Source organism: Orcinus orca, chromosome 10 (assembly GCF_937001465.1).
Source record: "Orcinus orca chromosome 10, mOrcOrc1.1, whole genome shotgun sequence".
In the NCBI taxonomy this organism is placed as follows: domain Eukaryota; kingdom Metazoa; phylum Chordata; class Mammalia; order Artiodactyla; family Delphinidae; genus Orcinus; species Orcinus orca.
In genome coordinates this window covers 72,750,835-72,820,201 of record NC_064568.1, presented here as the reverse complement: position 1 = coordinate 72,820,201, position 69,367 = coordinate 72,750,835, and the positions used below count along the sequence as shown (strand labels likewise).

The following is a 69,367-nucleotide window of genomic DNA, read 5'->3' as shown; positions in this document are numbered from 1 at the left end:
ACTGTGGGCATTTCCCTGGCACAGAGGTCCCGCCTGCCTGTCTGCTGGCATCCTGCCAAATAATCTTTTCATGTCACAGAGTAAACCTGAAATTCCCCTCCCCCCCCTTGATCCTGGATGTTTATATGGCCGAGAGGGGACATTAACGACACTAGTATCTCCTCAGGCCCGTAGAGCCCGCACTGTGATTCAGAGCTGGGTGCCCAGGGGTCCCTCCAGGCATCTGTTTGCATGAATTTACTAACAGACAGGTGGGCATTCCTTGGAGGCCTGGGAAGAGAAGGGATGTTTCTGGTGCCATAGCCTGGGACAGAGCGAGACAGGAGAGGAGTGACGTGAAATCAACAGAGGGGACTGTGGAGTGTCGCTCTCAACCTCCAGTCCACCCTTCTCTGGAGACGTCAGAGAGCTGAAAGCCACATTTCTCAGACCTCGCTGGCAATAGGGATCCGGGTGCAAATTAGTTTCCCCCTAATGTAGGTTTACTGGGTGGTATTTGGAAGCAGCAGTGAATGCCCTTTTGGGCTGCTTTGGCTCCTGGGAAACGTGCAGGAAATGGGCCATTTTTCTGCTGCAGCCTCCCAGGGGCCATTCTGTAGCTTCCTGGGTGTTGAGAGGCCGGTTTGGCAGAAGCAGTAGCAGCTTCCTGATCCCTGGATGGCAGCCATGGGGTGTGATCTTGAACTCTGCGCTCCAGTGGGGCCTCAGAGGGAGAAGTCCCCGGTGGGTCCCAGGTGGTCACCTCCTCTTCTGGGAGATGTCGTTCTCCTGACTTGGGCAGGGCCACACCTTTCTGGTAGGAGCCACATCTCCCTCTGCCTGGATGCTTGTCTTCTCTCTTCTTATTACCTCTCCTCCCTCTTTCAATCCTCTCCACATGAGAGCAGCTCAGTTTCCAAACTGTCACTTATTCTGTACATTCGAAGGTGCCCCTGGGCTTGCAGGAGGATGGACAAAGAATCCAGAGGTTGACAGTGTAGCCTTGGAGCTGTCACTCACCACCTGAGCCCTGGGGAACACGCCCTTTCTTTTGTGGGCCTTGGTTTTCTAACCTGTAAAATGATAGGGTTGAAATGAAAGTTCCCTCCCAGCTTGAACCTACGATGATCCATTCCACAAACAGGTAATTGAGGGTCTGCTGTCTGACAGGTACTGGGCTGGGTGCTGGGGCAACAAGATGAGTGGGGCCTGGTTTTTGCAGAGCTCACCTTCTAGAAGACAGGCAGGTGAATAAGCACGGAATTAAACCGTAGAGGGCTATGTGCTGCGCCGTGGTTGAAAGAATAGAGCTCTACCAGTCTTGTGAAGAAAACATCAGTGTCCTGGCTCCCTGCCCCCCACCTCCACCCCTCCACCCCACCCCCAGTCCCCCCACTCTCAATTCTTTTAGATGATTCCTTTGAGTTTTAGCATCATACATATCTGTAGAAAAGAGACTTGCATCGCTACTTTTTGACTTTTCAGTTTTTGTTTTTTTGTTTTCATTTCTTTTTGTGGTACACGGGCCTGTCACTGCTGTGGCCTCTCCCGTTATGTGCAGGCTCAGCGGCCATGGCCCACGGGCCCAGCCGCTCCGCGGCACGCGGGATCCTCCCAGACCGGGGCACGAACCTGCGTCCCCTGCATCGGCAGGCGGACGCCCAACCACCGCGCCACCCGGGAAGGCCGACTTTTCAGTTTTAAGTGCCAATTAAGTTCTCACTTTATAAGATGTAGATTAAATTCCCTTTTATCCACCCTCCCCATTATAACCTTCCCCAAGAACCCCTTCTCGTCTCCCCATTCTCCCAATATGGTTACATCATCCTCTTGGTTAAATGCGATCTCAGTGTCTTCATTTTTATGACTGAATGTTATTTATAGCTAAACCATGTAGTTAGTATATTATTACTATTTCAACATTTTTTTCTCTCTAGAGTGAGCTGCCCTTTTTTATTTGCTTAGTTTTCCTCATACATATTAGTGATTCAATCTCTAAATCTTCCCTGGTAGTGTGGATCTCATCTCAATATGTCCAAATTTTAGGCATTCTGTGCATGTCATCTTCTTGAAAAAATCTCTCCCAGAGCCCTTTCACTTCTCCAGGAGGACCTGCTTGCTCTCTCCTCCTGGCACGGATCCTAACCTCTCTCTTATGTTGATTTTCTGCTTTCTTTTTCTTGTGTTTGGGGGAGGGAACACATCCTCCACCCTCCCGCTGTGAGAAACGGTATATGAGAGTTGCAGTTTGGGGAGAATTTGCATGTCTCAACATGTTTTTATTTTACAAATTAATAGTTTAGCAGGGTATGGAATTTTAGGTTGGAAAAAAATCTCTTAGAACTTCTATGGCAATGCTCCATCATCTTCTATGACTGTGCTGTTGAACAACCAGTGGTGTTTTGAATCCTGATCCTTTCATGTGACTCATTTTCTCTCTAGAAGTTTGTAGCATCTGTGTCTCCAGTTCTGAAATTCCATGATGCTGTGCTTTGGTGAGGGTACATTTTTATATGCTCATTGGCCTGTTCCATTTGGAACTCATGTTCATCAATTCTGGGAAATGTTCTTGAAACACTTTTTAAGGGATTTTCTCTTCTCTGTTTTTTCTGTTTTCCTTCTTTGTTTTTGTTTCTTTCTTTGCTTGCTACAGTTTGGGAGGATATCTTTAACTGCCAGTCTTCCTGTTTAATTTTCATTCCTCTTACGTTTTAAACTTCTGAGACCTCATTTTGTTCTCTGAATGTTCATTTTTATAGCATCTTATTCTCATTTCATGGATGCAATATCACATTTCTCTGAGAATAAATAATTTTTTTTAAAGTTTCTTTCTGTCTGCATAACAATTTCCTCAAAGTTGCTTTCATCTGTTTGTTTTGACCTCTGTTTTTCACATTAGATGCTTTCTTTATATGTCTGTGAATCTTTGGGTTTCTGGATTTTTTTTTAGTTTATTTATTTATTTTTGGCTGTGCTGGGTCTTTGTTGCCGCACGCAGGCTTTCTCTAGTTGCAGCGAGTGGGGGCCACTCCTTGTTGCGGTGTGGTGGCTTCTCTTGTTGTGGAGCATGGGCTCTAGGTACATGGGCCTCAGTACTTGCAGCACGTAGGCTCGGTAGTTGCGGCACACGGGCCCTAGGGCTTGTAGGCTTCAGTAGTTGTGGCTCGCGGGCTCTAGAGAGCAGGCTCAGTAGTTGTGGCGTACGGGCTTAGTTGCTCCACAGCATGTGGGATCTTCCCGGACCAGGGCTTGAACCCATGTCCCCTGCATTGGCAGGCGGATTCTTAACCACTGCGCCACCAGGGAAGTCCCTATGTTTTTGCTGAAGCATGGAACTCTAAAAGCTTTGCAACGTAGAAACCCTTGATGTCCGAGTCCTTCACCCAATCCCCTGTAGTGGTCCTGCCTCTCCTACATCAGTGTTTCCTCCAGCCCAAAGGCCGTCCATTTTACTCACTCCAGAATATGCATCTCCCATCATCTACAGTGCTACAGGGAGGGGAAGGCACCTGCCTGCACAGAGTAGGGGAGGGATCTGGAGGACTAACTGCTCCTTAAACTGACTTTCAACTAGTTTGCTTTTTTTTTTTTTTTAATAGACTTTATTTTTTAGGGAAGTTTTAGGTTCACAGCAAAATTGGGTAGAAAGTATAGAGAGTTCCCATATACCCCCTGCCCCACACATACCCAGTCTCCCCCGTCATACACATCCTCAGTCCAGGGGACATTTGTTACAACTGATGGACCTACAGTGACATATCATTGTCCCCAAAAGTCCATAGTTTACATGCAGGGTTCACCCTTGGCGTTGAACGTTCCATGGTCCCATTGGGTTGGGACCAATGTATAAAGACAAGTATCAACCATACAGTCTCACAACGAGTATTTTCACTGCCCTAAAAGTCCTGTGTTCCATCTATTCATCCCTCCCTCTTCCCGGCCCCTGGCAACCACCTACATTTTACTTTTTAAAATTCACCTTTAGGGCTTCCCCGGTGGCGCAGTGGTTGAGAGTCCGCCTGCCGATGCAGGGGACACGGGTTCGTGCCCCAGTCCAGGAGGATCCCACATGCCGCGGAGCGGCTGGGCCCGTGAGCCATGGCCGCTGAGCCTGTGCGTCCGGAGCCTGTGCTCCGCAACGGGAGAGGCCACAGCAGTGAGCGGCCCACGTACCGCAAAAAAAAAAAAAAAAAAAAAAAAAAAAATTCACCTTTATCCCTAGTTCTAGAGGTAACCAAGGTAACCCATGCCAATCCTGCCCTGAGCTCTGGGCCCTGAGTGTGGAGCGGGGGGTGGCAGGGAGATTGCCTCTCAGCTGCCCTCTTCACTGGCTGAGGACTCAGCTTTCTCTGCCCATCCTCTCTCCAGCTTCTGAAACTTGCTGTTGTCTTCTCCCTTGAAACTTGTCTTCTCCCTTGTTCTTTTTTTTTTTTTTTTGCTGTGCCGTGCATCTTGCGGGGATCTTAGTTCCCCAACCAGGGATCGAACCCAGGGATCTTGCAGTGAAAGCAGAGGCCTCACCACTGGACTGCCAGGGAATTCCCTCCCTTGTTCTATTCTATTCGTTTCTACGAGTCTACACCCTAAAACAAGTCCCTCTGCTGTAGTTTAGCGGGGCTTCAGATGGCTGGAAGGGAAATGCATGAGCTCAACTGGCCACCTTTAATTAGAAGCTGCTCCAGCTGGATTTTCTGTTGTCACCTCCAATTCAACTTGACCCAGACACCCCTCCCCGCCCCGCCCCATCTTCTCCTGCAAAATAAGCTCCTTCTCTTAGGAGATTCTTAGTAGGTTCTGATTTCTGCCAGTGGCTTCCGCTGCTCTGTTACCTAAGGCTTAACACCATCGGGTCCTCTCCGCACCTGTGCGTCCCTTGCCTCCTGTTCATGAAACTAGTCTCCCTTCTGGTGTCCTTCCCATTTCCCCTCCTCTGTTCACAGAGGAGGCCAGATCCAGCGTCTCACACCTAGGCCTGAAGGAACGGCCTGTTACTGATCTCCAAGCATCCTCCCTTCACGTTTAACCTACGAAATGTCTTCAGACAAACTTGCCATGGTCATGTCATTCACGGCTCAAAAATATTTTGTCTAGAGTAAAAAGTGCCAATTTCTGAGTTAGGTAGGGGAGTTTCTACAATATGACTCCTATCTGCCTCTCCTGGCCTCATACTCCCGCTAGGACCGCTGGGCATGGTTACGGCCACTCTGAACACACTGGCCCTTCCTGACTCTGTTCCCTCTGCCTGCACACCTTTCAAGACTCAGCTTAAATGCTGCCTCTGACACAAAGCTTCACAAGTTATCCCGGGGAAGTTGCCAACACCCTCTTCTGTGTTCCCAACCTCAAGTCGAATGTCCTAGTACCATTTTTCTTTTTTTTTTTTTTTAAATTAATGTATTTATTTTGGCTGCACCGGGTCTTAGTTGCGGCATGCGGGATCTGTAATTAGGCATGCGGACTCTTAGCTACGGCACGCACGTGGGATCTAGTTCCCTGACCAGGGATCGAACCCGGGCCCCATGCATTGGGAACGCAGAGTCTTACCCACTGGACCACCAGGGGAGTCCTGCATTGCCATTTTTCGGCTTACATTTCTGTCTGTCTTTGGGGTTCTCTGAGGGGAGGGACTGTGTCTTATCCATCTTGTACATTCAGGGCTTAGCTGGGTGCCTTGTATCCATTAAGTTCTCAATAAATGTTGAATGTATGAATGATTGACTTTATAGTTACACTGCATTATTTGTGTCTATTCTTTTCTATGCTGCTGCCTTCATTATCACCATATTAATAACCCTTTGATAGGAAGATCGTTTTAATAATTAAACTCCCTGCAAGTGTCATTAGAAGGACCTTCTTTGTACCAAAGATTGTTCACAGCAAAAGGGAAGAGAGTATGTTCTTTCTGCGTGTTGCCTAGCTTCATTTATTATTTAACTTCTTTACATCTCCGTGTTCTTTCTCCAGCTGCTCTGTAAGCCTCCCGAGGGCAGGGCCTGTGCCTAGCTCTTCCTTCCAGCATTGTCCATGGCACCGAGCACCAGCCTAGGTAGAGAGCAGGGACTCAGTGAAGATTTGTAGATGGAACGCGTGCTCTGAGGTCGGGGAGGATAAGTGGGCCGGTCTGGGGTGACTCTCTGATGTGGAAGCGAAATCGGGAAGCCCAGCTGGCCCTGGGTCAAGCCTGGGAGGAGGGAGATGGCAAGGACCAGCGTGGACCATGGGAGAAGGCATCTGGGAACAGCCCATCACAGCCAAGTGTTCTTTGGGAAGCAGGGAGAAGAGGGAGATGAGGAAGGAGGGAGAGGGAGGGAGGAGAGGAATGTGTGTGAAGCGAGTGGCAGTGGGGTGGGAGGTGGCCAGTGCAATGGGGGAGGAGCTAAGTGGGTGGGAAGGCCTCCAGGCTCAAGGCCTCAGGGCAATTTCTTCACTCTAGGGGCTGACCAGCCCCGGTCCCCCCACTCCCCTGCCTCCTGTTCGCCTCCGTAGCCCCACTTTGTAGTGTGGGCATCAGAGCCACCTTCAACTTCATTGCTGCTGAATCTTCCCTGCTCCCTCCTCCCCTCCCCTCCCTCCTTCACCTGGTGAGTCCCATGACCAATTCCAGACCCTCCCTCCCAAAGGGGGCCCCACCCCTCTTCCTGAGCAGCTGTGGTCGAGTCCTGGGGGAGATACTGAGAAAGGAGATGTGAGAAACACCTAAACTGATGGAGCAAGGAGGGTCCACTCACAGGCACTCATGGGAGAATCAACCTGAACCTCTGCTGCCCTCTCCCCACCCCGCTTAAATATGTATCAGAAAACACAAAATCATTACAGCCAAGAAAACTAATAGCAAAACCTTTTCCTGACATTCCATGGCGGTGTCTCCTCCCCTCCACCTCTGGGGTCCTTCTTCTCTCTCTCCCTTTGCTGCTAAACTCAGTGAGAGAGAGATTCCCCCCTCGCCTCCGTTTCTGCTCCACACAGGGACTCCTTCATGCAGCTCTCCTGTGCTCTTCCTCTCCTCGGAAACTATGCTGTCCTAGGGTGCCAGGGGCCTCCTGTTGCCAAGTCCACGTTGGTGTTGGTGGCATGGAGACCGAAGCTGTCCCTGGCCTTTCCTTCAGTGAGCACTGCAGCCCTGCCACTGCAGAGCCCCTGCCTTGGCCTCGGGACCCCCTCTCACCAGTTCTCCTCCCTCCTTGCCCCCTGACCATCTCTGTCTTCCTTCACAGCCACGCCTCTTGCCCCATGACCAGATGTGGGCCCAGATGTGCTTCACCAAGGTCCACCTCTCCAGCCCCTCTGCACAGGGCCAGCTGGCCATCCTGCCCCTCCCTGCAGCCCCAGTTGAACATCAAACCTCTTCCTTGGCTCTGTCTTGAGCCCAGAGGGGCTGAAAGCATGAGATTTCTTCCTCTGGCCCAGGACCCAAACCTTGGAATCATTCCTCTTTTGTTTTTAAATGAAATATTCCAGCCACACAAAGGTACAGGGAATAATGGTGTTCCCACCAGCTGGCTCAGGAATAAACCATTATCGATACACTTGAAGCCCCTTGAGTGCCCCTCCTCATCGCATCTCCCCTGTCCCAAAGAGGCAGCCACCATCCTGAATTTGTTATTTATCATTCCTACAAATTCTTAAATGTTCGCTACATGTGCATGTGCCTTACATGATATATAGCTCTCATATGCATGGCTTTAAGCATTATGTAAATGGCAGCACTATGTATCTTTCTTCCATCTTCTCCCCTTCAAATGTACCCTGCTGCTGACAAGTAGCTCTGCTGTATCCCTTTTCTCTGCAGTCTAATATTCCATTGTGAAAATGTGCCACACTTGACGTCTTCCCATCCTGTGAATAGACATTTCAGATAACACTCAGCTGAGGTCATTCTGGACCTCTCTTCTCTCGTGCAGTCACCTGGTCCCAGTTTCTACTCTGTTGTTCAAAAAGCTTCCTGATGCCATTTTCCAAAGCAACCTCCCTGTTTGGGACTCCTTCGCCCATCACCTGGACAACCCCAGTAGCCACCTAATGGCCCCTGCAGCCCCAGCTTAGCCCACTCGCCCCACAGCTACTTTCTCCCCGTACCTGATGTCAGTCGGTTCCCCTCTGCTCTAAACCCTCTCCTGAGCACTGCCCCTGGCCCCCAGCCTGGACTCCCAGCTTGCCTTTGGACCCTCCAACAGTCCCTCCCACTGGCTTTCCAGTATCATCTCCCAGTCCTGCAGCCTCTCTGGCCTTCTTGACTCTCCCCTAAATGCCCTAACCCATCCCGCCCCTGCTTTCTCTAGGTGGTTGCCCCGCTTGCCAGGCTCTCCTGCTGAGCCTTATCTTTCCCTCGAGTCTACTACAGTGCCGTATCCTCTCTGAGAAGCCTCCTCTGAACACCTCTGCAGGCCACAGCATGGCGTGATGGAATCACGGATTTCGCCCCTGCCAAGCTCACTTATGTATTTATTGAAGTACCAGACTGTCCCCCTCTGATGTAAACTCCTCGGTGACACGGGCCACAAGTTTGAATCTTCATCAGCATCGCTGCTGACAGCGTATCAGGAGGCGTGGGCCCGTCTGCGTGCTTCACATCCACGATTCCATTTAATTCTCCCCTCGATCTCCTGAGCAGTCAGGGATTCTGGTCACCACTTTATAGATAAGGACACTGCACCACAGTTCACGTGCCGGGGGTCTAGCCCGGTGCCAGAGGAGGTGAGTGTGGGGCGGCAATGACAGCGGTGGGCTGGGTTTCTGCCAGTCCACTGGCTTCTCTGCCCCTGCCTTTCTCTCCTCACTCAGCCCTTTGTTTTCTGCCACGTGAACCTTCCCAAAGCTCCATCTAGGTCTACCTACAAGCTTAGAACGTTTCTCCTCTCCCCGCTTCCTACCCAAGTTTCCCCCTCCCAGCTGCAGCCTCTCTTCCAGGGAGTCCTCCAGGAGCGCACCGGTCCCCTCACCCCCATGGTGACTGGCATCCAAGACCACATTTTGTTAACAGCTATTATGTGCTGTGGGCCTACTATGCACTAGACATGTTTTGATATGCTGTATAATTAGTCTTCTCAACAAGCCAGTGATGATCTCCCCACCCCAGTCTACAGACGAGGAAACTGAAGCCCAGAGAGGTCAAGACGTTTTCCCAAGGCCACAGAGTCAGCAAGTAGCAGAGGCAGGATCTGAACCCCTGCAGGCCCTGCGTTTTCTCCCCTGCAGTCCTCGGCACTTGGCTGATCGCCGTCAGTTTCCCAGCCAGAGAACCAGCTCTCTGAGAGCTGAGTCCCATGCGTCTCTGGTGTCTGCCCACCCGTGTTCCTGCGTTTGCCCTGCTCCTGAGCCCAGGCAGTGCCCTATGGAGACAGTCTGAGTTCCAGGTCTGAGAGCAGGAAGGGCCCTGACCCCTAGCAGGGGTAGAAGCCTTCTACTCAGGGCCAGGAGCTCCAGAATGCCCACCCCACCCTGTACCCATCTTGCTAATTTGACCCATCTCCCAAAGGTGGCCAGTGCCCCCTCCCCACACCCCCTCCCCGGCCCCTCTTGGGTAGGACAGAGGGCCTTTCAGCCGTGGCTGCCACCGTGACCCCCTTCTTGGGAGGGGCTGTTTTTCTAAACTTTTGAACCTGAGGTGGAGGCAGACCGCAGGCGTGGAGGGGACCTGGGCCTGTGTGATGGGATGTCACTGTGACTACCGTGTGGTATGTGTCCCTGCCCTGGCTGGCCACAGGATAATTGCAGGCTTTCAAGATGGAAGGGACCTCTTGGTGTAAACGTAGCTAGCTAATTAGCAGCGTGTATGTGTGTGTGTGTGTGTGTGTGTGTGTGTGCGCGCGCGCGCGCGCACCTTGTGACTCTGCACCCACTCCCACCCCTGCCCAGGGGCCTCTTTGCCTTCACTGCTCAGACTCACTCCTTTTCCAGCAGAAGGCCCCCCAGTACCCCCCTACCAGCCTGATTAGTTTTATAGAGCGTTTCAGCCTTCTTTCTCTGGTTCCCTCTGTCCCTTAGTGACATTCCAAGCCCCAACTTACCTCATTCTGCCTAGAGAAGAACAGCATCTGGGGAACTCTGAATTCAGGGCCTGATTCCTGGCTCTGAGGCACTCTGTACCTCAGTTTCCCCTTTGGGAGCCTCCAACAAGGGGTGGGAGGCAAGCCAAAGTGTACAGCGTCGCTAGAAAGCTGAGACTAAGGCACGGAGCCGCTGTCTTCCCTTCCTCCACTGCAAACCAGATTCCTCACTCATAATGCTTCATCTGTTAGCCTCTGAGTCCCTGAGTCTCAGTTTCCTCATCTGTCAAATGGGGATAATAACAACATCTAACTCAGAGCTGTTGTTAGGATTACACAGAATATAGGGCTTCTAGAATAGTGTGTGGTATGCAATAAGAACATTGTTAGTAATTATTGTTACCATTAAAAATCTTTACTGAGTCCATTGTGGTGCGCAGTGTACTAGGCTCCAGAGGCGTCATCTCTCCAGATCCCGCTCATCTCTCTTCTCCTATTTCTGCTCAGGGTGCTTCATACGTCACAAGTTGGAGGGGGTCTGGAAGCTCCCCAACAGCAGGAGGAACCCTTTTCTGCCCTAGGTTAGAGACTGCTCTCGGGGACATGGGGTGGTAGGGCCGTGGTTGTCACAGGAAGTTGAGCGCCCTCTCCCCACACCCCCACCTCCCATCCTCCCCTGGACGGCAAGTTTGCCCAAAGAGGAGCAGAAGCTCGGCTTTGTCTGAAGCGCCCTCTGCTGGCCATCGGCGAAGGCCTTGGTCAAGGGCAACGAGTTAAATAGAAGGTTGGGAGAGAGCAGAGCCTTCTGAATGCGAAGGGAAGGGGACTTCTGTCCGATGCACAGCCCACAGTGCCACCTTCTCACCCTCAAAATGCCTGGCTTGGAGTATTTTTTTTTTTTTTAACCAGCCTGAGAACAGTTTCCAAAAACAGCTTCTCTTTCCCCTGGTAAATGCTGAAATAGACCAGGGCAAGCAGCCAGCCAGAGCTAACCACCTGCCCCCCAACAGCTGCACAGAACAGGACGAAGGAGAGCAGCTAGACAGCATGCAGAACTTCCTGACAGCAAAACATGATCGGGGTCGGGATGTGGGAGGTGGTGCTTATTTAGAAGAAGGTAACGAGGTAATGATGGGGAGGAGTGTCCCGCGTGGGATCTGTCAGATCAGAAAGGAAATAATTATGGAGTCTGTACTCAGAAGACGGAGGCCCACAGCAGCCTCCTGTTTCTCAGATCGTAAGACCTTCTTCTCTGCCAACACCTGGGCTAGATCTTCACCCCATGTCCAAATGTACTGACCAGACATTTGCCGGATCCCTGTGGGACGGAATCAAAACAATGGACTCAAGTTTGAAGCAGGAGTTAGATCACTGGAAGGACTGTCCTGGAAGTGAGGCTGGGTGTATCCTTGTCCCTCTAGAGTCTCCCATGTGGGAAGGATGCTCCCAGGGCCAGCCTAGAAAACAAATCTTCTTCCGTGGGTGGAGTAGGGAGTTTGGCAGCCAACACCTCTGGATTTTCTAGAAGGCTGGTGGGTTCCAAGGGGAAGGGGGGGAGGGGAAGCGGCGGCTGCAGTGAAGCTGAGGGTGACTGCTTTATGGCGTTGTAGAGAATGCCGTCGTCCACACCAATTATAGTTCTACCGTACAGAGCCCTGGCGGCCTCCACGGAGGGCAAGGTGGGGCAGATTACTATATTATCAGTGCCACTTGCTCATAGCGTCTGGTGGGCGAGCTGGTGGGTGGACGGTGGGGATTCTGAGCCCCCAGGCTGAGCTCCCCTGGCCGGACCCAGCCGGGCCCCTCCTGAGATGCCCTCTGAAAGGAGGGACAGGGGATTCACCCTGGGCTCTCCAACAATGTCCAGAGGATTAGAGCAGGGGGACGAGGCAGGGTGGACAGAAAGTGGGGAGAGTGAGACAGGACACAGATGATGGCTGAAAGGAGTAGGAAAGGCCTGAGACCCATAAGTCAGCGGAGACTCCATCTCCAGCTCCTGCTGACTCTTTCCTGCTCTACTTCCCTCAAGCTTGGCTTTCGGAAAGTTCCAGCAGTTTGGTGATGTGTGGGGTTACTGATTCCAGTTCTGCTGCTTTCTCAACATCTTACCCCCTCTCCGCACTTCCGCCAAGTACACACACTCCTTCCTGCGCCCTGCTCTGGACGAGGGAGTGTCTGGAAGGTGAACACAGTGCGGGGAGTAGGGAACTGGCCGATAACCCAGTAACGGCACCGGGGTCTGAGGAAGGCGGAGGGGGCTCCCTTGTTGGGGTGGGGCAGCAGATGGGGAGCCAGGACTTAATGTGGGCTGGTGTGGTGATGCCCCCCACCCCACCCCTTTAACAGCCTGCCCCTTTTCCTCCCCCAGCTGTCGGGGTCCAGACTGCATGGGCTAGAATAACCTTTTTCGACCTGAGCCCACCAGTGTATGACGCTGCACACAGGGGTGGGCGAGCATTTCAATGCCACACACACCTATCCAGGTAGCCCCCAGGGAGACACCGGTGATGGGCCCAGAGGACACCTGGGCATGCGGTCCTGCAGCAGGAACTCTCTCCATCCCCAGAGGAAATCTACTCCCTGATGAAAACATCCAGGCCAGGAACCTGGATTTCAAACCCACGAAGGAACCGGGGCAAGGAGCTGTGACTTTGAGAGAAAACAGGAGAAAGATGGAGAGACCTGGTTTGAAATTTCCGAGAATGCTAAGATGACGGATGGAAAAGGGGGCCAGGCGGAGCAGAGAGGAGCCAGAGCCCTGGCTGGGATGAACATGGAGGTGTCGGTGCCCGGGGCTCAAGCCCACTCCCGTACTTGCAGGAAGTGCCCCTTCAGGAGCCCCCAGCTGTCCAGAGCCATCCTTGTGCTTTCACGCCCCTGCCCTCCCTCCCCTTGCTGACACACGCAGGGCCCTGTGAATAGAGGACGTTTAATATTTCTGTGCTGGTCAAACAGAACACAGGTGGGGAGTACATAGGGGAGGGGGCGGAGGGCCCCCTGCCTCTTGGGAGGGGTGGCTTGTGAAAGGGTGTATGTGGGGGATTCTTGGGAAATAGTCCAAGGAGTCTTCTCAGCAAAGGGGCCTGGCCTGGGGTGTCATAAGCATCAAATACACCCAGCCTTGGCCTTAAGTTGGGGTCCCCCATAGGGGGTCTGTGGAGAGTCTCACTTTTCTTCCAGCTCCTTTGCTGGAATCCACACTCCCAGTGTGATGGGGGACTTGGTCCTGGAGAGAGGGGTCTGGAGACCCCCCAGTAAGCAGCCCAGGGTTGGGAAGAGGGCTCCCGTGCCCACCGCCCAAGGGGCCAAGAACCCCGCGGGGTGCCAAGGGCTGCCCACCTCCTCCCCTCTGCCTGCTTTTCTTCCCCCGGGCCGGGCAAGAGCAGAGGGGAGGTGAGCAGGGCCGCCAACCTCTACTGAGTCCCAGGGTCCTCAGGGTGGGGTGGAGGGAGGCTGGAGAGAGAGGATCTTGGCCACCAACAGACACTGTAAACTTTGGTTTAAAACAATAACTTAAGTTGGGGAGGGCTTCCAGCCTGGGGCCGGGATGGGAAGCGGGATGAGCAGGGGGTACGGGAGGCGACAAAGGAAAAAGCCAACAAAAAGTTTTGGTTTTTGCTTCCGGCATAAGAAAGGTCTTTGGTCATCTGTGTAACTGGGGGGTGGGGGCGCAGGGAAGGGGTGCTGAGGGCGGGTGAGGGAAGACTGCGACGGGGCACCTGAAGGCTGGGGTGGGAGTCCTGTCGGGTCACAGCAGCCGCCGTGTTCATCCCACCCGCCCCTCAAGCCTGCTTTCAGCCTGGCCTTTCCCGGGACACAGGCAGGTGCTTCCCGCAGTCCTGGCGCCACCTGGGGCCTCAACTCCAGCCTCAAGGGCAGCTCGGCCGCCTTCAGCGGGTCCACCTCTACGAGTGCACCGGGCACAGGCCTCTGTGGAGGAGGTGGGCACCGGGCCACTTTCCTATGCTCCCTGGCCTGGGGGGCAGCACCCAGCAAATGGCAGTGGAGGCCCAGTTCAGCCTGGGGGGGACCTGGAACCAGGCAGCCCTGCTCCCACGGAGCCCCCAGGGCACTCCACTTGTCCCCCCTCACCAGCTGTGCCTCTTGATCGGGCCCAGCTGAGGGGCAGGTTTTTTCTGGGGTTGCTCTGAGACTTTAGCTGCCCCCAACCCAGGCCAGGGCAGGGGTAGGAGCAGGGGGTGAGCTACTTCTTCACAGTAAGGACAAGAAGGTGGAAGGGAGCACAAATTAGGGAAACGGGGGCCTCTGGCCAGAGAGTACTGCCAGAGCAAGATGGGGGGGCCCTGGGTGTGAGAGGGTGGCTCAGCCCCGCCTGCGGGTCTCCACGGCACTGAGGGGCCCTGCGGGGGCGAGCTGGTGGGGGAGGAGGAGGGCCCTGCTGCTGCTGCTGGTGGTTGGGGGGCGGCGGAGGCGGGATTCGGATGTGGGCGGGGGAGTCTGAGGAGGGGTCTGGGCCCTCCGTGTCCTCTGCCAGTCCCAGACCAGGGGTTCTGTGTCCCCTCGGGGGCGGCCGGTCCCTGCCCCCCCCACTCCGAGCGAGCGTCGTCGTCGTAGGTCAGGTCACCTTGGGAGTTGCTGGCCCAGCCCCCCATCTGAGTCCTGGAAGTGCCTTGAGGTTGGGCGGGGCGAGGAGTCGGGGTAGGTGGGGCCTGGCTTCCGGGGGAGGGAGGGGTCTCACCCCTGCCCTGCCTGCCCCTAGAGGCCCTTAGGACAGTTCCTCTCCCGGCAGCTCCTCCTCCAGGTCCCTGTCTTCTGGAGGCCCCGAGGTGCTGGGGTTAGGGGGCCCAAGGGGGGGTCCCGGCCGCCTGTCTTCCTCTGCCTCAGCTGGCTCCTCTTTCACCTGCACCTGGTGGCTGTGACAGAAGGGATAATGTGGACACCCTGGAGGTCCTCTCCTGCCGGCCCAGCCCAAAATGCATCCAGGATCTGGGGGCGCAGGGATGTGTCCAGGGTTTGCCTCCCCAGGACCCCCTCATCTCTGAGCCGCTGGGGCCTGACATTTCAGGTCTGGTCTCCCTTCAAAGGAAAGGAGGTCTTGGGATGAACAGAGACTGCCTTTGGTTGGGAAGGAGAGAGGAAGGGAGATGACAGAGGATGGAGAAGGGAGGGAAATAAAGAGTGTATGGGGGGGCGGGGAGGGGAGCAATGAGAAGGAAGAGAGGGGCCACCTGCCCTGGGAAGAGAGCTGTGCTGAAGGCGACAAGATGGGGATCCCAGCTGCAGGGGGAGAAGATTCTGCCTTCCTGATGCTTGCGGGGGGCACGGCTGTGGGCTGGGGTCCATGCCATGGGCTCACCTGTACTGGGGTGGGGAGAGGCGAGGGGGGCTGCTGCTGCCGTTGCTGGGCAGCGGCTCCATAGGGGCGCCCATGTCGTCATGGCTGAGAGGCAGGAGGCTGCTGGCGGAGCCAGGGTTCAGCATGCCAGGGCTGTTGAGGAGGGGGAAGCTGCTCTCGGCCAGGGCAGCCTGGAGGGCACAGAGTTGGGGCCTGTCAGCGGGCTCCACCCAGTCAAGTACTGTCCCTTCCCCAGCCCTAGAGAGCCTCCCGTGTGTCCACGGGCTGGCAGATCTCTGGCACCCCCTCCCAAGGCCAGCGCTCCGAAGCTGAGCTGCCTCCCAGCTTTCCTGAGAACCTGGGCCTGACTTCTTCCCTTCCTGGGAGACAGAGGACCCCCACCCCCTGCCCCCGCTGCCACCCCAGATCTGTAAGCCAGGGAAGGGATCACCACTGGCTATGCCAACCTACCCGCTCTGTGCCCCGTCTCTGCCAGGGAGGGTGGGGGAATGTCTCTTCTGAAGACCAGTGTGCTGGAGGGAACGTGAGGGGGTGGGAGGACACTGGGCGGGGACCAGTCCACTACCTGGTAGCTGGCGTTAAGTGCTCCATAACTGAGGCCCGAAATCATGTTCTTCACCAGCGTGGGGCTCCTGGAGGGGAAAGAAGGCAGCGTCTGCTTCATTCATTCGCTTGTTCCTCACTCAGGTCTGGACCCTAACTGAGGGCGTGCTCTATGCCAGGGACTGTCCCATTCATGAATCCTGGGAGGCCAGAGTCGGCTGTGCCCCATCTTATTCAATCCTCCCACTGACCTGGCACATCTGGGACTGAAAGCCCCCTTCACAGGTGAGCTGCCGGGGCTCCTAGGGGCCCTGGAATGTGCCCAAGGTCTCAGGGCTGAGAAGTAGGACCCAGACCCCTCCCAGTGTCTGTCTCCACGTCAGGTGGCCCAGTATTTTCGCTCCAGTCTAGATTTCCCGATGTCTGGCAAGGTCCGAGTGATAACCTCCATAGTCCCCTACTATAAAATCCACTTTCTTGCCATCCTGAATTTTGGGACATCCAATAAGCTGTGTGCTCAGCCTGTCCCCACATGCTCCACACCAAAGGCTTTTCTGCACAAAAAAGTGATTAGGAGTTGGGTCAGGAAAAGCAATGGCTTAAGGCCATCCTTCCACAGTGACTATCCCCAGTTTAGAGGGTGTCTCAGAGAGGTTAAGGAACTGGCCCGAGGTCACACAGCTGGTGAGAAGCAGAGGTGTAATTCGAACCCAGGTCTTCTGATTCCAAGCTGATAAGGGGACAGGAAGATTCCAACCATTGTGACTGGCACGTGGGGACACTCAGAAGGGAATGGCTTTCTTTTTCGGGTCCCAGCCCTGCCCCAGCACCCACAGCTGTCTGAGGGTAGAGAGGCTCTTGTCTGGGGTGAAGGAATCTTTGAGGGGCACAGGCGCCCACAGAGAGCCATCTAACTTGCTTCAGAGGCCCAAGATGCGCGGGCAAGCCCATGTGGGGTGCTCGGTGCGGGGAGGTGGTGGCGCTGGAAGGGAGGCTGAAAGAGGAAACCTCCTTCAGGTTCCTCAGTTTCCACTGGAAGTGCTATGTGGTAGAGGTCAGAGACCCAGCTCTGCCAGGAATCTGCTGTGTGACCACCCTCCAGCCCCTTGTCCTCTCTGGGCCTCCTCTCCCTGTAAAATGAAGAGGGGGGGGCCCTGGAGATCTCACAGACTGGCTCATCCTGCAGTAAGGTGGGGGAGAGTGGCCCTGGGGATGGCAGCCCCCTCCCCAACGGCCACACTGGCTGCCATCTGCCCACGCCTCGGCTCCGGCCGGGGCTACTTTGGGCTTCTGTCTCTCTCTGGTGCCAGGTTCCCCTCAGCTCCTTCCCTCAGTCAGAAGCAAAAAACAGAAATGCCCTCTTCCTAATCATCTGAGATCCCAGGCTCTCCTGGGCTCCTTCACCCCTTTCCTCCCCCCACCCCCGACCCCACAGTGGGAAGGATCCGGGGCAGAGAGGTACCCTGGAGAGGTCTGGGGGGGTGGGCCCACGTACCCCGTCATCTTTGGTGGTCTCCGCTTCTGGTACTCCCGCTCGTCCACAGTCCACACGGCGCCCTTGACGTTCTCCACGCGCACGAAGCACTTGTGCAGGCTGAGGTTGTGTCGCACTGCATTCTGGGGGCGCGGTGACAAGAAGCAGACGCTCAGAGGTGGCCCCTCCTCCACTCGGGGGAGCACAGACAGGAGGGTCCTCAAGTCCCACCTGGTCCCACCTTCCCCAGCAACAAGCCAGGGGAGGGCCGGGCAGGAGAAGATGCCGCTGGAGCCGAGGGAAGACCCCTCTGGGCTCCGGCATCCTCACCACCGCCAGCCCGTTGTATTGTCTGCTCCCTTCTCCCTGCCACGTGTTGGAAAACTCTTGTCTACCAAGTGAATGATACCTCGTTAGCGATAATCTGTTTTCTCAACATCGTTAGTCAGATGCATGTAGCTGTTAGGGCTTCTGAGCGGCACGAGACCACACTCAGGTCCTGGCACCTCAGTGAGCCTGGGGCACCTTACCTCAGGTGCACACAGAGTTCCCATTAAGCCTTTGAAAGTTTTGGGAATAACTCAGGAAGCCTCACTGCAGCCTTCCTTGACCACCTTGGAGCGTGGGAGCCTTGACTTTGGGCCGTGGCTCAGAACAGACGGCTTACTGAGAGCATGAGGTATACAGTAGAGGCCTAATACATACTTGTTAACATAAGGAAGCTGAGAGGAAGGAGAGCCTGGGTTTAGTGACTGTACAGCAGGAAGAGGAGGGACAAGTCACCTTGTCGGTCCCGCCTCCTCCCAGCAGGATAACTTCAGGAATTGAGGTCATCCGGTTTGTAGGACACTTGGGTGGGGGCAGGGGTGCTTGGCCCAATTCCCCCCGCACCCCGGGAACCTGGGCTAGGGCCCTAATCCACCCCACCGCCGCCCACCATGTGCCTCGCTCCTGTCCCCACGCTCTCCTCTCTCAACTTCACAGCCCCAGCCGTCCCTGTCCCTGTTACCTGTCCCCCCTCAGCCTCCCGCACCTCATCTCCATCCTTGTCTCCTCTTTACATTTCTAAACGGGGAGGAAAGCAGGCTGGGCAGGCAGCCCATGCCCCTGGAGATCGATCCCCTCTCCCTTTCTCCCTTCCAACTCTTGCCACTTGCAACTGGCCCGATTTCATTACCAATTTTAATTTGCCTCTAATTAAATCCTGTGTATTTTTCCGACTCGCTTGCTAATCCACGAGGGAGGCGGGCGGCTGGAGTGGAATCTCTTGGAGCGATAATTACAAAGGGCCTAATCACGCCGGGGCTCCTGCCTTGGAATAAATTTGCCCGCATTACGGGGCTCCGATCCTCTGCTTTGCAAATGAGAATGACCCCAATTTCCGAGGATGGCCTCACTGGGGCTTTTTTCCCTCATTTCGAAGCCTGATTCGTGATGAGAGACTAATTCGTTACGCTGAAACATTAACGGCAATTTAAGGGGTCTGGCAGGGGCTGCGTAAACAAAAGGACAGGCCCACAACATGGGCCCTGGGAGGGGACAGACACGGGGGGAGGGCTGGTGAGTACCATCAGCTTGGCAGATGGCAGCTCTGTCCCCGGATGAACGGCAGCTGGCCTGGCCCACGCCAGCTCCCAACCCTTCTGCCCTGGTCTGAAGTGGACAGCATCCCAGGGTGGGGGCCCAAGAGAGTAAAGGAGGAGGAAGGAAAGGAAGCTGAAATAGTTGAGGCGAAGAGAAGGGACCTCAAGGGGCAGATAAACGGCTCGGAAATGGGGGTGGAAAGAAAATAGAATTGGGAGTAAACAGGGTGCATTTCCCAAGTGATGTGAATGGAAGCTTGGCGGCAAAAAATCCTGAAGGTCAGAGTGGACCGCAAGCTGAGGTGGATTCTGCTGGGCCACAGGGAGGGCGCAGGCAGTGCCCCCAGTGACAGAAGCAGCAGCAGAGCACAGTTAAATGGGAAGGTCACTCAATGAGCTGGCTGCTTGCTGGGACCTAGACTAGGGGAGGGGAGATGGAGGTGAAGACCTGGGAGGGAGACACGCCGCTGAGATGACCAAGGCTGGGCCACCAGTCGAAGGTGGTATGAAGGCCCAAGGGGGCTGGGCTACAGGAGAGGTGGCTTCATGATGGTCATCGAGGGGTTTAAGAAAGTCACCTAAACTAGCTCCCGACCTCAAGAAAGGAGAGAAGTAGAGATTGCAGAGGGTGATGCAGTTAAGAGGGAACAAGAAAGGAGGGTAGGTGGATGAGAGGCACTCTGCCCCCAAGGAGGAGGTTGTCTAGGGCAGTGAGGCTCCACATTGACTCCCCTAAAGGTAGAGGATTAATATACAATATTAAAGTAAAGATTACATAACAATTGTAATGATCCCTAAAGTTGGTACAGGACTCTATCATTTACGAAACGTGGTATCCAAACTGGCCTGCAGGTTGGAGACTGAACCAGGTGGCTCCAAGAAGGCCCTGATGGCTCAGAGAGAGGGCAGGACTGTGGTTGGCAGGAAATGACATCACTCGCAGCCAATCACAGCAGCTGTCCCAGCCTTGCAGCCTCTTTGCCAAGCTTTGGGAATTGGGCACGGGGATACAGAAGGCCACGGAGCAGTCTCTCCTGCTGCACTTAGCACAGAGAAGGCAGAGAAGGCTGGGCCCTGTACAGACCCCACCTTGTCCTGGTCACTGGTAGGGAGGGGGCCCTAGTGACACTTGTTGAAACCCGGTGGGATCGGGGAGGTAGACTGTTTAACTGCAGCTTCTGCACTGGCCAGCAGAGGGACTCAAGAGCCAGGGATCCAACTCAGGTCCTGAGATGTGGGGGACTCCTTCCCGGGTGTCCGTCCTTTCCCACAGGGCACCCACACTCCCTTCTCCTTCCCCTCACCCCCTCCCACCCTGCTGCACAGAACCTAATATTCTCACCCATCAGACAGCCAGACTCGTACCCCCCATGCTGGCTCTAGAAAAACAAAATGGCTTAGCGTCCCAGCCCACAACTCTTGTGTCCCATTTTCCTAGGTTCCCTCCCTTGTCTGTTTCTGATCCCCCAGGAAAACTCTTATGGCTGAAGGTGTTAAAATGACTAATTGGATGAAGACAATTATCTTCCTGCTACTGATGGCAGAGCTGGGGAGAGTGTGAGCGTTTGTTTTTGTGCCCCAGTGTATTACAGTCCAGGGTCTCGGTCCACCCACGTGTCCAGGCCTGCGAGCCCCCTCCGTCCACCCATCCTGGGCTTCAGAGCATGCGCCTTTAGCCGAGGACTCTGAACCCTGAGGGTCTCCTGTGAATGTAACCCAGGCCTCCCTACCAGGCTCAGGCACTACCGGCTCCCGCAGGCCCTACTTCAGGGGGCTGGGGTTTTTGGGCCCATGGGGGGCGCGCTCCAGAGAAGTGGAGGTGGAGGTGGAGGGGCCCAGGGCCCAGGGCCCAGCCTGGGGCCTGGTGGGGCCACTCCTATAGAACTGCCACCCCAAGGGGACTGTTAGGCAGCCTTGGTCTCAAAGGGATCTGCAGATGTCCAAGGCCGCCTGGGGCCCTGGCAAGGAGGAACGGGCATGCCTCACCTTCCAGGTGGCCGTGTTTCTCCGGAAATAGGCGAACATCCTGGTGAACCAGTTATAGATCTCATTCAGGGTCAGCTGCCTGTCGGGGGTTTCCAGGATGGCCTGTGGACAAGGAAGAAGTACAGAGACCCTCAGTCTGGGCCTGCAAGGGCCACAGGCCTGTGTGCTCTGCCCCAGCTCCCCTCAGCCTGGCCCCTAACTCATCTGAGAGCAGAGAAGACCCGCTGCGGAAGCATGTGGACAAGACTGGGGGTGCTTGATGGTCTCGAGAGGGGCAGGCTGGTTACAGCCCAGCCAGAGGCCAAAGGGAACACGAGCCTCGAGGGCCGTGCACTTGTGCGAGGAGCACGTGAACTTCTGCTGCAGAGAAAATGGCTCCAAGGGCCCCTGTCCTAGACTGGGAAGGAGAGCAGTATTCTTGGGAGAAAGAGGTCCGGGGGTGGGGACTGTTTGGAATTTATCCTGGTTTTTGTAAAGGGCACCCTAAACATGAGATGGCATGTGGATGTGTGTGTGTGTGTGTGTGTGCATCTGAGAGAGACAGAGAAAAGGAGACAGACTACAAGTGACCATAAGTCTATCAGAAAATTGTCTCATGGGAGTGTGTGTACGTGGAAATGAGGGTATGGATGACACAGGGGGTGTAAGTGGCATCAACAGTGTGTGCTCCCACAGACAGGCCTGCGTGACCAGCAGGAGGGCTCAGCAGAAGCCCATGTAAGGGGCCGTCTGGCTGAGAAGGAAAATGCAGGTGTGAGTGGGAGAGGACAAGTGTGAGATGGAAAGTTACGTTCTCTGGTCCCGGGACCCTGAGGGAGGGGTGCAGACTGTGTGCCTCCCACCCCCACCCCCACCCCCCGGACTCCGTCTACCTTCCCACACTCACCTGGCGGATGAGGGAGGCGTAGGTGAAGGGGGGCCGGACGTCGGCGTTCTTGTAGAACTCATGATTCTGGGCCAGCTCTGGGGGAGACAGGCAGAGGCTGAGGCAGCCAGAAGTGGGGTCCGGCTTGGGGAAAGACACCCCTCCCCACGGCCCTTACCTGAGGAGATGGGGGAGCAGAACTTGTCGCTGGTCCTCCGCCGGGCGGGTCCCCCACTGTGCAGGGAGGCAGAGCCGAGGCCAGGGGGCCGTAGGGGGGTGACAGGGGCAGCGGCCGAGGTGGGGGGGTGTACGAGACCATCTGGGAACGAGTCCGCTGCGGAGATGGTCACCTTGGAGAATGAGGAGGAGCCGGGGACTGGGTTCAGCTGTGAGCAACGGGGAGGATGCTGAGACCAGTGCCGACAGGATGAGGGGTCCCGTGGTGGGGCGGGTTCTTGGAGGGCCGCAGGGAGGGGAGAGTCACTCACTGGCTGACTGAAGGGCTTGGGCTCCGAGGGCCGCATGTGCAGATGGGCCATCATGGCCTGCAGCCGCTCGCTCTCCTTGGCGAGCTGTGGAGAGGTGGGAGGTGAGCAGGGGTTGTGCCTGGTGGCGGGGAGGGGGCGGGGGGGGGGCAGTCGGGCCCTCCTCCTCCACATACCAAGCCTGTCACCACCATGCGCCCCCGCCCTTGGTACCCCAGCTCCCTCCGTCCCTTGCTCCTGGAAGACCTCGGCTTCTCCCTGCCCCTCTGGCCCCTCACACCCGCAAAGCCAGGACTGGGGGCTGCCTGCTCCATGAAGCCCTCCCCGCTTCTCCAGACTGTGTGTCCCCAGCCTAGACCCCCGCACAGCCGCTGCACTCTGGGGGGCCTTCTTCCCAACAGCACACGCCTTGCCTCCCGATCAAGAGCAGAGGCTGTGGCTGAACAACGCCCAAGTTCAGTGGCACCGTGTGTGAGGGTGCCCTCACGCACTGAACGGAGAGGCAGGAAGGGATGAATGATTCATTCACCCCCATTCATAAATTCAATAGATCTTTTACAACCACCCTCTCACGCAGGGAGCTCTGCGAGGTGCCAGAGGGACACGGGTAAACATTGATCGGCTGCCTGATGGCCTGTCCTGAGCAGCCTCCTGAGTGTTCTGTGCTGCACAGTGTGGACTCCGGGGCCAGACTGCCCTGGTTCCAATCCCAGCTCTGCCACCCACTGGCTGAGTGATCAGAGGCAAGTTACTTCACCTCTCTATGCCTCTGTTTTCTGTATCTGTAAATTGGGCATAATAATAGTAGCTACCAACCATATAAGGTTGTTCAGAGGACCCCTTGAGTCACATAGGTATTTAGCAGAGCACAAGGTAAGGGCTCAGTATGTTAGCTATGCATACCATTTTTGTTGTTTGTGTTAGTATGAGTCTCTTCAGGACCTCGCATCAGAGAGGCCCTCAACCCTTGGTTTCCCCCTCAGAATCTGGCTGCCCTCACCTTACAACCATGGTAACGAGGACCTAGAAAGCATTCGCTGACCCTTCCATGAGGCCCCCTAAATCCCTCCTGGAAAGTCAGTGCTGTGGGTGAGGCAGGGGTGGGAGCCCCCCACGCCCCTCTCCCGCAGCCGGAGGCCACACCTGGATCTCCAGCTGCTGCACCACCTGCATCTGCACGCGGCACTGGGCTGTGCTCCGGTCGTCCAGGGCGTGCTCTGTGTTGAGGTGTCTTCCGGGGGAGGAGGGGGTGGAGAAGAGAAAGTTGGCCCTGGTTCTGCTGTCACCACCCACCCCAACCCACCCTCTAATCCCGCCCACAGCCTGGAAAGCAGACAGACCAAGAGACACAAAGAAGGGAAAGGGATGGGGAAAAAAACAAAAACAAAAACGGGGCATCGGAGGAAGCCGCCTTCTCGTCAGCCTACTTTGATGTCTTTGCTAAAACCCCAGCTACAGAGAGATCTAACTGCAAATGAACTAATTAAGTAAACCTCTGACGAAGCGTGAAAACAATTTGTTTGACCCTGATGCTGCGAGGGTCTGGGAGACAGTGGAGTTAATCAGTCAGTGACAGAGCCTGGCACGGCTACGGCAGCTGGCTGCCTGCTGCCAGCCGCCTGTCCGCCAGGCCCGAAGGCCGTCACTAGGCCGTCGCTCTCCGGGGCTGGGGCTGGGGGAAGCCGGGGAGGGCAGTGGGGGAAGTCTTCTCCTTCTCCTCACACCCCCAACCTGCTGGGCTCAGCAGCCTGGGGTTGGGGTGGGGAGGCTGCTGGCCCAGGAAATACAGACCGCAGACGGGGTAGGAGTGACCGGGGAGTTGATGGGGGGCAGAGAAGGAACGAGGCCCCCCCCGGGGTGAGGATGGCAGGACAGCTGGTGGCTGAAGGCACAAGAAGTGACAAGCTGGGTGGCAGGCTGGGGGGTGAGGGGCCCTGTTAGGGGAGGCAGGCTGGGGGGCAAAGGAGAGTGGGGCTGACACCTACTTGATAAACTGGCCCAGGTCTTCACACAGGGTCTCACAGCCTGGCCACTTGCACTCTCCGTGTCCGTAGAGGGGGTGGGAGCCGGGCGTCTCCTCGTGGGAGGAGCTGGGAGGGCAGGAGGGAGATGGTGGTCAGGGACCCTGAAGACCCTGGCAGCCCTGGGTCCCGCCCAGTCCCAGCTCTCCTACTGATGACGTTTCTGTCCCTAATACAGGTTCCCCAGAGGCCAGGCACAGTTGTGCGTGCCCCGGGAGAGGCAAACCTGCCCATCCCTGAGCTCCACAACCCCACCCCAGCCTCTACCACAGGTGCTAGCCCTCAGGGTCAAGGCCAGTCCCCGGGCAGGTCTGCAGCACCTCCTCCCAGCCGGAGCCCCATACCTGTCTCTCCGAGGTGTGAGCACAGTGGGCTGTCCGTTGGGCAGGGTGTGGTGGGAGAGGGGGGGTGAGACTTTGGGGGGGGCGGCGAACGAGGTAGCGGTGGTGGCCGTGCCGGTGAGGTCCAGCCCCTCCTGCTTAACGCTGTCCTCGGCGGGCTGCCCGGGGGCACCCTCGCCCTTCCACAGCTGGGGCAGGTCCGTCGGGCACACGGCTGCGATGGGAGGGAGAGAGAGGGGAGGCTGGCCGGGCCCCAGGAACGCACGGGGCCCCCACCTCACTCCCGGGAGCGGGGACAGCGAGGGTGTGGGGCTGGGGCTGGCTGAGGGGCGGGCACTCACCTTGGCCGGGCTGCAGGCTGACCAGCCCCTGTCTCTGCAGGTTGAGCAGGTGCTGTTGCTGCAGCTGTTGCATTTGCAGGAGCTGCTGCTGGAAGGCCAGCTGCTTGTTCCCCAGGGCCTGGTGGGGGGCCCGAGGGGGCGGGCAGAGAGGGGTACCATCAGCCTCAGGCGTGCCATCTGGCCCCCACCCTGCGGCCGCCCCCTCCCAGGGCCTGTCGGCCCCCGGAGCTGTCGTTGTGGTGTCCGCAGCTGCAGCCTCCCTGCTCCCGGCCCAGCTTCCATAGGGCTGCATGCCTCCTCGCAGGAAACACGCACGCACACACACACACACACACACACACACACGCACGCACGCACGCGCGCAGACACACACGGCCAGACCCAGACACGCAGCACGACGCCCTCCCCGCTCCCGCCTCCCTCCTTCCGCTGCTTCGGCTCCCGCACCACAGCTGTGCTCGCCTGGGGGGCGCGGGGGGCTCTCATCACAATGATGGATGAGCCTGTCAGACTCCAGGGGCCACTCCCGCCTGGCGGGCACCCTTCCCACATGCCCGGGGTGCCCCCCTTCCGCTCTGAGGAGGGGGCCTTCTCCCCTCCAGCTCCTCTCCTCTCTTGCTTCTTAGATACAGAGAATCAAGGCGTCTGACGGGACTTTCAAAGATCAGCATCGACAGGTCATCAGGACCCAGGCTAGGGAACAGTCACATCACTGCTGCCCAGGTGCCCGCCGCCTGCCCGCACTTGCTCACTCTGCTCTTAGTGGCTCCCTCTCTCCTGCTCTGGCCCTGCTCCCCCCGCCCCCCCACCCCCAGATTCAGTACTTCACACAAGCACTGACAGTCAGTCTGTCAGCAAGCCTTTTCTGAGCCCCAGGAGCTGAGCCTGTCCCGGGCTCTGGAGGCAGGGATGGCTCAGCCCACCTGCCCTGGAGGTGGGGTGGTGGGCTGGCTATTCAGCCTAGAGACAATGCAGAGAAGGAAGCAAAGAGGAGACCTTTGAGGGGGAGGCTGAGGGCGGGAGGGAATGACTGGGTGTCAGCAGGGCAGTCTCCTGGGAAGAGGCAACTCGAACTTGGCTGTGGTTTGGCCAGCAGGAGGAAAGTGCGTGTCTGGGACACGGGGTGGGGGGCACTGCAGGGCCTGGTATGGAAGCTCAGAAGGCACTGTGGCCCAGATGGGGCAGGGGGTGCAGGCTGGGGAGTTCTCTGGAGATGCAGGGCAGGGTGTTACAAGAAGCAACAGAAGTTGGGGCAGGGCTGAGGGGAGGGACTGAAAGATTTTCAGAACCAGGCTAGAGGGCTGAGGTGCTGGGTCACTAACAGATGAGCAGGCAGGAAGAGGGCATGACCACGAGGCAGCCGGTCATGAGTGCGGACCATCCAACACTCACATACCCGTATGTGCTCAGGTAACACAGGGCTCAGCCCTTCTGCTCTCCTAATCCAACAACACAGAGCGAGGAGAGGAGGACTGAATGGGGTTGAGGGGAGGTGGTGGAATGTGGGCCTCCATCCCCCCATCCGGTCCCCCAGCCTTTCCTGGTTTTTCTACTATCCCCACAAGACCATTCTGTCCTGACCACTTTGGGACTCCCAGCCCCTGGCTAGGAGAGGGCTGGCCCTGCAGGCGAGGGGCGGGGGTCCTTTGAGGGGCACATCCGGCCCTGCCCGAGCCCCTTACCTCTTTGGGTTGCTGCTTCCCAGCCTGCTGCTGCGTGAGGAGTTGTAAGTGGAGCTGCTCTTGCTGCTTCTTGTAATATTCCTGCAGCTGGGGGTCGACAGCAGGGTGGGAGTGGGTTAGCACAGGCGGGGGACTGCTGACCCCAAAGCAACGGCCAACCCTCTCGTGACTGGGCTGCTGTGAAACAGATGGTCCAGCAGGGAGATGTCTGCTCCGAGAGAGGCTCTCCCAGAGCAGAGCCTGGACGGAGAGGGAGCGGAGAGGGGAGAGGGGAGCCTCCCCCTCCCTTGGTGGGTGAGGATGAAGTACCAGCATGTTCTCTGTCCTCCCCTGGGGTTTGGAGATACAGGTGGGGCGCTGTGAGGCCGTATGGGGGTGTGTGGGCGAGGCCTGACCTCTGACCCCTCCCCAGCTGTCCTGGAGGAATGCAGGTCAGTCCGGCCGGAGCGGTCTCTCTGGTTTCTGCCACTGCTTTGGCCTTTGGTGATGTTGGTAGTAAACAGGGTGGGAGTGGGGAGGCCAGTGCCTGGAACACCTCCTCTCCCTTATCTCCTGGGCGGCCCCGGGGCCAGACTCACCTGCTGCAGCATGAGCGCCTGCTGCTGCTGGAGCAAGGCCTGCAGCTGTGGGGGCGACAGGATCTGCTGCATCTGCTGGGGGGTGAGCATCTGCGGCGACATCATGGCCACCGACACGGGCACCTGTGAGATTCGGCCGCGTCAGCCCCTCTCCTCTGCCCCACCCCGGGGAGGGTCCGCGCCCAAGCCCCTGCCCACAGCAGAGCAGAGCAGCTCCGCAGTGAGCTGCCTGGGCTCACATTCTGGCTCTGCCACCTGCTAGCTGTGCGTCTCTGGACAAGTGACTCACCTCCTTTGTTCTTGGTTTTCTCGTCTCTGAAATGGAAGTAGCGATAGTGCCTGCCTCTTAAGGTCATCACGAGGGCTAATGAGTTAGTACTTAGAACAGAGCCTGCAAGCGGTTGGACATTATTGCAGGATGTGCTGTCTTTGGTGCACAAAGATTAGACCCCAGCGACACTGGTTAGTAGAACCCATGCTTTGCAGGGTTTCTCCTCCAGTGATGGGGAGGGGCAGCACCTAGCCACTGCTGACTCCAGCTCAGTCTGTTCTGAGAACACGACCCACAAGGTGGGCCTGGCCAGGAGGGCAGCCTGCAGCCATGGATGGGAAGGTTTCAAACTGTAGCCCACATGGCATGAGGACCTGGACTTTGGCCCCTCTCACATGCGTGTCACGTGCTCCAGCACACCTGTCTAGACGGCACACACAGTGACCGGGAGCTGACGCCCAGGGAGCACCGTGAGGGCCACCCTGTGTGAGTGTGTACGTGTCATCACCTAACTAGGTCCCAGTGGGGTGGAAAGAACGCCATGCAGAGACGCGGGGAGAGGCGGGCCGCTCCTCCTCGCTCTGCAATGAACTTGCCAAGTGACCTCCAGCCATTCACTGGCTGTCTCTGAGGTGTCAGTTTCCTCCACCATAAAACAGAGATGCCTCCTTCCAGCTGGAACTTGCAGGATTCTCATAGTAGGGCAGCTGTCTGCCCCCTGCCCTGGGTGAGGCCTCTGTAGGAGGCCCAGAGAATCTAGCTACAGGCAAAAGGTTCAGGGAAAAGCAGTATCATCATTCTTTTCCCAGTTCCCACCTCCCCTGAAACGCCTAGCCTGTGCAGTCATAGCCTGGGTGGTCCAAGCTGCAGCACTGTCTTGATGCCCTGTTTTAGCAGGACAGGTGTCCTGACAGGGCGATCGGCCACCCCCGTCGCACTTCAAGCTCCGTGTGCACAAGTCTGTAATCTCCCGTCTCACTCCCCAGCCCCAGCAGAGCTGGCACATGGCAGGCACTCACCAAGTGTGTGCTCCCCCGAGCTGAGTTACCTTCTTGGCAGATCAACCCTGGGGCAGGGAGGGAGGGGTGCTGGTGGGCCAGTCCAGGGGGAGTGTCTTGCAGAGACTTGTCCTGGTCAGGACAGCACAGATTATGTCCCCAGTGGATTCCTGGGCCCTTTCACCTTCCCCCAGCCCCACAGGCGGGGCAGAAGAGGAGGAGTTGGTTCCATTCAAGATCCCTGGCAGGGGCAAGGTTCAGCCTCAAGCCACCAGTGAGGGCATCCCCAGGCAGAGGAGCAACGGGGGGAAGTGCAGTGGCTCCAGGGACATTGGTAAGTCTCACTGCCCCCACCTCTTCTTGCCCCCCCTTCACTAGTGGCTGAGCCCCAGCCCTGGGCTCCCCTCCTTTACTGCAGCCATCTCTGTGCAAACATCCCTGGAAGGGGCACCTAGCTTTTTAGCCACGGCCACACCGTGTGAATGAAGGCTCTGAGGGGCCACTAACGACGGGCCTTAAGCGGCAGCGTTGGGACTCACGTGCAGGTCTGTGTGCTCTGCAGTTCCCTATGTTCCCACATCCCACACCGCCTGTCCCCCCGCCGCTCAGAGCAGGTCTTGAGAAGGGTTAGGAGAGTGTGTGGAAATGGAACCATCCAGGGAGCTCAAGGGTTCAATGAGGCTAGAGATTCCAAAGGCCAACCTCTCTCTTTACAACTGTCTCCTGGGGAGGCTCGGGAAAGCCAGGCTGCAGGGCTGTTCTGGTTCCCACTCTCGGAGGGGCAGGCCGTGGCACACATCCAGCCCCCCCTTGCAGAGCCAGCCTGTATCCTTTGCTGGGTGCCCCCGAGGCAGCTGCCTGTCCTTTGACACGGGGGCCCCCAACATGGTGGAGCTCAGAGCCCTGGATTTCTGAGTCAGATGACCCAGGTTCTTGTCCCTGACACTGACTATCCTTTGAAATCGCCTCACTTTCTGCATCTGCTAACTGGGCTTTGGCACAGCTGCCCTCCCCGCTCCACAGGACTACTCAAGATGATGTTGGTGGCGGCTGACTACATGCCAGGCGTGCCAGGTGCCTGGCTAAGCCTTTTATGTGTATTATCTCCCCGAATCCTCACAGCAGCCCTGGGAGGAGGGTACCATCATCGTCACCGTTTTAGAGGTGAGAAAACCGAGGCCTAGAGGGACAGCGGGGGAAGAAGTAAGCGAAAGTGATTTGTATGGCCATGAAATTCTACACAAATGTAAAGAAAATTACTTTTTAAAACATTCTGGATTTTCCTTTCCCCTTCTTTCCCTCCCCTCCTCCACGAGTGCACCTTAGGCGCGCCAGGGCCCCAACATTCCGGCCCCAGGGCCGTTACGTGGCAAGGGTCACTTTGGGCAAAAGCTCTGGGCCTCCCATGCTCACGGCTGTGAGAACTGAACTAGAGGAGATGGACAGGGCCCCCAGCCGAGGAGACTGAGCCTAGACACCCAGGAGGTCTTTCCAGGCACCAGGGGTGTGAGTCACCGCGAGTGGCCTGCAGGAAAGGATGTGGTATTTCCTTCCTTGGGGCTTTCCTACTTGGAGGCAGGGGAATGGAAGAGATGACCTTGGAAGGCCTCCCCGGCCCCTGCTGCTCCTGCCAGTTGGCTGAGCTGCAGGCTGGAGAGGCGGCTGCGGTAATCTGGATGGATTACCTTGTGTGTACTTGTCTTGAAGGTGGCCCAGCAGGGTCAAGAAAGGTCAGTGAGGTGGCGGCTGCCTGCTATCTCCTGAGCTGGCTGAGCCCATCCCTTCCCCTCACATCCCTTGGGGGTTCTGAGGAGTGAGCTGGAGCTCCCCTGGTGTCCCCACTGACCCCTCACCAGGCTGGGATGTGTCAGGATGGGCACCGTCAGCTAGTCAGCCCAGCGAGGCCCGTGAGTCACCATCTGGAGGGCGGCCAGGGCAGCTAAATGCTTACAAAAGCCCTGGCAGTGTGAGCCCCGGGCAAAATGCCGACAGCTGCCTCCAGCCCCTCCCTCGGGGACCCTGCTCAGGCCTGGAGCCCTCCGACCACCATGTAAATCATCACCGTGGGGCAGACACTAGGTCATTTACAAAATCATCTCATTTTATCCTCACCACCCTAGGGGATAGATGCTGTTATTAGCCCCATTTTGCAGATGAGGCAACTCAGGCCCAGAAAGGTTAAGAAACTTGTCCAAAGTCACACAACTGACAAGGGGCAGAGCCAGGATTTTAACCCAAACAACCAGCTCCAGAACTCACACCTTCCTGCATACACTGTGATGCTGCCGCGTGCTTAGCATAGTAGTGAACTGCAGTCCCCAGTACAGAGCCCTGGCCCGATGGTTCTCCGGGCTTGGGGAGACGGGGGTTCTTGGGGCCATGTCTGAACTTCTCCAGGAGCCTGGAGCCCCAACCCTGGATACCTTTCCTTGCCTCTCATCCCCACCCTCAGGTTCATAATCTCCAAGGAAGTGGGGCTTCTGACCCTGTATGGGGTCCAGGGCCTAGAAATAGCTTTTCTAAGAACTCAAGGCTGGTGGTGGGAGAGGGGAGAGCATATTTTGTTGATCTGGGGCCTGAATCAAGTGGGTAATGCAGATCGATGGCAGCCTCTTTCCCAGTGGTCCCCAACTCAAGGCAGGCTTGCCTGCCCACTCACCTCCCAGCCATGTTCACCACCCCTCTCTTAGAGCCAGCTTCAGAAGAGTTTCTAAAACCATATTAGGTCTCCAGCTCCAGCCTGGAGACTGCCTGGTTTGTCCCTGCGCCTGGGCACCAGGCAGGGAGAGCTCAGTCACAGAAGGCAGCACAGGTAGCTGGAAGTTTGGGCAGAAGGTTGGCTAGGGCAGGCCCCTTAGCTGTGCCCAGTCTTCATCTCATCTTCTCAGCCCCCTTGCCATTTCTAGAAGTTCTTCTTGGTGTCTCACCACGATCTTTCTTGCTGCAGCTCCAGCCAGGACTGAGGACTACCTTCTGGTCATTTGCAAGGGAGTTGAACCTAAACTAAGCTCTGGCCTAGTCTCCCCACACACCCAAGGACCCTGATCCCCATACTTAAGAGGTTGAGTTTGGGTCCTTGATGCTGGCACCAAATTGTATCCATCCCAACCCTCAGCCTCGAAATAAGCTTCCTCCGTGTCAGGTACCATCCCTGCTCCTCCCAGCCCATCATACATGGTAAGCACTCTGCAAACGTTGTCAGTTTAGGAAGTACTGAGTAAGTGTTTGTTGAGCGACCCCTCTCGTTTTTTGGGGGTGGGGGTGATCTCCGAAGGAAGATTCCACAGCCTCCTTTCCTTTCTTAATTATTTCAGATCCTACCCTTCTTACCCTGCTGCAAAGTCCTTCTTGATGTCTGACCTGAGTCCCTCCAACCACCATCCAGCTCCCTCCCTCTTACTTGGGTCTGGAGACCCTCTCTGGGCTGGGGAACATTCCTACTGTTCCCCAGCCTACCCTTCCCTGTTCTTAGAAGCGGGTACTAGGCTGGGCCCAGGGTAGAAAATTCAGAACAGATTCAGAACAGTAGCCCGAGGGCCACTTCAGACCCAGGGAGTATATGGGGGGCTCCCGAATTCAAAGAGACCCAGTCCTGACACTACGGGAGCATGAGAACCTACTACCTCATTCCTGTTAGTGGCTTATCCGAACTGTCCTCCCCTTCCCCGCCCAGGCCACTACCCCTCTTTGCCCAACTCCTCCCCCTGAGGGCTGTCTCATTAGGTTGGAGACTTTTAAAAGAGGGTCACTGCTCAGGCCCCACAACTGTCCTGTCCAGCACCTTCAACTTCTGGAAAGTACCTTCGGAATGTGAGCTTGTTTCACAGAAAACCCAGATGTGCCCCTGGAGCCACAGAGCACTGGAATCTGCCCCAGGACAAACCCAGTCCCGGGTCCTTCTCCGGCCACCCTGTACCCCCTCCCTGCCCTGCTCCTCTCGTCGCCCCACTCCCTCAGCACCCCACCCTTCAGGCTTCAGCGCTTTGCGGATCGGATCGTGCTCACCCTTCCTCCCTTAGATAAACTTCCTTCCAAAGCCCCGCTTAGTCCCCTCCCCAATTTGGAGCCACCACCCCTCTCCCCCCACCCTCCCCCAAGAGGGGTGGGGAGGGCGAGGAAGCCCGGCTGCGGGGGGCGGGAGGGGGAGGGGAGCCAGGGAGGGAGGGGAGCTAGGGGGAGGGGAGCGGGCTGCCGGCGGAGCTGTGACCCACCCCGACTCAGACGGCAACTCTCCCAAGTTCTTTGTGACACAAAAGGTAAACAGAAGGCCTGGCTTACCCCCCCGCCCCCAACCCCATCTCCCCTCCCCTCCCCCAGCCAGCCAGATGGGCCGGCACGCTGCGGGGAAGGGAGAGGGGGACAAAAAGGGCAGACTGTGCAAAGGAAAACAAAAGAGACACAGAGACACCAAGAGACAGGAAACGTGGGGAGACAGAGAGAGCTGGTGGGTGAGAGACGAGGAGGTGGGGGGAGGGCGTGGTGGTCTCAGCAAGTGAGACAGCCTGGAGGGGAGCAGAGAGGGACGGGCCCAGTGACCCGGAAGTGCCAGGGAGAGGCCCTGGGCGCAGAGCCAGGGAAGAGGAGGCAGGCAGACAGGTACAGAGACAGAGGGCTCAGGCAGACTCAAACTCTGAGCGACAGACGTGAGGCTTGGTAGAGGAAGGGCTGGACGGTCAGGTGCAGATGAGAAGGTGGTGTTTCTTCACCTGCCCCTGCAGCGACTGCAATCCCCTCTGGAGAGCCGCCCCCTCCCTGGCACTGGGGATGGGGCCAGAGCAATTCTCCAGCCGGTCCTTCCCCTCCCTCGGTGCCAAGCCCACCCTCCGACCTGGCCCCAGCCCAGCCCAGTACAGCAGGGCATCCTCCTCACCTGCACGGCAGAGGCCGACTGCTTGCTGTCATTGTTCCCTGGGGAGCTCAGGCCCGAGGCCTGCTGCAGCAGGAACTGCCGGGCCACTTGGAGAGCCTGCAAGACAGGGAGGAATCAGTGCTCCGGCTGCCCCAGCAGACGTGGGAGGGCAAGGGTCAGTGCAGGATCCTGGATTCAGGGAGCGTTTGGAGAGAATAAAGGGGAGGAGGTCAGGGTCATGTAGAAGGTCTTGGGGATGAGTGAGAGGGTCACAGGGTCCACCTGGGCTAGGGGATAAGGATAGAGGTAGGAGTCACTGAGAGAAGCTGCCAGGCTTTGGGGATCAGAACCTGTAGGGACTCACTCTGGGACCTGGTGAGGTTTTGTTGGGACTCAATGGGGTCAGCAAATGGGTCAGTGGTCAAAACAAGGACCCAGGAGAAAGTACAGTGGTGGACCCAGCCTATTAATAGTAGGTCCAGTTTGTCGAGCATCTACTATGTGTCAGGCACTTTACAGGCAAAATGTCACTTAATCCTCTCCTGGGAGGGTGTGAGGTAGGGATTATCAGTCCCATTTTGCAGATAAGGAAACGGAAGTTAAGTAATATGCCCAAGGTCACACAGCTAGGAAGCGCCAGAGCCAGGATTTGAGGCCAAGAAGCCTGGCTCCAAGGCCATCTGCCTTACTAGGCGGTCGGTCTGGGGGCTATGGGAGTAGCATTCACTCGGAGTCAGAGCACACGGTTGGGGGGATGAGGGTGGAGTCTCAGGGTCTGAGCGCTATGTGGCTTTATGAGTCAGGGCAGGAGGTCTGGGAGCAGGGCCTTGTGGCACTGGGGGAATTGGATCAAGTCCTGAAGGGAGTGTGTGAGCTATCAGTGAGTTACACTGACTGTAGTGGTCGGGGCTTGGAGGCCACGGTGGCTCAGACTGGACTCTCAGCTGGTGGGATCATGAGAATGGGAGATGCATGGAGTCTGCAGGAGCAGCCTCTCCGGCCAGGCAGTGGGCCTAGGAGGTGGGCGGACGAGCAGTGAGAGGTTGAGTAGGAGAGGTCAGGTAGGAGACAGAGGCCAGGAAGTTCTCTGTAAGGTCAGCCAAGCAAGCCCTCCATCCCCGGCCACTCCAGGTCAGTAAGGGGCTCAGAGGCAGGGGATGTGGGGATCTGTCCTGAATCCACATTTCAGGAGCACAAAATATACCCAGGTTCCTCAAAGATTTCCTTGGGGGCCAGAGCAGTTGTGTCCAGGCTTTTGACAGGGGGGCCTGGCATCAGGCAGACCTGGGTTTGAAGCCCAGTTGTGCCGCCTACCAGGTAGTGTGACCTTGGGCAAGTTATCCCCTATCTTTGTGTTCCAGTCTGCTCTGCAAAACTGGGCCACTACCTAACTCTGAAATACGTGCGGGTGGGGGTGGGGTGTTAAAGGACCAATGCTTGGCACTTGGTCAGCATTCGAGGAGCAACGGCTTCCTTCCCTCCCGTATCCTGAATCTCTCACCTCCTCCAGCCTCTCCCCAGCGCACCTATTAAAAGCAACAGGCCACCTGCGGCTTCCTCGCACATCAATCCACACACACTTGTCTGTCCTTACGTGGACTTCCACTCTCCTACCCACCGCGAGCACCACCAAGGCAGACCTATAAGGTGGGACACGGATGCACTCATAGCCCCCCACCCCGCCCCTCAGCAAACACTTAGGGGGCGCCCACTGTACACCAAGCTTATATACACACCCCCTTCGCAGTCCTTTCACTGAATAGCTGAGCCTCCCTGAGGCCTAAACCTAGTTTACCTTAGGACAGTACCTAAATACACCCTGGTGTATCTATGGGAGCGTGTCCCAGGGCAGACCTGGCGTCCAGATTGGCGTGCCCCTCACCAGCGCCCCAGATCCTAGGCCTCTTCCACACCCCTCCTCCCCAGGACCTCACACTGGGAGGAGTGGCCCGGGGTTGCTTCTCTTCAAGATTCACATCAGAAAGTAGAAATCTGACCTGAGTCAAGGGCTCTGAGAGGCTGTGGGAGGAGGTGCAGGGTGAAGAAGGGGAAGGAGGTGGCCAGCTGCTCATCCGGAAGGGGCCCTGCCTCTATGTGCCTCGTTTTTAGGGACCCCCCCCCACCCAGGTCTAATGACACGGGCTGGACAGATGCTCTCTGTCCTCCAAAGGTAGAGATGGGGTAGAGGGGTCAGAGATCAGGGGGCAAGGTGGGTGAAGAGGATGGCTCAGAGGGGCTGGCAGCTCAGGTGACCCAGAGGGGATGCTGGTCAGGGTGGGGGGAGGAAGCCCCCCCCACCCAATCCCTGGTGGGAAGAGGGGAGCCACAGGGGAGGGTTTTCCAGGGGAAGTTGGAGGGAGTCCCGAGCAGTCTCCTGGTGGGGGGAGTGGCCTGGGGGGCTGGATTCTCTCCCCACTGACTCACTTACTTGGTGGTCCCCTGGAGCATGAAATTACAAGATTTACAGGAAAAAAATGACAGGGCCTTGCAATCTCATTCCTGTGAGACCTCCCTGCGACAGGCCCCACCCCTCCCATCACTCTGAGCCTTTCCTCCCCCGTTAGGCCAGGTGACGGGATCAGGTGCGACTCTAGGCCTGGCCAGGTTGTCACCTCCTCTGACCTCCCACCCTTCCCCCCACACTCCTTCCTTCCGCTTCCTACGTGCCAGGGACGGTGCTAGGTGCTGGGGACACAGAGAAACAGAACTTGGCCCTGCCCCAGGGCTCAGGGCCTGTGCTGTGATGAGATGCCCGTCACAGACTGAGGTGGATGGAGATGGACACCAGCACCAGGGCCCAGACGAGGTGGCAACACTGACTGGAGGCTGGAAGGGCAGGCTCACCAAGTGGACAGAAGGGTGAAGGGTTCAGGGCGTTCCAGGCGCAGCGACCCTCATACCACAGACGACTGAAATAGCCGGTGAGTCTGGGGGCCTGGAAACCACTTGCAGGGACAGAAAATTGAGCTGTGTTGGAGGTCAGTAGCCAGAGAGGCTGGAGGAGCCCAAGGGGTCTGCTCCTCTAGGCACTTCATTCATTCATCCTTCACTCATTCCTTCATTCACTTTCATGGCCACCCACCTCAAACTGGCTTGGAGAAGAAGGGGAGGTGACAGTGGGCAGCACACGCTCATTTCATGGACTTTGCTTACAGCCCAGCCTTGACCCAATTAGGGACTTCGTACCACCTAAAGATCACCCTATAGGTGCCCAGGGGTGAGGGTGATGGGCAGACCCTGGGTTTGGGGCCCAATCTCCCCTCCCCAGATGGCCTGGACATGTCACTGACTGCTCAGTGCCCTGTAATGCTACGCCATCCCCCACCCCCATCTGGACCCCTAGCCAGGGATGGTGCTCTGGGAGGAGGGGCGGGGGAGGCCCTCTGGCCTAGGATGTCCTCCTCCAGGGTGGTCACCCAAGGGATCAGGTAGGTCTAAGACTTTCTAAAGCCCCGAGTCACAGTCGCCGCTCTGGCACACCAGGCATGTGTCTGCACTGCCTGCCGTGGCTGGGGCCTGATACACGGGGTTCAGTTTCTCTTCCTTGTGGGCCAGATACAGCTTTGAGTAGGAAGAGGCATTGAGAATCCCACCGGGGAGAAGGCATGGGGGTGGCTCAGGGCAGAATGGGAAATTGGGAGCCGTTTGGCCTTTTATACCATATTTTCCTGCTCCCTCCACCCCTCAGACTGAAAACCAAATGCCCAGCTCTGTGGTTTGGGGAATGAAGCCTAGTTTTCCTCTAAAGGAAGCAGTACTGGTCCATTTGGGGCCTGGACCCTGGTCAAAGGGATCTGGGTCCAAATCCTGGCTCCACCAAATACTGAGTGACCTTGGGTAAGTCACATCACTGCTCTGAGCCTCAGTTTCTTCCTGTGTAAAATGGGAATAACCCTGTAGTCAGCTCACAGGTTTGCTGTGAAGAACACATGTGACAGTGTACACGGAGTACTCAGCACAGTGCTGGCAGTGGGTCCTGGATGGACATTAACTCTTGTGATTGTGATTATTGATCTTTCACCTGCCCAGGCAGCTCCTGATCATCTGTCCAGTGCCACCCAGAAGGACTTGTTAACCAAGCCCTTTTCCATCTACACCCCCCCCATTCCCCCTCAAGCCTAAGAACTCAGTCTCGCTAATGAAGCCGAACTCTCCTCCCCCAACCGCCCATTCAGAAGTCATTAGCAGGAGCTTCACAATTAGGAACAAATGGCTTATAACGGATGGCATCCAGGGAGGGCGGCAGGGTTGGAGGGGAATGAAGCTAGTGCTTTGAGGGCAACAGGGAGCTGCTATGAAAAGAAAAATAAGTCTTGGGGCAGATGCATCTCTCATCTGCAGGATGAGACTACACCCTCATTTCTGTCTTGGAGAATTTGGGGGAGGACCAGCATCCTCTCTGTGGAGGCCAGGTGCAGGGCTGTTTACTGGTTCTTTCTCCAGGCTGGAGGATTCCAGGTCTGTGTCGGGGTCCCAGCCTTACTCTGTGCGTCTGGGAGGGCGGGGACGTGGTGCTCAGGGAGAGACAAGACGAAGGGCTGAACTTTGAAAACAGAGAAGCAGAGTCACGCAGGTCACAGACCTGGTGAGCTGGAGTGTTAGAGGGTATCTAGTCTAGTGTTTTCCCAATTGCTGGTCGTGAGCTAATGGCGGGTCATACAATATCAATTTAGAAGGTCAAAAAAAATAGGAAAAAATACACACACACAAACACACACACACACGAAAACATCAGAGTTACTAGGTAAGCATACGCATTGTTTTGTGAAACTCTTGTGTGCTGCCACTCCAAATAAAAGGCATTGCTTACGGCAGATCTCCAGCAAAAAGGTCTGTGAAACACTTATCTAGTTCACTTTATCGATAAGGAAACGGAGATCCGAAGAGGGGCAGTAAAGCGCCCCAAAGTCACACAGCGGCAGAAGCAGAACCTGAGTCCCCCTGGGCCTGACACGGGGCTCTGCACAGGGACGAGGAGCCAGGAGCTGGGCAGACAGGATGGAGGAACCCCCGCCCCAGCAAACTCTGGTCTAATCCCGATGGTGGTAAAGAGGAACCAAAATAAACAAAACCCAAACTTCTTTTGTCTGCATCTCGCTAATTTTGGCAAAACTGGGATCTCAACTGTCTTGATAATTTCAACTGGGAGCTGGCTCCATTTAGGGGAAGGGGCCCTAGAAGGGTGTGTGGTGGGCCGGCCCACCCCAAACCTGAAAAGCCCTCCCAGGAAGGCCCATCACCTGCCCCCCACCCCCCCGGAATAGGACTTTTGATTCATTTATCTATAATTCAGCGAGTATTTGTGAAGCCCCACAGGGCACTCACACGGTCCTAGACACTGGGGACATGGCGTATTTGCTTTAATGGAGCTCACGTTCTAATGGGATGAGACAGACCCTACAACGAAGCGAAGCGAGCTGTGAGATGGTGGCCAGCGTTACGCAGAGGACGGCTGGCTGGTTACTTAGCTTGTGTGGCCAGGGAAGGCCTCTCCGAGGATGCATTTAGGATGAGGGGGCTACTCTTTCAGGGGAGGGTAGTCACGGTTGGAAGGAGCTGGTGCAAGAGCCCGGAGGTGGGCATATAAGGTTGGAGCATCACGAACCAAAAAGGCCAGTGTGGCCAAGCTGAGCGGCCTGAGAAGAAGTCCCAGGGGTCAGCAGCGGCCACATCACTGGGACGATGGCTTTTTATTGCCTTCTACACTCAAGGAAAAATTGCTGGAGGATTTTAAGCAGGATACAATCTCTGAGAGGAGATACCTAACCCACTGCTAGTAAACAGTAGGTACCTAATAAGTATTTGTTGACTTGAATTAAACAGGAAATGTCTCTCCATCTACCCCTTGAAATACAAGTCCTCTGGGACCAGAGTGTGGAGGGAAGGGGTGCAGGGAGAAGGGTCAGGGGCCCCCACCACTAAGGGTGCTGACCTGGGGAGATCCAGGTTCTCCACCAGCCAGGCTCTATCCTCCAGCAAAGAGACATAAAAATGAAATTACAGAGAAGGGGGGCAAGGAGGATGGGGGAGAGGAGACCATAAAACCCCCGAAGTGATTCTACACCTTTTTCCCTTGGAAAAAAAAAAAAAGCTTTTTGGAAAAGGCTGTAAATTTTTTTTACACCAACCTCGTAAAAATGACATCGGCGCATTCTCAAATTAGAACCATTAAAATGAAAACCAGCAACGCGCAGATACAGACAGGCCCACGTGGGTGGGAGATGCACAGACCGGTTTTAGGACCCCTTCACCGCCAAGCGAGCGTCTTGAGAATGCCTCCTCTCCACAGAACAGAATTAACAAATGAACCCAACAGTGCCCCAAAGGGCAAGGCCCTCCCCAGAGGCTCCTTCCTTCCCTCCTTTCAGGCCCCCAGTGGGGAGCAGCCCCAGGCCCATCCAGCCCCTCTGGGCCCAAACCGGCTCCACCAGAAAGGTCCAGCAGTGGCATCTGGGAAGGACCTGAAATAGTGCGGGGCAGTCGCGGGATGGTGGTGCTTCCCCTCAGAGAGACTCCTCCCAGATGCGTCCCAGTAACTGGAGTTCTCCAGAAGGAGTTCTATTCCCAGGCCTGGGTTCAGCGCCACCCTCACGCTAGCCGTTCCGCAGGGGCTGTAAGTGTGGGGTTTAGAGTGGGGACTGTGGGGGCATGCAGTTCCCTCCCCACTGACTCCCACAGGGGCTCCTCAGAATGAAGGGGCTCCAGTAGGAGAAAACCTAGCTCACCTGCGGAAACACTCACCCCCTTTCCCCAATTCTCCCCAGTCCCCAAACTCCTATCAGTAAGTACAAGAACTCTGGTAATAAAAAGGGGGTGAGAGAGGGAAAAAAGAGGGGGTGTCAGAATTCCACAGCAGAAGGGAAACCTGGGAGCACAGTGGACTTGCTCTTCCCTAGTCCCAAGGAAACAGGGGCCTGAGCAGCCCTTTCCCAGGCCCCAGGCCCTCTCCTTGACCTTTCTCTCCCCTCTTAGGGAAACTTCCTTTTTTGTTGGAATAGGGGGCAGACACACAAAACAGGGTGGCCTTTGGTTTAGTAACCCAGGAAGAGTAAGAGAAGGGGGGTTACGGGTTTCCCTCGTGGCGCAGTGGTTGAGAGTCCGTCTGCCGATGCAGGGGACGCAGGTTCGTGCCCCGATCCGGGAGGATCCCACATGCCGCGGAGCGGCTGGGCCCGTGGGCCATGGCCGCTGGGCCTGCGCATCCGGAGCCTGTGCTCCGCAGCAGGAGAGGCCACAGCAGTGAGAAGCCCGCGTACCACAAAAAAAAAAAAAAAAAGAGAGAAGGGGGGTTAGGTCCTCTCCCCTGAGGCATCCTCTCAGGACCCTGCCTGTCACCTTACTACCCGGGCCCACCTCTCACCTGCTCTGTTCCCAAGCAGGAGGGAGAGGTCGGTCGTTTCTAACACTACCCCACAACGGTCCCGGGTCAGGGACCTCACCCACGGGAACTTTCTAAGTCTCGCCTCTGAGGAGTTCGGGTCCCAGCTCTCCCTCCAGGCCCCCAGTACTTCCTGGGAAGGGGCTCATTCTACAGAAAGAAGAGGGGAGTTTGGAGGGTGTAGGACTAGAGATGAAGGAGCAGAATCTGGGGCAGGAGGGTGGGAGTCCCAAAGACTGAAGAAATGGGCCCCAGACCTGAAGACGAAACGCGTGTGTGAGGTGTCTGGGCTAATTCACCTCTGAAGCCTCCCCTTTCCACCCCATCCCCCTAGAGGAGAGCCAGATGGGGGAGGAGAACAAAAATCTCTTCCATTCTTCTTTCCCCAGCTCCCTGACACTCCCCTCGCTCCATCTCTATGGAGGGGGGTGAGTTAAAAGCCCATGAATGTGCAGAGCCCCCAAACCATTTTGAATCTCCTCACAGGATGTGAACAGGGTGGGATTTGGCCCCAGTTGCCAAGGCAACTGCGGTGGGAGTTCCCAGACGCTAGGCAACCCTCCTGTGACCCCCGCTGACCTGTCACCCCCGCAACCAGAAGACAATAGGAGTGCAGGCTCCGGAGGCCCAGGACGCCTTTCAGCTCAGCCGCAGAGCCGGCAGCCCTGCCCGCCCCCACTGTCTGGCCCAGTCCTCCTGGCCCCAAGTCCAGCGAGCATCCAGCCTGGTCCCCAAAACCTCCCCAGGCCCTCACCTCCCCGAGCTGGCACACACTTCTCCCAGCCCTGGCTGCCCCCCATCAGGGATATTTGTGGAGTCTATGGGGAAAGCCCTACACACTGGGAACATTTTCATACAGGTGAAATTAGATTAGGAGAAAATGCAGGGGCGACCTTCAAAGAAAAAAGCCATCCTAGAGGGGAAATGTGCGGCCGGGGGCCACTGAGGAAGGAGACTTTGTCTTGGTGAAGGAAGGGAGGGGGTTGGCGGGCAGCTGGCACGCCTGTTCGGTTCAAGGCATTCTTTAACAGCAGCTGGGGATCACCAACTCCAGCGGGCCAGCAGGGTGCCAGGTGCAAAATAAGGTTCGATGCGTGTTTGCTGAGTGAATGCACGCTCCAGGGCCCACAGCGCTCTCCTCTCCACGCTTCCTTCTCAGGGGTGAGTCTCCAGGAGACTGGAGACCAGATGAAAGCCCCAAGGACAGAGTGGAGGCGGTGTGGCTCTGTCACTCACCAAAAAGAGGGCTGGGAGGAGGGAGCGGGAAGCTGGGGCCTTGACTGCTGAAATGGGGCAGCCAGAGGGGGACCCTCTCTCCAGTCAGACAGAGCCTGGCAGCTGAGCCCTGTCTCCCCTACCCCGCCTCTGTTTAAACAAGCTCCCGGCCTGCTGTTGCATGGAAACAGGCGCCTGCTCTTGTTCCAAAGTGACGTGGCTGCCCTCTTCAGCACTGTTTGTTTCAGCCTAAAGTCCTGTCACCAGCCTGACTTCTGACTCGCCCTGTTTATCTCTCTCTCTCCTTTGTCAACTCATTACTCCCAAAGGCCAAGACTGCATTTCCAGGGCTTGTTTATCCAGAGCAGAGGGGCAGGGACTAACAGACCAACCGACAGACGGACAAAGAGGAGCCGCGGAGGCACGAGGAGGAGGGATCCGGGCGCTGCCCGAAGACCCACTCACACCCTCTGCCTCTGGAGTGGCCACTTAGAGCCAGGGGCCATTGCTGCTTTTGTTGGTTTGTTTTAAGAGCGCTTTTAGATTGGGAGTGGAGTGCTCTCACTCACTCACCAGCCGTGGTTAATTTAGCACCTACTAGGCGCCAGGCCTTGCTGCCTCCATTTCCCTCAGGGGACTGTGAGTGTGGTGGGAGCTGAGCCCTGCACTAGGAACCGGGAGACCTGAGATCTAGCCTTTCCTGTGTCACCTGGACAAGTCAGTGCTACCTCTGGCTGCCCCCTCATTGTGATATGGGAATAATAACACCCATCTCCCCAGGACGGTGAAGCAATTAAAGACCCAAAGCACCAAACAGAGGTAAGGTGTTTGTCCTCAAAGGACTTCCTGGTGGGGGTCGAGGAGGAGGGGGCACTCGCTGGGCCACGGCCCTCTTTCCTACATTCACTCTACCCCACAAACAGAGACACTTGTTGGGGGGGGACCAGAAAGTGTTACCCTCAAGCTCCCCCCAAAACCTCGCTCATATATTGGAGGGAGAAGGACAGCCCACAGGCTGTTTCCTTTTAATTGAAAATTTTGTAATTTTAATTTTGCAGGGTTCTTTTCATAGTTTGGAGCCAAGAAAACCTTTTTTAAGTCTCAAATATTTTCCTTGGCCCCAGGCACTACGCCCATAGTGAGCCCAAATGGATAAAACAGCCCTCCCTCCGCCCGCCTCCAAATCTCCACCCCAGTTTATTTGTGAAACAGATATAGGATTTTCCAGGACTTTGGGATATTCACCAAAACAAACAGGGATAACTGGAACGTGGAATATAGATGGTAGAACGTGGCCTGAGCGCAACGCAGAACAGAGAAACCTGATCGGTACAGACAGTTCTGTCCCTCCCCACCCCACACCTCTCCCCACTTATCCTGATATCTGTGTTCAGTCTTCTCTTTAAATAATTTTTTTCAAGAAACTTTCCAGTTTCAGTATTCCTCCCAGCCCTCCCCCGACATTCAAAATTTTTCACAGCTCTCTCTGCATAGAGGTGCAGGAGGGGAAGAGTTTTCACCCATACAAAATGGGTGGCCTTAGAGATTTCTGGTGGGCTGTGTTCTGTTATTATTTTGATGAAGGGCAGGGTTCTGCCCTTTGACCTTCTGTCTCCCGCAGGTGGTACAGATTCTGTGGGTCTCTTCCCCAGAGAACCTGTTTAGGAGGGCTTGGGAGATACCAGCAAACTCCCAAAGACCATCTCCCTGGAGAAAGGAGACAGGCCCTTACTGCTCAAGTTTCCACTGTTTGCAAGAGGAAGGAATTTTTTAAAGTCCTCAATTCTGTTCGCATCCGTACTGACCAGGGATCTTACACCCAAACTGCATCTGATCCTAACAACCCCCGTACTTTAGGTGCCGAGAGGTAAGGGAAGCCCAGGACTGGCCAAGGTTGACAGCTGGGAAGGGGCAGGCTGGGGCTTAACCTGGGTTTGTTCAGTTCCTGCATCAGTGCTGGCTGACCAGCCCAGCGCAGAGCGCGGGGCCGGGCTTCTGACGGTGCTGCTTCCAGTCTGACCTCTAGCTTCAAGAAGTGTGGTGGTAAAGGGCCCCTTAGGGGCTATGGAGTCGGGGAAGGAGCCCCAGGGCAAACCTGGGAGAGAGCATGAGGGCGATGTGGGTACACACACCTGTGTGCACGAGGCGGGGGTGGGGTACGGGCAGGGAGGAACATGCAGTACCCGAATTTTCCACATTCCCAGCAGAGCCCCCAAGGGGCAATGCCACCAGCAGTGATTCGAGGAGCAAAGTCAAATAAGAGGAGCATCCCAAGGCCAGGGCTGGCTGGGCCGGTTCTCCTGAACTTGTCAAGCACGATTCTCCCTTTTTCCCCGGGGTGGGGCCAGGACCTGGGGCCCCTGCTCTGTCATAAGCCAGCTAGGCTTCCCCACCCGCTAAGGCCTCTGGATCCTCAGAGAGGCTGGTCTTGGACTCCTGAACTCTGCAGTTTAGGGTGGGAATGATGAAGGGGAAGAGGGCGGGGGACGCAGACAGGGCTTCCAGTCTGAGCACTGAAAATGGAGGCCTGCCTCTGCCTACTGCTCTGGACCTTTTCCCAGCTGCCTTGACCCTTGGTGCCTGGAAGTTTAATCTCACAGCTAGCCTGCATCAGGGGCCCAGGCAGAGGTGGAGGTGGCGAACATTTCATAATACAAATAAAATGAAGATACCACTGTGCACAGCCCCCCTCCCCCAAAGAGCACACACCTAGAGCAGGGTCTCCCTACCCCAACCCTGTTTGTTAACTTAGCAGGGGTGCGGGAGGAGAGCCCAGGCGCCCACCCACGCAAGACGCACACCCTCAAGCCTGCTGCCCAGGCGTCTGTCTGCCCTTGTGGGCATTTCTGAGGCTGTTCTAAGGTCCATGATCTCAGGGCGCCCAGCCCCACTTCTCTTTCTGGGAGGGCTGCTCTCCCCCTGCCTTACTGACCACTCGAATGGGAGCGCACACAGGGGGTCCCTGCAGGCTGGACCTTCTCAAGAATGTTAAAGTGAGGCTGCATGGCAGGGAGCGGTGGCCCCCAGGTGGCCAGGGTGTAGTCGGAAGAGGCCTGGCGCCCCTCTCCCCTCTCCTGGGTTGCTGGGGAGAGGCACCAGCGCCTACCTGTTGCTGCTGGAAGTGGAGCAGCTCCGCAGGGCTCATCTCGCCGTTGCTGTCTGGGCCCGCGGCCGCATCCCTGCCTGCGCTGCCTCCGGCGGGGGCCCCGCCACCACTGCCGCCGCCGCCGCCGCCGCCGCCGCCGCCATCCGCCTGCCCGGAGAGGCTGCCCACGCCGTTCTGACCAGACGGAGCCGACCTGATTGTCTCCGAGGCGGATTCCACCATCATGTCGCTCTAGCGGGACCTGGAGGGGGAGGAGAGACACGGGGGAGGGGCTGAGGCTGGACAGGCAGGGCGGGTTCCACCCGGGGAAGCAGGCGGTGCCCCTCAACACCCCATCCCCAAACGACACAACCCCCACCAAGTCCTGGGGCGGCTTCTCCCTCTCAGCTTCCTGGAGGCTGATCCTGGGACCCCTGTTGCGGTGCAGACTCTCCCTCCTAAGGTCACCCTCCGCCCCAGGCAAGGGCAGCTCCAGACTGAATTGGAGGCCGCCCCGTTGCCCCCCTCCCCCACATTTCCTCGAGGAGGCGCTACCCCCCAACCCCCCCCACACCCAAACCGGTTCAGGCCTCTCCCTCCAGGCTAGTGTGTAGGGCAGAACGGGGGGGGGGGGGGGGGTCCTGCAAGGACTTGAAAGCAGGTGAGCTAGTCCCCAGAACCACCATATTGCCCCCCTCCCCGACCCGCCCCCACCCACATGCACCTGTGATGGCCTTTGTGTTTGTTCCCCCCTAGATGGGGAGTTCCCCCGCTAGATGGGGAGTTCCCCAAGAGCAGGGCCTCCTTCCCGCACGCCCCCCCCCCAACACACACAGCAAAAGCCGCTGCCATTTTCCCAGCAACTATTGGGTGCCAGACCCTCTGCTGGGCCTGGAGCTGTGCAGCGAAGGCAGCTGGTGGTCCGACTTCTCTGACCTTCCATTCTAAGGCCTTCAGACCAGCACCTGGCCCAAAGCAGACACTCAATATTTACTATCTCTACAGGCAGCAAGATCCCTTCTCACAAGAATTGTGGGAGAATAGTTTTTTGGGGGTTTTAAAAAATGTATTTATTTATTTTGGGCTGCGTTGGGTCTTCGTTACTGCACAAGGGCTTTCTCTAGTTGCGGAGAGTTGGGGCTACTCTTTGTTGCGGTGCGCAGGCTTCTCATTGCAGTGGCTTCTCTTGCTGCGGAGCACGGGCTCTAGGTGTGCGGGCTTCAGTAGTTGTGGCACGTGGGCTCAGTAGTTGTGGTGCACGGGCTTAGTTGCTCCACAGCGTGTGGAATCTTCCTGGACCAGGGCTCAAACCTGTGTCCCCTGCATTGGCAGGTGGATTCTTAGCCACTGCGCCACCAGGGAAGTCCCAGGAGATAGTTATTATCATCTTGATTTTACAGATGGGAAACTGAGGGTCCAGACAGTCAGAGGATTTACCCAAGGCAGAGTCAAGGCCTGAATCCTGTATCTTCCCCCATCTCCCCCAACTGCCTCTCAAGAGTGGCTGAAACATGCTCAGAAAGAGAGAGGGTATGACTGGGATGGTTATGGTTAGCGAGGAGGAGGCCTGGGTTTCCTTCTGCAACTCACGGAGGCTGTACGATCTCAGGGGCTCGTACACAGACTACGAAGCAGATGGGGGACTTCAGTATGCAGAGCTGTTCTCAAAGTCTGGGGTCTCCAGCTATCGTCAGATTCACAGCCCCCTGAGAGGAACAAAAGCTTCAGCCAAACAGGACACAGTTGGTATTCCCCACGGAGCTTTGACAGAAGTCTTAAACTCCCTAAACCTCAGTTTCTTTGTTTGTATAAGTAATTACTCCAAGCCTCTCAGATCCTGTGAGGAGTAAATAAAATAGCACATGCAAACCACCTGGCAGAGTAAGCGCCAATAATGATGTGCCCCTTCTTCACCTGCCCTATTTGTAAGGGTGAACACCCTGGGCTCAGAGAGGTCAAAGACTTGGCCCAGATCACACAGCGATCGGGCTGGAAGCCAGCCAGCGTTCTTTCCTCCCTTCTTGGTTACCTTTCGGCCTTGGCAGACCCCACAACCACACGGTGTCCCTGACCCAATATATAGGTGCAGGAGGGCCTTAATAGAGAAACTGCTGGAAGGATTATTTCCCGAGTTCCTTCTCCGAGGTGGCAGCTCCCCAATTCTCCTTCACTCTGGAAGAACTCTTTCTCCTCACTCTGTTGGGTCACTTGCTGTTTTTGTCCCTGCTATCAGCAGAGTGGGGAAGATAGCGAGAGTATCTAGGTGTGCGTGGGGGGTTGGGGGGACAGAGCGCTGTGAAAGGCCCGTGGGGAGGCCACTAGTTCACGGGTATGCCATATCGCCCTGCTCTTGTGACTCTAGGTGTCTGTCCCAGTGGACCTGTGTGGCCTCCTGGGTGACCCTGTGCTGCTGGAGTTTGTGCATTTCTCTGTGTTCCCAAGGCCTTGTTGCTCCCCCACCCGCCAGCTGCTGTTCCCAATCCTGGGTTCTGCGAGGAGCTGGGCTAGGGGCAAGGGCACGGTTGGGGGCAACGGTTCAGAAGAGACTGAGCACTTGGTCTCTGGCCTTAATGGTCGTGTCAGCCCCAGGGCCAGTAGGTACCAAATGACGGATGGGGTGGGCACCGTCCTCCATCCGCCAGAGCACAGGGCTCCAGCCCCTCCCCACAACCGCCCACCCGGACCCCTCCCGGCAGCCCACAGAGCACCTTCCCTCACTCAGGCCTGGGCCCCAGCTACACGAGGGGGATGGGGAGATAGCAGGGGCCGCTCTGCTCTCCCTCTGCCTGACCCTGGCCCTGCTGGGGGTGGAGAGCAGCTGCCTGCCCCGATTCCAAGTCTACTTCCCTGAGATCTGAAAACTCCTGGGCCCCAGGGGACAAAGACCAGCGCCTCAGGGGTGTGTGTGCACAGGAGAAAGGAGAGAGAATCCAGCAGTTTCTTCTTGGGGTAAGGGAGAGTGCCCCCTTCCAACATTCACACACACCATAAAGTTGCTCAGACAGCAAGTTTGGAAAAGGGAGAAAAAAGGAAGGAGGACGCAAACAGAGGTGCCCTTCTCTTTTCTTTTTATTGGGGGGGGCGACAGAGCGACACCCAGTGAACAACGTAATTGCTGCAATGTGGCTGTAATAACAGCTATTCAAGGGCCGGATCATTCATATTAAACAGGGTGAAGCCAGCCTCTCATCTGCATGCTTGAGATTATATGCATTTGAAAAGTCATTTCCGCAGGCTGTACGAACGGCATTAATTCCCACGTGGCGCGCTGCTCTGCCCCCTCCCGGGGCCTTCACCTCCTTCCAGGCTCGCGCCTGCCTGTCCACCAATACCAATCCAAACCTGCAGGTGGGTGCTCCCAGGACTCTCCTCACCTCTGTCCTGAGACACCTGTCCTCCTGAGGAGGAGCACAGCGGCAGCCTCAAGCCTCCTTGCCTGTCTCTCTGCAGGTGTTGCAACAGCACCGCGGTGCTCCCTGCACTGTGGGTGAGCAGGCTCTGCGTGCCTGGCGCCCGGCCACGTAGGGATGGGGGGGGTGGAGTGGGGTACTGGAGGCAGGCCTTGATATCCATGCCCTGCACCCACCACAAGGGTGCGGGCTGGAGGGGGGAAAGGCATAGTCCGTGGGAGCCTGGACTCTGGCTAGAGAAGGCAGGGGACTGGGTGTCAGGGGGCCTGAGCTCAGTCACAACCAGCTGCGACTTCTCTGTCCTCCTCCTTCTCTGGGCCTCCATTTCCCCATCCCTACATGGAGAGGTGGTCTTGAAGGTCTCTTCTGACTTGGAAGCTCGAGGAGGAAAAATCCCTAGTCAGTATGTACTCAAGAAGCCACCGTGTTCTAGCGGCTGGTGAGAGCCACCGAGGTTCCACTTGAATCACAGCTGTCCCTTTCCCAAAGGGAAATGTATGCCTCAAATTTCCCAATGGGGACCGGGGCTGCCTGCTCTGGTACCGAGGGGGACCCTCCAAGAGCCCCCTCCTCCATTCACTCCCACCCTTCCGCCTCTCTCCACACACTCCTATCCTGCCAATCCGCGCTCCCGCCCCAGGCACCCATTTCCTCAGCAAAGAGCTGCTGACTACCTGCAGAAGTGGAGAGGCGCTCTGGGAATGAGACCATCAGGTTTCAAGGGCCAGCTGTGTGACCTTGGGCAAGTCACTGGGCTCATACCAACAAGTAAGGAGAGGAAATTAGAAGGCCTTTCTAGGATTTGCTAAAATTGAGGCCCACCCCAGCCTTCCCTGCACCCTCTCCTACGCTGCCCTGGGAGCAGAGGCAGAGTCATTTCCTGTGCTCTAGGATTTTTTGTCTGGGGCGCTTGGTCCTGTCCTTGGGTAGGTCCTGGTCTTCCGTCTCTCAGGGTTCCCTTGGGGAGCCAGGGCACCTCGGAGCCTTTGGCCAGTACCCCGACGCTCCCGCAGACGACGCCGTCGAAAGGAAGGAAGGAAGGAAGGGAGGGAGGAAGGGAGGGAGGGAGGAAGAAAGGAAGCAAGCAAGCAAGCAAGCAGGGTCAAAGCCACAGCCGCCTCTTCCGCTCCGGGGGAGTCTGCGGGCCGCCGGGGGGGAGGGTGTGTGTGGGGGTCCCATTTCCCGAGGCTCCTGGCCCTTCGAAGAACGCGGGCTCGCAACGAGGGCCGCCTCAGAACGCGCCCGGGTCCGCCTCTGTCCCCTCCCTGGCCGGAAGTGACGAGTTCCACCTACCTTGGGGCCAAAGGGAGGACCCAAGGGCTAGGGTGCTTTCGGGGGAGGGGAAAAGGACGGGGGAGCCCCACACGCGTAGAAACTTTTTGTGCCTTTTCCGCGGGCCCATATGGTGTACGGAGTATTAATTACCGTAGCTTTTTAATTAACAATCGCTTAATCTGAGCCGTAACATTTGCCACGACACCCTACGCCTCGTTGCGAACCCGCGCCGCCCGCCCTGCCAACTCATCAATTAATTTTTATTGACGTTTTCTTCCCCAAACAGGCACAATACCAGGGTTTTCCAATTAACACCTCCGCGATCTCTAATTAGTGCAATTAACAGACTGATGGATGCCCGGAGTTTACCCGCGAGGGAGGGAGGAAGGGAAGGAGGGAAGGGGCGGGGCAGTCCCCAGCGCGCTCTCTCTCCCGGCGCGCGTCCCGCAGGGCGCACACGTGCATGCGCTCAGCCTGAGATGGGGCGCACCCCCAGCTCTTAGGGGAGCACGGCGGGTGGGGGCGTGACCACAGGTCACCTGTACCCAGAGCAATGGTGGTGATTTGAGTTGAAATAGCAGACACAGCCCTTTTGGAAACCTAGAACCTAGTTGGAGAGACAGCTGAAAGCCTGAGACTAGAAGTTGGGAAACTGGCTTCTAGCCCCAGCTCTATCACCAACTTGCTGTGTGACTTGGGCCAAGTTAGTTCTCCCCTTTTCTTCTCCGTATGATGGGGGAAACTAGACTAGATGTAACTACCAATTTATAATGCACACCCCTATCAACTTCCAAGAAAGACTGGGAAGCAGACTGCAATAAAAGATAAAGCTACTTAAAATAGAGTATCATGGGGTAGTAGGAAGGGAGAATAAATAGGCCAAGATCTTAAGCCAGAGGATCTCACACTTGAGTGCATCAGAATCACCTTGGAGGGCTTGTTAAAATACAGATTCCTGGGCCCCAGGCCTGGAGCTTCTGATTTTAGGTCTCTGGAATGAGCCTGAGAATTCATTTCTAAAAAGTTCCCAGGTGATGCTGATGCTGTCTGTCCAATACAACAGGGCTTCAACGATGAGCACTGGTTTTCGGTTATGAGCTTCCTGGTGGCCAAAACGAGATGATCTACCTCCAAGACCATTAATTCATTCAACATGGATTTAGTGCCCCATTAAGCTAAGCACTGAAGACCTATCTGCAGGAAACTGAAATTCGGTCCTGGACCCCTACAGGCTTACAAAACACAAACAAGCCAGTACAGGTGTCCTGGCTGCTTTGAGGGCAACTGGTAATAATGGAGGTCCTATTCCCCCTCCCTTTTTTTCCTGGGTAAACCTGGCATTTGCCTTTTCGAAAGTTTAGCCACTAGTGGAGTTATGGTCATGAACAAAGTCATTCTTCTCTCTCCTCTGACGCTGGCCAGGAAAATATTTCACCAGCAATGACCCTTCATCCATTCATTGGTTCAACGAATATTTAAGCACTTACCCATGTGCCAGGCTGTGTGTGTGCAGACCTGAAGAGAACAGGGCACAGGCTCTGCTCTCCTGGAGCTAATGTTCCCAGGAGGTGAGGCAGATGATAAATAAGGACACAAACAGATAAGCTCAAATAAAATAAATTCTATCAAATATGAGTGCAGGGAATAAACAGGGGTATCTAATTTACACGGGGACAGGGAAGGCTTCCTTTTAAAATGGCATCTATACTTAGAAAAGAATGAGCAGGTATGGGTCAGGTAAAGTGTACACTGAATGCAGGGGACCAGCATATGCAAACGCCCTTATTTTACAAGAGAAGTCACTGGCTTCAGACTTTCTTCGGAGCAAAACGTCTTTGAAATGGACACATTTCTAGATTATATAAAAAGACACCTAAGTGGGTACCACACAGAACAGAGCATGAGGATGCTCTTTATTTCCTTCTTTCTCTTTCTTTTCCTTTCTTTCTAGCTGTCCTGCTATCAGCTCTTACTTGTGTCAAGGGACGTAAAGCAGAGGGCTTTTCAGAGCAATGAGCACTGGCATTTCAAGTAACTTGGGATACTTCCCAATCTGTCATCCCAAGACCCAGGGATCCCCTTCCCCATTCAGCTCAGGCCCCAAAGGCCCACTGGCTTCAGGCCACCAGGTGAGGGAGGGCTCAGGCAGGAGCCACTTTGGGCCTCAGCCTTTCTTATCAGCCCCTCATTTGGCATCCTACCTGCTGACCCTGCTCTGATCTCTTATTACCTCTGTAATTAGAACATGAGCAGTGAGGTCACCATTCTGAGCCTTGGTTTCCTTGTTTACCATACGAAGCTAATGCCAATAACCCTTCCTTTCAGGGTTGCTGTGGTATCAAATAAAATACACTGCCAGAGAAGGTGTTCAGAGAAGGGTATTAACTACAGTTATGGGGACCCAGCAAGTCCAGATCCCATCCCCTCATCCTAGCCTTATGGTTTGGCATTTGAGGAAAGTGAGACAGAATCCAAGGGTTAGAATGTCTCTGTAGCTCCAAAATGGGTCCCCACACCAGAGCAGGGTGATGTGAGTCACATGACCACTTGGTTCTCTGATCAGCCCGGCAGTGTCTCTCCTCAAGCAGATGGGGCTGTCAGAGTTCCAGAACAAGCTCAAACCCTCTCCAGGCCCATGCCCTCCCTGTACTCGGGGACCCCCTTGTGTGGGTCAGAGGCTGGCACCCTCGGTTTTCTCCCTAAGACTCCCACTTCAGCCTGAGAGTCTCCCTAAATGACACACTAGGAGCTATCTGGTCCAACTTCAGGGACCATTCAAGGCCTCTTCTTGGCACAAAACTTCCAAGCCCAAGGAGCTAGTGCACGTGGCAGGGTGAGGACACATCTCTAAAAGGCTGCAGCAACCTCTGATGTGGAAGGGGACCCACCATCCTGGGCTGTCTGTTCCAGGTTCGCCCCCAAGTTTGTTTGTTTGTTTGTTTGTTTATTTATGGCTGCGTTGGGTCTTCGTTGCAGTGTGCGGGCTTCTCATGGCGGTGGCTTCTCTTGCTGCGGAGCAAGGGCTCTAGGTGCGTGGGCTTCAGTAGTTGTGGCTTGTGGGCTCTAGAGCACAGGTTCAGTAGTTGTAGCACACAGGCTTAGTTGCTCTGTGGCATGTGGGATCTTCCTGGACCAGGGATCGAACCCGTGTCCCCTGCGTTGGCAGGCGGATTCTTAGCCACCGTGCCACCAGGGAAGTCCTCTCCCCCAAATTTCAATAACTTTATTTTCTAATCATAAAAGTAAGACGTCCTGGTAGAAAAGTATGAAGAAAAAGTAAGGAGACTTATAAGTACCTTATAAGATCCTTTTGGGATCCACCCCTTCCAGTCTCATCCATTTTCGCCCTCTTTGGGCATATAAACATGTAAAACGTGAGCTTGGGCTCATAATCTGTACATGGTTTGAATTTTTCTGTTTTCCCACTCACCACTTATGGTCATAACCATTTCCACATGACATCAAATATTTTAATTAACAGTTTTCAGTGGTCACAGAGTCGTTTGAATGGGCTGTGTGTTCCAGAATTTATTTAGCAAATCCCCTAAAGCTGGACATCCAGGCTGCTGCCTATGTTTTCACTATGACACTGTAATAAACACCCTCATGTGAACAGAATATTCTCCATTTCTAGTTGCTTAGGATACAGGTTTAGGTGGAATTGCATATATTTAAGGCTCTTGATACATCTATTCCTTAACTGATGCCCATAAAATGTGTGCTGACTTTGCCCTACCTTCAGCAATGCACCCCTGTCCCAGAGGACTCACAAGGTTTTTTTTTTAAGCTATCTTCCTCCATTCTCCTCAGCTCCTTCTTCAGAGGATTCTCAGGTTCTGCTTATGGTATTGAGAACCCAACACTACCGACCCTGTCAAATCTGGGCACATAGCTGGGTGATGGGCCTCTGCCTGCAACTGACACTGGGCACAGTGGGTACTGGCATTTGGACACACAGAGGGGGATAAAACACAGCCCTTGCTTTGGGGGGGGGTTATAGTTTGGTGGAGAAAGGAAGACATACAAACACAAGCATTTAAAAATACCCATACTGGGACTTCCCTGGCGGTTCAGTGGTTAAGACTCCAGAGTTTCCACTGCAGGGGGCGTGGGCTCAATCCCCTGACAGGGAGCTAAGATCCCACATGCCATGCAGTAGGGCCAAAAATTAAAAAAAAAATACCTAAGTTCCACCCCAGATCAATTTAATTGGATTATCTGGGATCCAGGCATGGATAATTTAAAAAGTTCTTCCAAGTATTCTAAACTTCAAGTACAGCCAGGGTTGAGAACCTCTGCCCTATAAAACACACACAACTTTACAAATGTTAAGTAGATACTGGGGGGTGGCGTGGTTGCTAGCTATGGGTGCCTAGAGGGAGTGGGGGTGCTCCGGGAAGGCTTCCTGTAGGAGGTGACTTCTGAGCTGAGTTTTATGGAAGTGAAGCCTGGGCACACAATTTGTGAATATATTTTAATAACAACCATTCCACTCAGAGTCCTTGAAAGTTCTTTCCCATACCCTGTCACACACAACCTGCACTCTGACAGATGAAGGAACAATACTTCAAAGATGTTTAGTGATGTGTCAAGGTCACTTGGCTGCTAGGAGGTTGAGCCAAACTGAAACCCTATAGCTCTTCTGACTCCCAAACCAGTGCTCTTCCCCAGAATTCCACCTCAGACGTGGCTAGGCCCAGAGGGCGGTCACTCTGGAATTTCCCTGGAATCTGAACCTTTCCCCACCACCATCACCACACCCCAGCGCACTTTCACTGGCTCTGGCCCCAAAATGCTCCCAGCAGGCCCTTGCAAGGTGGCCTCCCTCTACACGCCTTCCAAGTACCATGACCAAAAGGAAGAACTAACAAAAAGAAAAAAAAAAGAAAGAAAAAAAGAGAACCAAAGATCCCACTCCATCTCATTAAGAAAGTAAACATAAGAGCCATCTAAGTGTCTAATTAAGCTTCTAATTAGTCCCTGCTTGTTACTAATGCAAATTAGATTACTCCGCTTAACTACAGCATGTCCACAACACCCTTGTTAATTGCGGCCTTTTGAAATTAAATTACTCCCTAATTAGCATATCAAAGCCATTGATTCGGAGCTGGGAAAGATGAGGGCAAAAGGAGCCGAATGCCAAGTTTGGTTAATCAGAGACGGCTAATTAAATAGTGCCGTCTTTCGTGGGGGGCCCGCTGGTTAAGAGGTGGGGTACTCATCCCGGGCCCAAGTGGCCATCTGGAGCCTGGTTCTGGTAGTGCCCTTGGCACCAGGGGGCTCCAGCTGGGCTGGGACAGACCAGTAGTCTGGCCTTCTCTGGGGCCCTGGCTGTTCTGCCCAGCCCGCCTCTGACATGCCCTGGCCCCTTCCTTTGTCTCTCCTGATGATATCTAGGGGTGGCATTCACAGGGGTCTTGGGTACCAACTCAGGGGCATCCAAAAAACACACCCATATTCGAATTGCAAGATTCAGCATCCTTCCACATCCCGCTCCCTGTTCCAAGATGAATTCTGGAAAGGTGATTGCTCCCAGTGCTTCTCTAATCCCCACCTGTGGTGCCATTCTCAGAAGAAAGTCTCCCCATCTCCAACAAAAAGTACATAAATTTCGGGGGGGGCAGGTAAGAGCGTGATGACTTTCACAAAGGGGCTCACCTGGGCAGGGATGGGCTGATTTCAGCTTGGAACAGACCCCTCAAAACACAAGACCCTGTAATTCCCTCCGTGGTAGAAGGAAGGGGAAAAGAAATCACCCACCACCATCAGTTCTTAAGCAGCTGTGCAAGAATTAGATTTGGGTCAGGGTGTCCTAAAGGTCTTCTCTGAGCTCTCGTACAGACCCTGCAAAGTCCTTCAGACACCTGCCCCCCCCCAGCTCTTCCTAGAATACTGAGAATGGGCAAAATCTCCATGAAAAAGTTGCTAACTGAGGGCTTCCCTGGTGGCGCAGTGGTTGAGAGTCTGCCTGCCGATGCAGGGGACACGGGTTCGTGCCCCGGTCTGGGAGGATCCCACATGCCGCGGAGCGGCTGGGCCCGTGAGCCATGGCCGCTGAGCCTGTGCGTCCAGAGCCTGTGCTCCACAGCGGGAGAGGCCACAGCCTGCACGGCTAAAAAAAAAAAAAAAGTTGCTAACTGAAACGCCCTCAGGGGCTAGGCGGGTCCCCAAGCAGGCCAAGTGGGAAGTGGAGGGTACTCAATCCCTGTCTATCTTTACCCCACAGAAATGCAGGCTCCGTGTTTGATAGGGTTTGGGTTTTTCAAAAGCAGCCAAGTGGGGATATTTATGTGAAATTTACCACCGTAATAAACTTTGTGTGAGCCAACAAAACACATAAGGGGTGAAGTCAGTCCATCTGTGACCTCAGCCCTTATGGTCAGCATTCTAGACAGGCAGGTTCCAGTCAGCTGTGTGACCCTGGACAAGTTACATCACCTCTCTGGGCCTGGGGACCTCACCTGTCAAACAAGAACAAGGAGGTATGTGAAATGGCAAAGCACAGTTCCTCAGTCAGGGTCTGGTGACCACCTAGTTCTACTCTGTACCTGCCATAATCCCTTCCCAGACTTCGGATGTCTTCTAGAACCTTCTTCCTCCATCTTCCATGCAGAAGGCAGAGTCTGGGCTTCCAGGTGTCCTTGGCAATGCTGAGGGCTTGTTCCTACAAATGCCTGACGTGGCAGCTGGGCAGCTAGGAGGTACACACCTATGCTCTCTGCCCTACATTTAACGGATTAGCCCTGGTGGGTGCAACAGATCTTAAATGCCTCTTCTAAAAAAGACAGAACTTTCACAAGAACAAAATCTTGATGACTGACAGGTCCCTAGCCTGGTCCTTCAGTGTCCCCCGCCCCCAACTAGGGTGTGTATATGTGTGTGTCTGTGTATGTGACTCTGTCCACAGCTCTCCTTCCCCCAGTTCTCCTCTCCAAGTTTCTCACCAGCAGCCCCCGCAGCACAGAGTCAGGGTCATGGCCAAATTCCCAAAGGGTTTGGTTTTGCTGATTTACCGAGGGATCAACCAGTGCCCAGGGGAGAGGAAACCCCCGCCCCCACCCCCCAGTGCCCAGCTCAAAAGGGTGAATCTCAGGCAGTGCCCAGTCCATGGGTATCCATCCAAACCAAATTGGTCTAAAGGGCCCATAGCAGTGGTTTTATTTTAGAAAACAAGTGAAATTTAAAGCAAAGCAGAAAAAGATAAATGGGGAAGGGGTGAGGCTGTCCTGGTGTGAGGGGGAGGGCGGAATGGTGGTACAAGCGGACCAAGCTGCAGCCCGCCTCGCTGAGCTCTCTCTCCCAACGAGATTCAATTAATTGATAACAAGAGACATCAAATTAATTTCTGGAGGATGTGAGATTCTGATGAAGGGAAATCTCGTAGATGGGGATCGGGTGGGAGGCGGCGGGCAGCGCCCCCTCTAATCAGGCTCCGCTGCCTAATTGGGGAGAAGAAGACTTGCCTGGGCCGCTTGGTCGTCTGCCCCACGCTCCACAGCGCTCCTTTCGGGCAGGACACGCGGAGGCAGTGAGCTCCAGATGCGTGGAACAAAGCGGGCCAGTCTCCTCTCACCCAACGCCCAACTCCCTCCTCCCCGCCACCAGCCCACAGCTGCAGGGAAGGGCGGGGGCAGGGAGAGTTGAGTGTGGGTGCTCCCTCACCAACTGCACGGTTATGAAAACCAGAGCCCAGAGAGAAGACTGTCATGCCTAAGGTCACAGAGAGAATGAGGAAGCTGGTAGCAGTGCGCTTACTGTTGCCCCTCAAGAGTGAGTCCCAGACCCATGCGACCCAGATGGGCGAAGTCATCCCCAAGCTCAAGGAGGTCAGCACACAGCGTGGGAGACCTTCCCTGTAGCTAAAAGATAGAGGCCACCCGCCCCCTCTTCCAGAGTTCCCTGGACCCCCAAACCCCAGCATCTTAGGGCCGTGCGCTTCCCCGCACCTCGCAAAGATGTGCTCACGGAGGCTCAGGGTAACACTGGCTGGGCTAGTACCCCAGAGTGAGTGCCCGCAGCTGGGGGGCAACGACCGGGAGCCCTGGCTCTCCTGAGAACCCCGGAGGCTTCCTAAAGGAAGGATTCTCCCAAGTGGACCAACTGTGCACCCTCAGCATCCGACCTTCACAAGTGCCTCTGTGCCTCCGGCTCCAACCCAGAGACGTGGACGCCTCCAGAGCACTGCGCCCGAGCACTTACAGTAGCCGCCGCTCCCTCGGTCTCCTGCAAATCCTGAGCTCCCATCTCTCCCCCAAATTCTCCTCAGCTGCGCCCGCCCTTTTCTTTCAGAGTGTGGTACACATCTGCCCAAAGAACCCCCTGAAGGAGTGAAAGGAGGAAGTATATGCTACCCTCTTTTGGACCAAGTTCTTTCGGCCTGGGTCTCCTGGAAGCCTGAGCTCCAGAGCTGGGAAAATGAATCCCAGGGAGCCCGCCCTCCAGCACGCCCGGTTGAAGAAACAAGAACAGAAGCCCCTTCACCAGCCCACGAGCCGGTTTCCCTTCACACAGCTCAGCCCTCCTGGAGGCTCTCAGGGCCAGCACCTGCATCCTGTGCCGGCTGTGGAGTGTGAGGACCGGAGCCTGCCTCCAGTCGCCGGAACCTGTGGGAAAGATCCTCCCTGGGGCACTTGCTCCATTTCTGATTTTCCAAGTTGTAAGCGAGCCCCCTCTTATTAAACCTCTTCACCTAGACTCCTGCGGGCCACTGCACACAGCGATGGCTCCACCATGTTTGTGGAATGGAGAGCAGGAGTCCCGGTCTCCATGCCCGGATCCACCCTGCCCTCCTGTCACCACCATGTGTCCCTCCCTCGTTGCCGGGGGGAATTCTGGGTAATTTCCACCCGCTGACCCTGCCTACCTTGAACACATGCAGAGGGTCACTGGTCTACACACCTCACTTTGTTACTGTCTGAGGAAAAACCATCTCCCCTCCCCTCCCTCCCATTTGCACCGTAGCCCAGGTCAGGTGCCATGAGAAAACTCCAAGTAGGAGAGAGGACTTTCCCCCCGCCCTGCACCACCAACGACTCCACGCACCCTCAGGTCCCCCCAGCTTGGGAGGCTTCAGCTGGGCAGAGGATGGGGCCTGGGGACGTGGGCAGAGCTGCTGGGATTTGGGGAACAGGCTGCATGGCTATGACCAGGGCTGGGGAGAAGAAAGGCACCGGGCTGCACTGGAGCAAGGGACAGCCAGGTAAAGATCCTGGGAGGAGTCATCCTGGGACAAGGCACAAAGGAAGGAAGGGCATCAGCCCGGCCCAGGCTTGAGTGGCTCACTCCTTTGAGGGACCAGATGCTTTGACCTTTTGTGCTAGGAGCTCTTCATTTCCAGCTCAGGCAGGCATGCCCCGAGTCCAGGCTCTGCACAGGGCCCACGAAACGCCGTCTCACAAGACCACTGCGTCTGCAAGCCTCAGGGTTTGGAGTAGAGGGTTCCTGCTGTAACCCCGGCAGGGCAGAACTGGCCGTGGGTGAAGGTGTGCATTTCCATGGAGAATCCAGGGAGGCAATGCTGAAAGAGGCGGAAACTTCACACTCAAGGGAAGTTTCTTTTTGCTTCTTTAAGATGATCCATCCAGGAGTAGGTCCCAGATTGATCTGAGACTGCCTGCCAAGCTTGTCTTCCATAACGCTGCATAAGCCAGGGTTCCAAACCATAAAGTCTCCCTTTTTGGAGAAAGGTGGTGCTGGCCATGTTTCCTCCTCTGTGTTCTAGGGAACTATCCCTCCCATTTTTGCTTCCATGAGCACCTTAGGATGTTGTGGGGAGGGGGGATGACTGGACCTTCCAGGGTCATGTGCAGGTGGGAAATGTCAAGTTCTGAGCCCAGACCTTCCCTTAAAGGGAAGACAGGAGGACGAAACCCAGCCCTCTCGGAGGGCTGAGGGGGACGCAGGCCTGAGCTTTTGAAGAAGGGATGGGGAGTGGCAGGCCCTCCCATCCCCTCCTTTCTCCCTTCCCCACAGCAGAGGCTCAAGCCCTACCGGTTACACTGGGAGTCCTAGGAGCCCCACGTTAGTCCCAGCCCTACCACTAACTAACTGTGTGACCTCAGACAAGTTGCTTCTTCTCTCTGGGCTTCATTTTCCAAACCCCTAAAATGGAGATTAATTTCCAGTATTCAGTCCAGCATGTGGCCTGGCGGTGCTGGGAATCTAATAATAAAAGCCACCCCTTGGTCAGTACTACCCTGCGCCAGGCACTATGCTAGGTACTTTACGTCTGCTCTTCCGTCCTGCTCCCAACCAGGCTCTAAACGGTTATCATTGACCTACCTTACACATAAGAAAACTGAGGTTCCAATAGCTTAACTAAGTTCTCCAGAGACCCACCACCACTGGCAAGTTCTAAAGGCTTTTCCCCTGTGACCCATGTTCTGCCCTGGGGAGGCCTGAGTTCCTTGCCCTGGGTTCCAGGGTTCTGGAACCAAGTCATAGGAAGTCATTTCAGCCGTCGGAGCCTCAGAATCCTGTCAGAAACAGTGCCTGCCCTGCCTTGGTCTGGGAAGCTGGGAGATTTTGAAAGGAAACTGTGCGGAGCTCCTTGGATGGAAGAAATTATTACTTTGCACAGTTTGGGTTATTAGAAAAGTAAAGACATTGTGCCTGCTTGGGATGGGCACGGAGGGGTCTGCATTTCAGCTGGAGAGACAAGGAAAGCCACCAAGGCAGTGGGGCAGCAAAGGATTAGGATGTAGGGAAGGAGGGTGCAGCTACTCCAGGTGTGGAAGATCAGGGAAGCTTTCTTGGGGAGATGGCCCTTCCCCCCTTGCACCTCATACCTTTCCTCTGAAACAGACACGCTGCTCCCACCCTCCTCTCTCTAATGTGATATCTTATCTGCCTCTCCTACCCTGACAATGTACAGACCCCAGCCTTCACTGCTTGGGCACACCAGTGCCCAGCCTGGGACCTGCCCAGACAGAATAGGGGCTCAGCAAACCTTTGGGGAATTAATGGATTAAAGGATTCCCCCCTCCCTTCCTGCCCCTAAGGAAGAGGTGTGTTTGGAGTAGGGGCCCAGCAGGATATGCACATTCCTGGCAAGAAGGGATCTACCTACCAGCAGCCAGAAAGGAAGTTTCTGGCTAAAGGCACAGGGAAGGAGGTTGGGGTAGGGATGTCTAGGTGTGAGAAGTGTACCTACACAGAAAGGGACAGGGACAGGTCCTTTTTCAAGTTAGGCCCAACCTGCCCTCCCCCCACCCCCCAGCACTGGTATCAGGCCTTTCTCCCCGCAGGGCTCACGGGTTCACCAACTCCATAACTCCTGCAAAACCTGCCCAGGACTGGGAGAAGGACAGGGGCCCAGCACTTAGTGCCAGGAGAGAAGGTTCCCATGGTTCCCCCCAGTTTAGTGTCAAGACTGCGATGGGGCTAAGGTAGTGGGGGGGGGATCCAGGAGAGATTCACATCTTACAGCGGTCCTGAGGTGGCGGGGAACACTCTCTACAGCCACCTCCTCCCCTGCCACGTTGCCCCACTGATGAGAGGGGGGAGTGACGCCAAATGGGGAGCCCCACGAGACATAGCCCTGCTTCTGAGAGCCTCAGATCTAAGGGTGCCAGAGTGAGCAAGCTGTCCAGGTGCCCGCAGCACAGTCTCAGGGCCCTCCCTCCCTCCTGCCAGGTGACAAAGAGCCCCAGAACCCAGGCAAGACAAAGTTAAAACAAAAATAAAAACAAAATAAGCCTGTGGATCTCCCATCCCCTGCAGCGGTTTTCTGCCCGGTTGGGCAGGGGTTGTCTGGGGCAGGGCTGTCTGAGGTGGGGGGCTCTCCTTAGGGCAGCTGGGGCCTGGCCCGCTTGTTGGGCCTTCGGCCCCTGCACCCACCCGCTAGCTCACCAGGAGGGTCATCGGCTTGAAATGCCCAGCGCCAGCAGCGCTCAGTCCCAGCAGTGAGCTTCTGGGTTCAAATTCTTGGTGTCGAGGTCTCCATTACCCACTGTGCTCCACAATGGGACTGGTCAGACCCTCCCATGGCTACTGGCGGTACAGATGATCCCACAGCTCCTTCCTTCTGGGTGGGAGAAGGGGGCACCCAGGTAAGCCTCCAGCTCCGACCCTAGCTGCCTCTCAAACTGCGCTCCCAAGGCCCTCAATCCCAGACCCAGCACAGTTCGCCCTGGGACAATCCAGGCGTCCGCTTTAACACGCGATGAACATGCTGAAGTTCAAGTGAAAACCCGCATTGGCCAAAATGCTCCTGGGCTTTCTCAGCCACCACGGGGATGACAGCTTCAGACTTGGGTTTTCTCCTCCGGGTACCCCACCTCCAACCCCTGCTCCAGGCTCCGAGGTCAATCAGCAGGGAGACCCGGCGCTGGGGTGCGAGACACGCGGTGATCTCCAGACGCCTTAAACCCCAGGCACGGAGTGAGCGAGGAAATCAGTCAGGCGGGGGATGGCAAGAGAGGCCCGCGGTGCAAAGGGACGAGCCGGGTGTTCTAAGGGCTCAGGGTCTCTGCGCTCCCGTATCCTCTTCCCCTAACCTAGACAGTCCGGGTGAGACGCCGATGTGTTCACGAGGTCGCCCCAGTTGGAAAGAAGGAATCCGCAGCCGTCAGGGCCTCTGACTCAGAATCCGCCTCCCGCGAAATCGCAGAGTTCTTTGCCGGGGACGCCGGGACCCCAGGTCGCTCAGGGCGCCCCGCATTCTAGCGCCTCGAGCTGTAGCTGGGCTCAGCTCAAGTTAGTTAGTTTGGCGTTGATGGGGAGCGCAAGACTCGAGAGCTGCCGAGATGACCGCCTCTCAAAGAGAGGTGTCTGCCAGGAGGCTGTCCAGGGGAGAGGCCACAGTCCTGGATCTGAGGGGGGTCTTGCTTGGTTATCCCGGGGCACTCGTCCCTGGCGGCCTCCGAACCCTGCTGCCGCCTTCTCTCCCCACTACATGGTGAGGCGGGGCTCTCCCCAAATGGGGTGAATGAAGATATCGGCCGGGTCAACCCCCCACCCGCCAGCACCGGCGCACAAAATCACAAGGGGCCGTTTCCAGACGCTCTCAAGTCCCCAAGAAGTTTTCCGCTCTATCTCCCAGCCGACCCAGGTATGGCGGAAAGGCGCTGACTGGCCCCGGAACCTCCGAGGTGCGACCCCAGCAAACCAAGTCCCCTCCTCACCTAAGGCGACGCGTTGGATAGGACCGCGGTACCCCCCCCCCATCTATCTGCCTCCGGCGCGTCTTGGGGAGTCCTGGACAGACTGGGGTTGGGGGAGCCCACTTCACCACTTCCCTCCCCGGCTCAGGAAAGTCCGGGTTGGGAAGTACTCTTTGTCTGACTCGGGGCGGGAGGGTGGTCGCGCCCCCAGACACCCCATTCCTCGCGGCCAGGCCAGGAGGAGGCCGGTCCTAGATTCTTGGGGGGAGGGCGGGCCTTAGTAGCCTTTCCAGCCCCCCCAACCCCTGCCGACCTCCTCTGCCCGCCCCCCCGGCGCCGCGCCGTAGCCCCCACCTGTTCCCCAGGCAGCTCCGGCCCACGGGGGCCTGAGCCGGGGCGGGGTGGGTGTCGCGGCTGCGCTGGGTCAGGGCGCCGCAGCCGGCCCCGGCTGGAACAAAGTGCGCCGGCCTGGGCCCGGCTCCTCCCGGCGCGTCTCCCGCGGGCAGTTTGCAAACACAAAGTGAGCCAGTGAGCGGGCGAGAGAGTGCGCGAGCGAGGGAGTTGGTCTGGTCGCCGGCCCAGCCCCCACCCGCGTCCCCGAGCTCGGCCAGCCACCTACCTGTCCGGCCCGGCCGCTCCGTGCGGGCTCCGGCCCGTCAACCCGCGCGGGGCATGGGGCTCGCTCCGGTCGCCGCCCGGGCCCGCCGCCGCCCGCTGGGACTGCCCCTCCGCGCCGCTCGGCGCCGCGCAGCTCCCGGGCGTCCTCCCTCCGCGCCGCGCCGGCCGGCCGCCGCGCGCCCTACCCTCGCCGGGGCATCGCACTTTGGGGGCAGCTCGGCTTGCTCCGGCTGTGCTCCTCCTTCCCGATCCTCCCGCGACGCTTGTTCGCTCGCTCGGGCGCCGGGGCTCCGGGACCCCGGCGTCCCCGCCCCCGGCCCAGCCCTGGTTCCGGCCCGGGCTCCTCCCCGCTGCGCCGCCGCCGCCTGCGCCGCGCCCTCCTCGCGGGCTGGGGGCTACGTCCCGGCCGCCGGCCGCACAGTCCGGTCCGCAGGGGCGGCCGGCTCCGGACTCCGAGGGGCTGCGACTGATCCCGGGCAGCGAGTGGCTGAGAGCGGGCGGCGCGCGGGCGGGGCGGGAGGGGGCGGGGAGGAGGGGGACGGAGGGAGCGCGCGGAGAGCGAAGGAGGAGGGAGCGAGCGAGCGAGCAGCGGAGGGAGGGAGACCAACTTCTAGCGCTACCATAATTCACCTAAAGCAGGTGCAGCAACTTTCACCCTGCCCGGCAGCCAAGTCGTGAGCGAGAGGAGACCACGTGGACCAAACTTTAGGGGAAGAAAAGATGGGGATCTGGGGAGAAGACGTAGGGCTGCGATCCTGTAAAAAGGGGGGGGGGGAGGTGGAGAGACCCCAGGGATTCACACTGGCCTTGCGAATCCCTTGGCGCGCTTTGCAAACTCCAGCTTTTCCCTGGAGTCTGGAGGTACGGCCAAGCCCTGCTCCCACACGGTTCATTGGTTCCCGGCGGGCTGCGCCCTATGCAGGGAGTGGCCGGGGGGCCCAGAGCCCGGAGCCGGTGTCCTTCCTCCTCTCCCTTCTGCGCCCCACTGCGTGGGGCTGGGGGTGGGCTCTTGAACCGGGGGGTGGGGGAGGTGGGAAGGCTCCTTCTGGGCTTTGTGAACGGTCACCCCGGGCGCGCGCCGCCTCCCTCTCCGGAAGGGGAATTTCCCCTAAAGTGCTCTGCGAACCGGTGAAGAAAGGGCCCAAAGCTGGACCCACGCGGGCAGAGCGGAGTGCAAAGTAGAAGCAATTATCCGGACAAATTAGATTGTAAACAAAACTCAACGTCTTTTGCCTGAGGGCGGGGTAGGGTGCGGGGAGGAATCGGAGGGATTGTGGCGGTAGCCAAGGTGTGTATTTGGGTCGGGAGGGGGAAGTCTGGATGAGGAAAGGCCCCAGATCCAAGGGGGGAGGGCTGTGCTGGTAGCAGGCGCCCCACTCAGAGACCCGTGGAAGCCTGAATAAATCCTTCCCCCGCCTTCCACCCCCAAAACATCTCCGGTCTGTTGCAGTGGGGAGGGGTGAGGGACACCTCAGGGGTTGTCAAGGAGTGCCCATGACCAAGGGAGGACCCAGCTGTGGGGGGAGGGCAGGAAGGCCGTGGCTCTAGAAGGCTCTCCTGCCCCAAATCACCCGAGGCAGGTGGAGACGGGCAGACACAGGATGATCCTGTGGAATGTGGGCTGGGGGTGCTTTAGGGATTGGAGCTTAGGGTATGCCAGGGCTGTGGCCTGGGGAGAGAGGATTTCTTGGAGGAGAAGCCTCTCCAATGGGGCTTGGAAGAAAAAGAGAGGAGGCTCCCCCTCGGGTTCTCCATCCCTTATTCTATCCCTTTTCTGTGGGTACAAATAGCCAGAAGGAGCTGTAATGTCAGTGCTATCTGTCCAGGTCTAGATCCTATGTATTGCCCTACACAGGGCAGGTGTGACGGGCATATTCAGCTTCTGCTGGAGTATTTCAAATAGCTAGTGTCAAATTGTTGGGAGGAGGACCCTAAGCACCATTTATGTGGATACCACAGGGTCCTTTCCAGTGTAGCCAGAGCAGAAGCAATAAGAATAAAATAACCACAGCTAACCTTTGAGTCGTACCACATGCCAGGCATAGGACTCATTTCATCTTCACAGTAACCCTATAAGTAGATAGTACTATTACCTCCATTTTCCAAAAAGGTTAAGTCACTGTCCAGGCTTACCCGGCTGGTAAGTGATGAAGCAGGATTTCAACCAGAGCTACTTCTGTGAGGCCTTTAAAGCAGTACTGCCTGCTTGTGGGTGACCTGAGGAGTATAGTTTGGGAGAAAGGAAGCCTTTGGTGGTGTGACTCTATTTATTTTCTATGGAGAGTCAGCGCTGGTGGGAGTCAGGGTGTATGGACAGGCCTGGGCATGGCCTGGAGTTGGCAGGTTCTTGTGTAAGCCCGGCTGGATTATGACCACGCCATGCCCCTCAGGTCTCCTTTCCATCCATCCTACAGAGGCTTCAGGTCAGGTGAGAACTAGGGACTTTCAATACAAAGGAAGGAATGAGGTGACCTCCAGTGGGCTTCTCTGGCTGGCTGTCATGCCCACTGCATCCTTTACCATCACCTTCCTGCGGCAGCCCTCCATACCTCACACGTGGATTCACGTGCACAAAGGGATTTCCCTAGGAAATGCTTTGGCTTTCATTTCAGCTTACCCTCATCTCCAGGCCAGTTCAGTTCCCAGCACCCTGTGAGTCACAGTGGGGGGCCCAAGGGAGGCAAAGGATCCTGTCTGGGCCTCACCCAAAGGGCATTTTAATGAGGAAGCAAAGCCTCAACGGGGAGAAGTCTCACAAACAGAATGTTGAGCATAAAACCAAAGAAAGATACAGAGCACACACCCCAAAATTAAAGCAGCCAGTCCAAAGCCCTTCCTTCTGATGCAGGACCTCTAGGAAAAGGTTCAAAAAAGTGGCCCTTGGCTCCTGAACCAGAGTGCCTGGGAACAGGCAGGAAGGTCCTCTTTCTGCCCTTGTTCCTTCAAAAGGTCTAGGCTGTGGTGTGGCAAGAACCGGGACCCATGGCCTGTCCTACTATGGAGGCCATGGTTAAGAGCACAGAGACTGGAGTGAGACAGCCTAGGGTTGAACTTCAGTGTCTGTCACTTACCAACTGTGTGAGCCAGGCAAGTCACAGGATGGAGCCATTTCCCTCATCCACGACATTGGGAGAATGCCTCCTGGGGGGTTGGGAGGGTGACATGAAAAAGCCTGGGCAAAGCATCTAGCTCTGTGACCTGTTCATCAGATACTTTCCATAAACACTCATTTTCCGTTTTGTGAGCTCCAGTTTCCTCACCTAAAAGTGAGAATACCGACTTCACAAAACTGCAAAGCATACATACATCTGCAGCTGATACTTAGTAAGTGCCTGCGGTGTGTCAGGTACTTGATTCACGTGCTATTTGGCTGCATCGCCCCTGGCATAGAGGCTTTTCTCATTTTACAGTGAGGTACTCAAGCTCAGAGAGGTGAGGCAACTTGCCCCAGGTCACACAGCTAGAAGATGGTACAGCAAGGACTAACTCACAGGTCTTCCTGCTCTGAAGAGTTGCCCTTTCTCAGGGTCAGCTGCCTCCCTGTTGTGGGGATGCAGTGGGTTAGTGGGTGAGCTTGTTCTTAGTACCAGGCCTGGCACGGGGTGTGTGTGTATGTCCAGAAACATTCGTCAGTCCTTTTATTCCCACAGTCCCAACACATCTAGACCCAGGTATTTTATGTTTCCAGTCATCCGATTGCTTGAATTTTACTTCTTTTCCCTCTTCAAAACCGTTTTTTAAGGGAATTCCCTGGTGGTCCAGTGGTTAAGACTCAGTGCTTTCACTGCCATGGGCCTGGTTCCATCCCTGGTCGGGAAACTAAGATTCCACAAGCCACGTGGCGTGGCCAAAAAAAAAAAAAAAAGTCAAAAAAACCAAACTGTTTTTTAGTTAATTAAGGAATAAAACTTTTCCAGCATGATGTAGTGTCTCAACACCTAAGTATATACTAACAGAAATGCATAATGTGTTCACCAAAAGACAGACACTAGAATGGTCTTAGCGGCCATTCCACAAATAACCATCAACAGTGGAATGGGTGAATAAATGCTGGTATTCTCATGCATGGGCTAGTGCTTGGTAATGAGAATGAACAGGCCATTGCCACACAGCAACAGAGAGAAGTCTCACAAACAGAATGTTGAGCATAAAAGCCAGTCGTGAGAGAGAAATTCCACCTATCTGAAATTCAAAAATCGGTCGAACAAAATCGAGGTGTTAGAACTCCGGAGAGTGGCTACTCTAGGCAGGCGAGTAAGTAGGGGTTCCTGGGGGACTGGGAATGTTCTGTAGTTTTTGAATTGGGGATTTGGTCACGTGGGTGTGTTCACTTTGTGACAATTGAGCTGGCGTACACTTACGATCTGTGCACCTTTCTTTATGCTTTCAAAAAAAAAAGCCTACAAATTGTTGCTGATAAAGTCAAGAACCTTCCATATCCCTCCCTCCCTTTCTCCATCCTTCCTTTGCCAGAGGTAGCCAGTTTCCAGAAGCTGGGAGGTAGCCTTCCCAAGTAAGTTTTACGCTCTTAAACATTTAGTGTGGCTCGGGTGTCTCGAAATTTTAAATAACAACTATCCTCCTGCTCCTTGCTTTCACGATTTATTGGTGGTGTCATTTACTAAATTTCATGTTGCTGACATTAATCAGGTTTGCTATGTGCATCTCTAGGTCATTCACTGAAAAGGCTTGCGTTCTGTCACATCAGTTCACTGCCATTTCTTGACCCAGCCTCCCCGTGATGGACGGTTGGGTTGTTTCCAGCGTTTGGCTGTTGTGGTCACACGGCAGTGGGCTTCCTTCTGAGCAGCGTCTCTCCACCCAGCCACCCAGGGCCTTCTGCTTCTCTCTCCTCCTTTGCCTCCTGACCAGTCAAGCTGACCCCCTTTCCTTTTGTGGTTCCTCCACTCTGGCATCTTCTCTCCTCCCCATCTCCCAGCTGCCCCTCCCCACCCTGCTTCCCAACCTTTCTGACTCAGAAAGACCGAGGATCTGTGCTGGGTGGAGGTGGGGGAGGGATGGACGGGGGTAGCCTCTTTCTTTGCCACAAAGGCCCCTGTTCTCCAAGATAAATGACGATTTTAACAAAGAAATATTTCATTAAGGGTTGGTATCTTAATGAACTGTGCCAGGAACCTCTAAGGCACTCTCCAGACTCTCCCCCTTTTTAAGGGGGGCTCCTACTCTTGAGGGGAGGCTTATCAGTTTACCATATTGCCCTGAGTAGAGGACCATGCAGTGTGGAGAGCTGTCCCTGGGGGCTGTGGAGGGGGGGAGGGCACCCAGGCCTGGGGGTGGGGCCTGGTTACCCCTCTTGGTGGCAGGGGCTGGGCCCTGGGAGATGTTTACAGACCTCACTTTTAGGGCCTCAGAGACTCAGGCCTTGTCCACGGGGTGGTGGGCATGGGACTCCAGGCTGATTGGTGGAAAATCATTCATTAAGGATCGGGAAATGAACACTAACCTGACAAGCAGTGAACAATTTTCCATCAATTAGAACACAGTGTCTTTGGGTAAAACGAGACCCCCTCCGTGGAGGGATTTCCGAGCAAGGAGAGAGCAGGACGCAGGCAGGGATGGGCCAAGAGAGCAGACTCGGCACCCTTTCCCTATCCCATGCATCACACCCAGCCATTCACCAATGGGGCAGGGGGAGGCCGTGCCCAGGGACAAGGAAAGGCCAAGCAGGGGCACAGAGAGGAGAGCCCTTTCTCCCTTCATGCGGTTCAGCCTTCAAGAGCTACCCGAAGTCATCCTTCCTCAGAAACATGCTTGGATTTAAATCCCAGTTCTGTCGCTTTCTAGCTTGAAACCCTGAAGCAGGAGGGCTTAATCTCAGTGTCTTCAATGGCAGAAGAGGGAGAAAGATGAGGGTACAGCAGAGGTGGTGAGTGAGTGAGTGTAACACCTGTAGGGTTCTCCACCCGGCCAGGCATCTCCTAGCTCAGAGCCATGATCATTATCTCTTGATGCTCCAGCCCACT

General features: G+C 56.1%; 1 protein-coding gene across 2 annotated transcripts; it reads right to left on the bottom strand.

Moving 5' to 3' along the window:
- Positions 1-12,876: 12,876 nt before the first annotated feature.
- On the bottom strand, positions 12,877-63,899 carry FOXP4 (forkhead box P4). Of its 2 annotated transcripts, none has more exons than XM_033424052.2 (17): positions 63,385-63,899; positions 44,999-45,239; positions 33,321-33,416; positions 27,182-27,304; positions 26,604-26,690; positions 24,922-25,039; positions 24,584-24,794; positions 24,204-24,308; positions 23,362-23,449; positions 22,222-22,305; positions 21,912-22,119; positions 21,755-21,831; positions 20,869-20,970; positions 17,321-17,442; positions 15,848-15,914; positions 15,283-15,452; positions 12,877-14,839 (listed from the first exon to the last, which is right to left on the bottom strand). In XM_033424052.2, the coding sequence occupies exons 2-17, from the start codon at positions 45,221-45,223 to the stop codon at positions 14,692-14,694; spliced, it is 2,031 nt and encodes a 676-aa protein (XP_033279943.2). In that variant the 5' UTR covers positions 45,224-45,239; positions 63,385-63,899; the 3' UTR covers positions 12,877-14,691. The 2 variants fall into 2 exon arrangements, with proteins under 2 accessions (XP_033279943.2, XP_033279944.2); XM_033424053.2 differs by having other exon boundaries at positions 21,912-22,083; positions 63,385-63,898.
- Between the last annotated feature and the right edge of the window lie 5,468 nt (positions 63,900-69,367).

What these genes read in the sequence shown, in the direction of transcription:
- FOXP4 (XM_033424052.2), bottom strand. Translation starts at nt 45,223, where the DNA reads ATGATGGTGGAATCCGCCTCGGAGACAATCAGGTCGGCTCCGTCTGGT. An exon ending in GACCTGGGCCAGTTTATCAA is followed by an intron (nt 23,450 to 24,203) that starts GTAGGTGTCAGC and finishes CTCCCCCGGAAG; the next exon opens with ACACCTCAACACAGAGCACG. An exon ending in AGACCACCAAAGATGACGGG is followed by an intron (nt 15,915 to 17,320) that starts GTACGTGGGCCC and finishes TTTCCCCTCCAG; the next exon opens with GAGCCCCACGCTGGTGAAGA.